This window comes from Haemaphysalis longicornis, unplaced genomic scaffold, assembly GCF_048455015.1.
Source record: "Haemaphysalis longicornis isolate Haplotype H1 unplaced genomic scaffold, Haemaphysalis longicornis Haplotype H1 scaffold_2, whole genome shotgun sequence".
Taxonomy (NCBI): domain Eukaryota; kingdom Metazoa; phylum Arthropoda; class Arachnida; order Ixodida; family Ixodidae; genus Haemaphysalis; species Haemaphysalis longicornis.
In genome coordinates, this window is record NW_027526295.1 from 212,783,775 (window position 1) to 212,855,863 (window position 72,089).

Sequence of the window (72,089 nt, forward strand, 5' to 3'; positions counted from 1 at the left end):
CAAAGAGGGTTCAACTTAAACTGAGGACGACTCAGCGCGCAATGGAACGGTAGATGATAGGTGTAACATTAAGGGACAAGAAGAGAGCGGAGTGGGTCAGGGAACAAACGCGTGTTAAGGGCATATTAGTAAAAATTAAGCAGAAAAATGGACGTGGGCAGGGCATGTAATGCGAAGGCAAGGTAACAGTTTGTCCTTAAGGGTAACGGAGTGGATCCCTAGAGAAGGCAAGCGTTGCAGGGGGCGGCAGGAAGTTAGATGGGCAGATGAGATCAAGAAATTTGCGGGGATGAATTGGTCGTAGTTAGTGCAGGACCGGGGTAATTGGAGAATAATGGGAAGGCCTTTGCCCTGCAGTGGGCGTAGATAGGCTGGTGATGATGATGATGATGATGATAAACAAGTTACCCACGCTTAATTATGCCCCCCTCCCCCCCTCATACACACGAGGAGTTCATAAACTCATTCCAAGATGGCGCTAGTCCACTACTTATTTGGAAACAACCACACGCGCACACACCCGCGCGCACGCACGCATGCACGCACCCACACATGATGCACATACACACCCGCGCGCACGCACGCAAATCGCGGGGATACAAATTGCTTGGCTAGTAGACTAAGCATGCGCCCCGACAATAGCCTCTTTACAGGCCATCAGCGCTAACGTACGGAAGTACTTCACGTAGGCGACCGGTGACGCTTTAAAAGCCTAGGCTGTCGGCATGAACACATATGCTGAAAGTATCACAGCTCAACTCTCTGTTTTATTCTTGTTCTCGCATTATAAATTACGAATAGGAAAGGACGCGCTCGCGGAAAGGACGCGCTCCGGCGAAGCCGAAGCCAATCCAACGGACAGAATTGAGCACCAAAAACTCGAGCACCAACTTCAACGTAAGTGCACAAAACTGCAGCGGGCTGTACACTTCCTTCGCCTCTAGAAAAGTGAGCACTGTACAATCTATTCCGGCTTCCCGAAATGTTGCCGTGAGGAGAAAGCTATGCGGACTGGTGCTGTCGCGCGACGGGTTTCTGAAAACATGCCTCCTTCAGTTTAGAACAGCGTACTCTGGCACATTTCACATTCCGAGACAATGCCTATAGACGAATGGCGGAATGTTCTTTTACTGATCTTCTCGGAAGCACGTGTGGTTTTATTCGGTATTCCTGGAGAACACCCCACCGATGGCTTCCGGAATAAGCCGTGAGGATCGCTTAAAATCTGTAAGAAGCTGCGCCTTTTTTGGGTACCAGCCGGAAGAGGTAGCACCACTTCGGTACTGCTGCCAATCCTCGGAAACCGGTGAATATATCCAAGGAATAATAAAACTCTATTACATCTGCAGTTTCAGAGATTTCAGTTAAACCTCGACAGGTCTGTTGTGACTTACATGGATTCGGGTTATTTAATTTCATTCGTATACAATAGTTTTTAACGTATAAACGCTGGCCTGGATTCGCGTACGTTCTCTCATGCTTTGCATTTGCATTCTGTTTGATATTCGCCTAATCACGTTTATATAGTCAAGGAAGAAATCATCCAATGTCGGCGTTGTAATGATGATTCCCTTTACTACGAAAGGACCGGCTCCTGGCTGGTCTTAAACGAGGAGGGAGAGGTTGCCGGCTGTGTCTCAGCTTCATTGGGGCCATTGACTTTGATGTCCCCTCCCATGGCAGTAGCTGCTCTCTTGAAAATATTGTGAATATAATTATTTCTGGGAAGAATTCAGGGCTGCGCCGAGCTGGCTACACTAGAAGCCGCGAAAGCTCGGCTGCGCACCAGGAAAAGGTCTAACACAATTCCATGGAGTCTTCTGGATTCCAAGCCACTTATTAGAGTGACAAAGATTGTTCTCCTGAACTCATTCAAAGTAACCGAGGAAAATGAAATCAGCGAATAAAAACTGCTTTTTGCTCACCCTATTTTTCGGCAACGGCAAGTGTCCTCCTGCAAAGAAAAATATAATGTTAAATAAATAAATAAATAAATAAATAAATAAATAAATAAATAAATAAATAAATAAATAAATAAAGAGACAAAGGACACTCAGTATAAAAGAGAAACGACTGATACCAGCGTTAATATTCCGCGAATACAAAAAAAGGCATACCGAGAAAATTCCTAGCGTTGGGAAAATCGCACAATTTTGAAGTTTGCGAGCTAACCTTAAATAACGCAGAAAATACCCCAACATAAAATGTTTAAGTGCCAGAATAAAGTTCAAGAACAGATTTGCATTCATTTTTCATAGTTTTAACCACGTCCTCCTCCGGTCCCCGCTGCGATATCATTTTTTAGTTTACCAGATGCGCGATTCTTCGTCGATATTTTTTCTTTGTCTTCGCACGTTGTGCACGACGTTGAGTGTCTTGATCTGCGACACTCTTTCTTTATTTGTGGATATATGCGGATTATGCCGTTTGCCCGTCGCGATTCCTTGATTCGATTTAAGAATTGTTGACCGAAGCATGCAACAAGAAATTCTTCTTTTGCATCCTTCTGTGCCTTCTGAATATCCCACACTGATCCTACACACAAAAAAATTATGACATCACGTATCTCGGCTCCCACAAGGACGTAGCGAAATTCAATGCACTCGGTACGTGCCAAGATAACAGAGGTAGCTCCTGTGCCACTCTGTGAACAACAAAGCCCGGAGCCCACGGCACAACGCAAATGTGTTTGAACGCGAACTCTTCTGACTTGCAAATGCAGAACGCGAGCAAAATAACTGAGAAGTCTAAAAAGGAACTTGCGCACTACATACCCATCCGGCAGTCGACAGAGCCGAGGCTTTCGTTCTCCAACAGCTAAAGCCTGCTCACGGGTGCGGGAAAAGCAATGCTCGGTAGGTGGATGGGCTGTCAAAGGAACAGAAATCGCCCTTTTCACTGCAATTTCAGATGAGCTTAGCTTCGCGCAACTCTACCTGAGAAACACTACTCTGCGCCGAATTCAAAAGGTACGCATCTGAATGTCTGTATACCCACTTAGGGAAGAGCTCAAGATAGCATACAACCAGGTATGCATGCACCCATAAAAAACTGCTAGGATTCGGGGGGCGGGGGAAGGTAACATCCGAACCGAAATGCTTCGTTTCCAGAAATTCATCGATGAAATGTTCAGCGCAGTGCATTAGATCTGCTCAAATTCTCATAGGGGAAACAACGCCCACACATCGTTTCTAGCGCTACGGGGGCCTCTTAAGGACAGCGCTAAAAAAATGTTCCGCCTAAATTTCCGGAACGTAACAATATTGTGATGTGGGAGCGCAAGCTTGAGAATCGCGCTGCGAAAAAAAAAAAATCGGGCATAGCGTAAAATCTAATCTTTGCTCAAATATGATGTCCATTTTTAAATCACGGGTCAACTGAAAAAGTACTGACATTCAGGTAAAATATACAAAACTCTTAGCAAGCCATCAAGTAAGTCTATAATTTTTGTGCAACAGTTAGGAGTGCCTAGCGCCTGTTTTTATGGTGTAATCAGTGTGTTGGGCATGTAAGACTTGGTTTTAAGTTTGCAGTAATCATTGACTACTGGCCAATGCATCTTTTTTTTTCATAGAGATAAGATATTTCGCGGTTCCTGCTACTTATAATTTGTTTAAAGAGGACTTTTGATGCATTATAACATTACAGGCTTGGTGGCTGTTGTTCGGAAGAGTTACACATTTCTTGAATGACTTCTCCCTGTGCATGACTGCATCCCTGGAAATGAGCGCGCTAATGCTCTCGCCCGTGAACTCAACACTCGGGCGCCAGCGGATGGTCATCCGAGGGCAATGCCCTTCTCAGGCAGCCGCTATATTGACACGAGAGAAGCTGTTCAGGATGCGCGCCTTTCCAGACAGCTGTTTCCGGCACCTCACAGCACACTAACACGACGGCACTCAGCTATACTTCGACAAATACAGATCCGGTCGCTTCCGACTCCTTACATGATACACAAATTCCGTAAAATGGAGAGCGCATAACAATGTACAAACTGTGGGCGATACCCGGACATGTATCACACACTTTGCACTTGCACCCAGAATCGCGGTCTCCCGCCAATACTTCACACCACCTTCGCCAGCTGGGCGAAGTGGCTGGCTGGCTCAACCGCTCAAAGCCAGTGACAGCTGGCAGAGTTGGTCCTCAGCTCCATATCCGGAGCCCCGGACTACGGGCACCTTCTCTTAATAAAGTCTCTCTCTCTCTCTCTCTCTCTCTCTCAATGCGTAAAATTTGCTGTCGCGAAGAGGGCTCTCTTAAATCTGGGGTCCTGTACACTATTAAGCGTAGAAAAACATCTGGGGAGAAAGAAAAATGCTATCGCACTTCTGACGTAGACCCGACACTACGGGGACAAACTTGCGATGGCATTCCTTTTGTTTCATTGGGAGTTGCTTTTGCTGTTAGTGTTTTTCTAAATAAAAAGCTACAAAATATAGAAAAGCCCCCTTTTCTAAGAGAAATAGGGTTAAGACACCATGCTTTCTCCCGCGCAACCTGAGTTAAATTCCGAAATCCAAATTGCTTCGACCGTGTTAGAATAACGCGAGGGACCCAGCTTCGATTGCAACCACGGGAAGTGTTTTATTTTCATTTTTTATGGTCTTGACGTGCCTTCGCTTATCGCCATCACCGTTTTGTGAAACCCACTTCGTAAAGTTGGCTATGCTGCAGTGCGATTTGGTGGTGGGACGGTCGCTACCGATGAGGCATAGAAGTGTTCGCTTTAATATGTTGCCGTACAAGAGGCTGCAGGTTCAGGAGTAAAGAATCCAAAAAAACACCACAGTCAGCTCCTTTATTGTAAGTAGTCGCAAGGTACCCAGGCAATCCAATGAACGCACCCATCTCTATCGGACGTCCATCCTCCCACACAAACACTTGGTGCTGAGTGCTTTTCCCAATAGAAAGATCAATTTATTCCGCCAAAGCGAAATGCATTATACAGAAAAAAATCATAGAAAAGAGCGGGAAAGGGCAGTACATGTCTCTGCACTTAACTTATCAACTTATTTTGAAGCAAAGTCTACTTGAAGCCTGACGAAATTATGGGTTATTTTTGGCTTCAAGATGTTTGTTTAAGTTCATAAGAACGGATTAAACCCGGAGAATTTGGGACAGTGAACGAAGACCCTATCATACTGTCTATAAGTCAAGGCTGAGAACCCACGTGCAGCTATGGTACTGCTGACCATTAAAAGTACAGCTGCAATCCCGTTGATTACGGGACTTTCACAACTTGAAAAATCAAATAAAACGCACTTGCAGGAACAATATTGCTGAGGCATGCGTATTTTTCTTGCTTCGAATCATAGTAGACGATGAAAAATGGATAGCTGACTCGCTGTTTTTGGCTGCTCTTATTTTTGAATATTGTGGCGGATGGTTTGAAAACTTTTGTCGAACGCTACCGCAAGGGCATACAAGATAGATGACTTTCCATAACGCCTCCCCCCACTGCTATAGCAAAACTCTCGTCTGTCGGTTTCGTACCGTCTAAGGGAGACCCGGAAGTTGCTTTTAAGTTGTTGCTAAAAAAATATTCCCGCCGTTCAAGACCATTTTTTTCCAAAAGTAAACATTTGCTTCCAAAATTTGGTTTTCTACCCGTTTTAGGGGCGAGGCCCCTTGTGGGATGTGGCTGTTGGCGTCTCCTGTTGTCGTCATCGTAATCGTCATCCTATGTAGTCACGGTACTAAAACACCGGGACATTCGTTTACGCTTCCCGCTAGAACGTACGCGTACTAAACAAACACCTAGACACTCGTTTACGCCTCACGCTAGAGTGGTTCGTGCTTCAAACAAAAGAGACTTTTCAGCCAAGCTGTACACCTCTACCCCCCAACGCTTTCATGTCCGTTGGCAAAAACGCCAAGGCGCCAAGAATACACTAATACACTGCATGCTTCGCTCCTCCTCAGGTTTCACGTTAGTGGAGATGGCCCGGGATGTTTTTCTGCTGACGATGATTGTACATTTCACTGGGCATAACAGCGCTTAATCTTTCATAGCTACCACTAGCAGTTCTCTGCGCACAAGTTCAACTGTATGATATCTTACCAGCAAGCCCCAGTTGAATTTTTTCGAGACGTTAAGGAGGCTTATCCATGACGCTTGTATTAGGTGTACGTGTCAGTTCATTTAGTCAGACTTGTAAGTTCAGGTAGGCCGCTTGATGCTGCATACAGCCACCTTTACTACACTATGAAAACAGGCAGCTCACGCACGCAATAATTTCATCAAAACAGTTGTTAGTGCTTATCCACTGTCCTTTTTCCAAGCTTGTAATCATGATGCAGCTTTGATTATTCCATCGGCTCACCATAAAGCCACCTTGGCCGCAGTAAAACAGGCCACAAATCACCATATTTTCAAGACTTATTGGGTTGTCCTATGTACAAGGTATGTTGGGAGTGCTAAAGCAAATGACCATACTACGCAAGACACGCATCATAATGGGTTTTTTTAGATTACTCAGATTAGCTTGCCTTTTTTAAACGCGCACCAATGCAATCACGTGGACAGGGGAGTTTTTTCGTTGTAATAACTTGCAAATCGGCATCAAGCTGGGCCCACGATCTATAGCGCAGCAGCCAAACGACTCAGCTATACAAGCAGCTGCTGTGGGGAGACGGGGGTACGTTTGCTTTATCTCCGAGGAGGATCTATGCCTGGCTACAGCCAGTCATTTTCCCATCATGACAAATCAATATCATCCTCAGCTAATCGACCGGAATGACAAGAAGGTCGTCGTCATCCCTATCCTCCAAAGGGGAAATGGCGAATCATCCTCTACCCGCATGGATTAAAGAGATTAGTCTGTCTACGTACGTCTGTTTGAGCATGAACATCACTTTACATATGCCCCGCATCCTCGCTAGTCCAGTCCACAGCAGAATTCACCGTGCATCTTTTTTATCTCTTCCATTCCCTCCCCAAGGCCGTCGTACCTCCTTTCCGATAATAAAGTTATTACTACTACTAACTGAGTATCCCTCTTCTGCGCAAGGACTGACGCCCACATTCCACGCGTCTTCTTTCTTATGTCCTTCATCAGACACAGACAGAGGCCTGTCTGAAATAACATGGGCGTGCAAGCGCAAAGTGATCAAAACTCCTCAAGAATGAGAGCTTATCATGCAACCAGTTACGAGGAGCAATGTACCGATATAGCGGAGCAGTCCACCGCGTGGGCGCATTAACAGACGGAAGAATTAGGGCGTCTTATAGCAAGCGAAAGAAATATAGTTTAAAGCTAGGCACACATTACCGACGGTGTTCATTTCAGCGGATAAACAGAGCAGCCGCTCAAAGCAGGTGGCACCGTGGGGAAGAAAGGGGGGAATAACGTTGGAATCCAGATACGCAAGCACCAGCTGATGACAGTATGGGGCGTGCGATGTTGAGAACAACCTGTACAAGTCGAAAAACAAATGCCAAACGCGTCTATCGTGCAGCGATGAAAAGGAAGAAAGTCGCTAAAACGAGACTGCTAGTTTGAACACTCGCCGTAAGGCTCATAACGGTTGATGGCATCTAATAAGATAGAGATTTACGTTAGGCGTCCTTCAAAGTTTCCGCCATATTTTTTTTCCAACTTGCAACTTTATTCTCTTAAACTCGAGCAGCAAAAAACAGTGTCGTTGCGCACAAGGAAGATCCGCAGCTGCCAGCTATTTGAAGGATATAAAATATTAAGGGGAAATATGCGCGGGATAAAGTTAAATGATAACGTGCGCGTTGTGCTATCGTGCCATATAGCGTATTTGTTTGCTGAGTACATCGAGGAGAGACAACAACGTCGCCATTACGTGTTTAAAACTTGAGCGGCTCTCAAGCGAAAATACGAGCCCAAGATTCTTCGCGTGGCTGAAATACTTTCGTTCTTTATACAGTGTACGCCTGAACGCCGTGATGGCCGCGTATGTGCCAAGTCATTTGCATAGAGTGCGAACAAAGGAAATGATTAAGGGCTTTGCACGCAGCAACGAAGGAACAAAGCCTTGCGTTTAGGCTAGCGTTGGAAGGGCAGGCTTAAAACGGTGTCAAATAACGTGTCGTGGGCCGTAACGTTCGCGTGAAAATAAAATGCCAGTAAAGGGGAGTGTGTAGTTTGGAGGACGCGGTGATTTAAATTAATCCGAGGCTTACTACAATTATTCGCCACATTGCTGTTGTACAATTACGGCGCGTGAACCTAAAATCGCAACAAAGTTGACAATTACAGTAACCACGATTCTTCTAAAATCGTAAATAGGTTTCATGCGAGCCAAAAATAAACTGGGAATTATGCGTTGTTTCTTTCCAGGTTCTTTTCAATTGCAGCGTTTTCCCTGGCCAAGTTATGGACGCTCTAGACGCTGTCATGTATTTGAAAGACAAAATTTCTTATCCCACCCATGTTTTTCGACACCTTTGAGGGATAGGAAGTTGAGAGCGAGCACGAGGAAGAGATGCCCAGAGAAGAGGGAAAAGGTACATGACCCTATAGTGTGCTTTGAGTCTAGGTAGCGAGGGAAGAGCAGGGGCTGTTTCCCCTAAGACCAGAAGTTGCAAACGAATGCCTCTCCTTGAGGCACACTGGACCTTATCAGCAGCGACGGCAATGAAGGGCGTTTTCCTGAACCGCCCATAGAGAGGGAGCTTGTGCAGAGTGCTGCATCATTTTCTTAAACGCTAGAACTTTAGAGCAGAAGCTTGAATCTTCGGAGTATATAGAATTGGAACATCATGATGGTAGCGCACTTGCACATGGACACTAAGAAAAGAGATGACAAACCCCAGCCTTGACTCACAACTTATTTTTTAATTAGAAGAGACACACATTTAAATACTACAACCTAAGCCCATGTGACTACACATCATACATGCGTCAAAATCCATCGTGTTATTTCCAAAACGTGACAGGCACGAACAAACTGTGTGAATGAAGGCGCGTGTTTTATGTTCACGGCAGAGAGTGATTTCTAAATTCAAACTCACTTTCATGTAAATGAAGCGAAGGCACACTAAAGCACCACGTCCTTTTTTTTCTTATGTTATATGCCTCGATAATCTCGCGTGTTAATTTATCCCTGTGCACAGGCAGTATCACTGTTTCCTGGTACGCAGGCTCGCATTTGCACTCTGAAACGTGCTGAGCCACGTGCGAGTAGGTGTTGCCTCCTAAAGACCGTTTATCCTTCAACAACCAAACATTAATACATCTACTTGTCTGTCCAATATACGCATGATCACATGGAAATGATATAAGGTAGACAACACACGTTTTGAAAGGTACATAAGGAGACACATGCTTCACCCCGCAACCATTTCAAGCGCCACGCCACATGCCTTTGAGCTTCCTATCGACAGATCCACAAATTTTGCAATGTTTATTGGGTGCTGAAAAAACAACCCTCACATCAAAGCGACCCGCAACAGCGGAGCTATCTGCGCATGCCGGCTTCTACGGACAACCACGCTAATTTGGCAGGCGGTATTTCCCACGAAGCTTCCGCCGGCTCCGTTGACTCGGAACAGCACCAAAAGTGGCTACACCACAACGGCAGCCCGCAGCCGGTGGACGACTCTCCGCAGAGCGACGACCTGGACCTCGACGAGTTCGCGGAAGACACACAACCGCTGGTGCACGATAGGCCTGGCTAACCATCGATCGGCAAACAAAACAAGGGGCCTGCCCGAATCATTTCTTGTGCTCGTTAGTGGCTTGCTTCTATGCCGCCCTCATCCGGATGGTAATAAAAGCAGCGTATGTAAAACCGTTCAACGCAGAAATTTGGGCTACTTGGTGATACCACTTCGACATGGTAAAAAGCGCACTAGACGGGGACAGAAGAAAAAACAGTGACTCGGGACGAGCGCTAATTTAAATTTTCATGAACCGCGGTGAAAAGCTTAGGTCCCCAGTCCAACACATTTTGCACATTTAGTGCTCGTCCCGTGTCACTGTCTTTTCTTCTGCCCCCGTCTAGTGCGCTTTTTACCATGTCGAAGTACGTAAAACCGATGCAGCCTCTTCTCCGCTGCAATCAGCATTCGTCGACGGCGCGCTCGAGTAAGCGCGTTGCCCGCGCGTCGGACTGGAGGACCCAATGCGCATTGAAATAGCAGGCAGTGATCGTGAGATGCGGTCCATGATATGCTTGGTGTAAATGCATGAGTCAATAAACATGCCCAACGCAGCGCTGCTAATTATGAGTTCTTTTCATGGTTAGTGCGAATGTTTTCATGCTATAAATAGTTTTTGGTTCCCCAGAAGGTTTTGGTGCACGCCAGCCTGCTGCAACATGGACCGATAGAAAAATCGTAACAGGTTTGAATAGTCTAAGCAAGCATATGCGCTCTAATCATAATAAGCCGGAAGTGAAGTCTAAAATAAAGTAAGTTAAAATGTGAAGGTTATGGTGAAATTCGTTTCGATGCTTTTCTTATTACAGATAAATCTAAAAGTTGCAAGTTGAATGCTACCTCTGGGATCGCAGTTTGTGAGTCTTTACAACGAAACGTACAAAATCTTCTGTGAGTTCACTAACAAGATCAAGACGTCAGCCGTGCCAATTTTCACCAATACCACATTCTTGTATGTCATGCGTCATTTGTGCGCTGACACGGGACTCTAGAAGCAATGGTACGTATAATTAACATTGATGCATCCATCTTCCATCAGAGCGAAATCTACGGCCCATGATGATTTCTCTTCTACCTAGTAGGCTTTCAAACGATGCGTTCAACTTAAGTAGGGCACCCTAAATTAAATCTTTTTCACAGTGAAAGCTCCTGCACGAGTGGTCATGATTCTCGTTTCAGACTAGAGGAGACTATATAGGTGCTATCACCGGAACTTCCGAACTGGCAAAAGACTTTGGTTTAATTAAGGTAAGTGTTTGGCGGTGCCCCACTGAGATACTGGCGACGGCACACGGCTACAGGCGTACGCCGAGCGAAGTTAATGGACTAATTACAGCTGTCGTTGTAAAATTAAACATAATTTCGTCACGTATCCACCTTGCGGCACGACATACTTCCACCTTACGGGGTGAAAAGTAAGCCGTCGCTACGTGGCTGCAGCTGAACTGCCGCTAAGAAAATATTCCGGGAACTTTATCAGGAGATTAGGTGCGAAGACAAAGCTAGTAAGCCGTGGTTCCTGGAAGGCGCTAGCAGCACAGCAGCCTCTTTAAGCAAGGGCACTCTCTTCGAGAGTTTCGCAGAAACGGTGTGGAGACGCCGAGGGCCCTCCTTGTAATCGGCTTCGTGCGCGGTTTTCGACCGGATTACAAGCCTAAAATCCCTGGAGAGGAACTCCACCTTAATCCTCAGCCTTAATGAGCATCATAGCCACTGCCGCCGCCGCCGCCACCACCGCCGTGATGGCGAAGTGTACAAGAAGAGCGCGTATTGTGTATAGGATATAGAGTGGAGGGAGCCATCTGCCCTCACCACTACCTGCTTCCTCCCCATATCTACTTCCCTTTTGCGTCCTATCCTTAGGCTCCGAACTTTGCCGAGGATCCCGGTACGAAGTCAGCGAGGATTAAACAAAAAGCGTAAAAAGCTTCCTGGCATCTCTTGGGAAGCTTTATTTTATCTTAACATTCGCTTTATAAGCATCCCTTGCCACCAGGCCCCGGCCAAGCGGTATACCAGGCCCTATTTTTCTTGGAAAAACCGTCTTAAGTGCTATTTGGTTCTTCCGACGTACTGCGCTGATACGGTGTACGCCGAAGATCAGGAAATTGCGCGATATCCGGTGCACCAGTGAGAGCATATAAGTGTCCAAATAAAAGCACGTTTTCTTTTGAGGTAAGAAAAAGTGATTAGTTCTCGAGCATATGTGAACAAAGAGCAATTGAAGTGGAAGCTGAGTTCCGTGAATCCGTTTATATATTGTAGTATAGGTGAAGGGAGCCACACCGGCGAATTATGGGCCCGTTACGAAGGCTGAATCACCTTAATGCTTGATGCGTCGCACATGAACCGTTTCACGGCCGTTGCGACGTTGGTATGACGACGACGTTAGAGGCTCAACAACATAGTTTACAGGAGACGCATTTTCGACTACGTGTGATGGATCATGGTTCAGTTAAAACCTGGTGTAATGGAGTCACATGGAACCGGGAATAATTTTGTTAAATCGAGAACTTTCTAACATCGGGACTGTCATTTTAAACGCAGTTGATTCCATACATTTGATGTCTAAAGGGAAGCGAATCCCAGCAGCTACTATGACATCGTAGTTTCGACGGCCGCGGTGCTTGGCTCCCGATAATTTAGCAATGCGCTAAAAGTGCGAGGTAAAATAATAAACCAGCCGTGGCTTGCCCTAAAGTGGTCACACCGTGGCAGATGTGGGAACCACAACGCTTTTTGCTGAACCACTTCCCCGCCGAGCGAGACGTTCTTGGCTCTCATATCCTTGAACCACGCAACGAGAGCTTTCTCCGACTTCTCGTTCGGGGTAGTCTTAAGGTTGTTTTTATTCAACCGAATTCAAGGCGAACTGTCATGAATTATGACATCCTTTCCTTCAAGGTTCAGGAAAACATCCGGGCCGGGACGCTGTGGTCTACGGAAACGGAGTTGCCGAGTCTATCTAGTAAGGCTCTGTAAAAACAAAAGCACATGTCCCGTTTTTCTTTTTTTTTTCTGACCCGTTCTTCTTTGTGGCTTCCTTAACGAAACACGTTCGAAATTGCTGCTTTTTTAAAAGTGTCTGCTTCTGGAAATACCCCGCTAAATCGGAAGTGGCGTTGAATCCGTTTCGATAGGTGGAGTTGATAAAAAGCATTCAGCCGTATAAGCACGAGCGGGAAATCCGAATTTTATAGACTTTGCCTAAACGCAGAAATTCTGATCTGCCTGAATGACCTTCTGTCTGCCCGTCTGTCTGTCTGTCTGCATCTCGATTCAGCCACCTGGCCAAAGCAAACAAGAAGCTGCGCAATAATCTTATATACCCACAGCCAAATCTAAATGTCCAAGTCCGGTGCTAGTGCTCATATTTATCAACACTGTTGAACAAGAACAAGACACTAACCAAATATAAGGCAGAAAATAAATAGATATGTTCCACGTTCTGCTTGGCACACTTGTGGAGTAGGGCAACGTGGTTCTATAAACGTTGTATTAAGGTCGCTCGATTCACGCGCGTCTACCACGTACGGCAGCGCTGGCATCGAGGCACCCGACTTGGAGCAGTGGAACGCGGTAAATTTAAATTGACTTGAGCAAACCTCTAGCGTATTATCTAGGCAGTAACGAGGCGGGAGAGGAACAGCGTGAGAGGTGAGCGAGAAAGAGATGGAAGGCATTTATTTGGCAGGGGCGCTAGTATCGCCTTTCGTCGGCATTTGCAACGAGAGGAGCATATACGCAGTGTTACGAATCGGCCAGCGCGGCAGTACTTCCCCGCATCACTCCTCGGCTGTGCGGAGAAGCCACTCGTGCTCCTTCTAAAACAGGCGCAATCATGTCGGCAACAAGTTGCGACAAGCCGCGTCAGACGCTTCGCTTTGGGCGCATTTCAAAACTTCGGCGGCTGCCTGCGAGGCTCGTCTCCACGAACTTCAAGGACACAGAGGCCCCGTCGATCGCAATGGAGTCCTCCTCTCTCCCCTCTCTCGGACTCAACGTGCCCGAGGCTATGAACGACTAACGAACTTTCTTTCCTCCATGGGAAAGAGCGTTGTGTGTGTCGGTGACGTTCGTGGCGTGTTCCAGCTTGTTGGCATTTGACCGTTATCGCTTTTGGGTATAAATAGAGCTGCCCAAGCGTTGTAAACCATTACTGTTAGAGCAGCGAATCAATGTTGTCGCTCTGCTCGAGTCCTGTATTGTAACCTCGCCCGTCGGGGCATTGTTCTTTGGCTTCGGCTCACCTCTCGCTATGAAGTAGACAGTTACGTTAGCCTACGGCTTCTGGACTTCTTCACGGCTGCAACAGCGGCTGGCCGCTCGCATCATACACGCTACCACTCGTATGTCGGAGGCCACGGAGCTCGGATCGGGTGCCCCCGCCCGGTCGCAACAACTGGTTGGCAGCGGTCGGATGGCAACTTCGTAACACCTGAAGCCAGCGGTGCGAGACCCAACACCATGGATGTCAAGGCGGCTGCGGACTTCGCAGAATTCACGGCGGTCAAGGGTAAGTGCGGGACTTTTCTTCACTGAGTTTTACCAGGCTTCTGAGGATAGCTGGTAGGGAGTGTGTTTTTGTCGCATGGGTTATTCGCGCAAAACATTTTTGGAGCAGTGGGAAAGCAGTACTCTAGACCGGCCATGAATTTGAAAGCGTTGAAAAAACCGCAGTTGTTGGTGGAGCTTGCAAAAGAGTTGCGCTTGGATGTTACGGACGCGCTGAGAAAGCCAGAGCTGATACAGGCTATACTCGCTGTCGGGGCTGACGATGAGGAGCTGTCGGAATGCATTGAGCTGGTCAATGGCAGGGAGACCGCGAAACGTCAGGCCGCCGAGGCGGAGGCTGAGCGCCAGCGTAAGGAACGCGAGGAAAGAAGTCGAGTACGGCAGCTCGAGAGGCAGAAACTACAACAGGAACGCGAGGAACGAAAGCGAGTAGAGGAGCTCGAGTGGCAGAAACAAGAGCAGGAACGCAAGCTCAAGCACGAGGAAAAGATGCGATGGTACACCCTCGATATCGAGCGAATCCGAAGGGAAAGAAAGAAGCTCGAAAGAGAGAGACTCTAACGGGAGAACAAGCACCTAGAGCATGAAATTCAACTCGGGCAGCAAGAAGTGCAGCCCGAGTTAGAATTGTTGCTCGAAAAAGACCTCGTTGTCGAGGAAAGCACCGTGCAGCGCTGCCAGTAGCGACGCTCAGGAGCGCGAGTCGGAGGCGACGGTTGAGGCCCAGCAGCGTGGCAAGGTTATTGAGAGAGATAACGACGGCACATTAGCTCAGACTGTCGGCAGACGCGGCAGAGGGCAGTGCGTGTCCACTGAGTGCGATAATGTGTCGGCGTTTGTTTCGGAGATCTCGGCGGAGTGTTCGGACGGTTCAAATTCGCGGGAGGCCTTGGGAACGGCTACCGACTTGAACGTGCACATTTCGCGATATAGCGACGTTTCGCAGGAATGCGTAAACGATGAGGTTACCGAGAGGCCGCACGAGTCCGCTGAAACGGAAGTTGTTCTTTCGGACGGTAGTGCGCAAACGAGCGACGTGGTGGGAAAGCCTGCAGCCGAGGCAGCGAACGGTTTGCACAGTTCAGTCGGGAGTCATGACGATCTCGCCACTGAGCAAGCCGATTCCGTCCTGCCACCAGCTCAGGTAGCTGACTTCGAGCAACGGCCAGCCGAGCTCGTAGGGATTCAGGTGTCTGGGGCGGCTGAGCCGTCTTTTGAGACAGACAGGCTTGGATCTAGTGTAGCCTTGACAGCCGCAACACAGAACGAAAACACCCTTCGGTGTTCGCTTGCTGAGGGTGTGGCGAAAAAGGCGATGGACGCCGAGATAGGGTCTGTTGGAAGCTACGAGGTGTGTAATGAGCACGTCGTGCCCTTGTCACTCCCAGCTGATTCTCCCGACGCTAGGCCAATATGGGCTAAGCTAGTTGAGATTTCGGTGGCGCCTGTGGGTGAGCCGAAGTCAAGAACCGATCAGCCTAGAGGAGAGAACTTAAACACGTTCTGATGTTCGCTTGCCGAACGCGTTGGTGAAAAGGCGAACAAGAAGGATAGAGGGAAAATTTCCGCACGTATTTATGGCGCATGTTTCAGTGCGGGCACGCCAAGGGGCAAAGCCGTGAGTTTGCATCGCGCCAAGGGAACGCCGCCTCCAGGAAGGAGTGCGCGCCTTACGTTCGAACGCTGGAAAATCTCGCTCGCTCCTCCGCGCGCTCGACTGTTGTCGAAAAGAACGGCCGGTGTCCTCTCACGCCGTCGCAGCAGCGTTCAGAGAACGGCTGCACCTAAAGTGCGGTACAAAAAGGGGAAACTGAATGGCAATGCTGATGGCTTAAGTCGGAGCCCTGAAGGCAAGAAATGGCCTGTAGACGCCTGACTTTCTCAATTTCATTATTTATCCTGACGCAGGTTTCGCCCTTTACGATTGCATTTTTTTTGTGTGGGACATTTCCAACCACGCGAAATGTTACCTGCCAAGTTTGTCGCTTGTCTAAAGTACTGCTGGGCAAAAGTATAACTAGAGTAGTTAGTTGTTCGCGTACTTTTCGCAACTAAAAGCCTGGTAGATCTTCAGTGTGGATTTGTCTTCGCACTTGCCGGCGATGCGGTTGCGTCTTTCTGTGTTGTTCTGTTGCTTGCCTGACCAAGCCAGAGACGTTCTTGGGGAGCCACTACTTGTCCAGTGACCCGCCCGGTGAAGCTCCAGCACGGTGTCGTACAGCCCAGGCCTGGAGTCGAGCGTCTGCCGAGCACTTCACTTCGACAGCATCCCTCCGGACAACGGTTGAAGACCCTTATCCATCGGGATCTCGGACCCCCGGCGGAGAAGCTGTTACGAATCTGCCAGCGCCGCAGTACTTCCCCGCATCACTCCTCGGCTGTGCGGAGAAGCCACTCGTGCTCCTTCTAAAACAGGCGCAATCATGTCGGCAACAAGTTGCGACAAGCCGCGTCAGACGCTTCGCTTTGGGCGCATTTCAAAACTTCGGCGGCTGCCTGCGAGGCTCGTCTCCACGAACTTCAAGGACACAGAGGCCCCGTCGATCGCAATGGAGTCCTCCTCTCTCCCCTCTCTCAGACTCAACGTGCCCGAGGCTATGAACGACTAACGAACTTTCTTTCCTCCATGGGAAAGAGCGTTGTGTGTGTCGGTGACGTTCGTGGCGTGTTCCAGCTTGTTGGCATTTGACCTTTATCGCTTTTGGGTATAAATAGAGCTGCCCAAGCGTTGTAAACCATTCCTGTTACAGCAGCGAATCGATGTTGTCGCTCTGCTGGAGTCCTGTATTGTAACCTCGCCCGTCGGAGCATTGTTCTTTGGCTTCGGCTCACCTCTCGCTATGAAGTAGACAGTTACGTTAGCCTACGGCTTCTGGACTTCTTCACGGCTGCAACAGCGGCTGGCCGCTCGCATCATACACGCTACCACTCGTATGTCGGAGGCCACGGAGCTCGGATCGGGTGCCCCCGCCCGGTCGCAACAGCAACCATTTTTTGATGATATCGGGGAATTCTTAATATTGGGTTTCGTTAGATCGCGTTCTGACTGTAGTTGGATTCCGGTATTGTAAGAGGGTGTTACGAGGATGCAACATCGTACTCGTTGAAATCTCGCTTCCTTTGTACAAGTTTCAAGAACACTCCGCGGGTGCGCCACACCAAGGAGCCACTCTCAAATAATTAGGCCGCTCACCTATGGTCTTTGTCCAAGGCTGTGGTATTAGTAAGACGTGGCGTTATTAAAAGAAAAAAAATATTTTGAGAGCGCCAGTAAGCCGGCAAGAAATATTAATTTATTGTAGATATTAGCTCCACAAAGACGAAAAGCTGGCTACTTCCGAGATATAGAAAAGTAGAGAGTTGTCTTGAGAAACCACAAAATTATTCACAAAAATTACAATTAAGGCCTAAGTAGACCGGCGAATACAATGATCGCTCAAGCCGAACCATATTTTGCCCCACCTCATTCTTGCATTTGCCGGCTTTGCTCGGTGTACCAAGGCAGGATTCGTCACGCTTATCTTATCCATGCTTCCCTCGGTTTCTCGCAGGATGATGCATGCAAATGGTTTTCAACGCCAAGCTCAGTGTTCCCCCTCATGCAATCTATACGCCGCTTTTCGTCGTGATCAATGTATCACCTTCGTTTCCCATCCTGTCGTCCACCATTTGATCCATATTGAAGCCCCTGAGCACAACGCTAAGAGCTGCACACATGAATGAAAACAGGTGTGGAGAAGCGCATGTGCGTCTCGCAACCCATTTAGAGCTTCGATTCAACCCCCTCCATTTCCACGTCTTCCTCCCTTCAGCGTTCCCAGCTTCGATCGGCGCTCTATAAACAGGAACCGCGCACGGCGCGCTCTCAGCGTCTCAACAAATTGCTCGCTATGGCTCGTGCTCACACCCCAAACTATCGCCGTAACGGAATAGCAAAAACCGAGCGCCCGAGTCGGCGCGCGATGTAGCAGCAGGTTCCCTGACGTAGGCAGCAAGGGTAGAAGAATCTGACGAAGACTAGTCGAGCAAAAAATACTGAACTGAAAGCGACCGAGGAAACCTGGGACGTCTGCCATAGCGACGATGCACAAGGGGCATCCTTCCCTCGGAATCGAGGCACGTAACATAGGCAAAGCGTTTCGCTCACTCAGCTGTGCCACGCGTGTGCCTCCCATCGATTGCGGACTCACGGCGTCGCGCTGATAACGTAATGCAGTTTCCGTACACGGATGGCGGGAAACGAACTGCGCGTTCTTTCACTCGGCTAGAGTGCCGGTCGCGCGCATGATGTGGAGGCGTCGCAATTGATCCGAACTTCGTTTATATTGGGAAAAACAGGAAAGTGGACAAGGGGTACGTGTTGCAAAGCTTGACCTGCCACCTTTCAGGGCAACGATGCGTCAAAGGAGGAGTAACAAGGTAGCAAAGAGAGGGAGGACGTTGAGAGTGAACACTGCCTTGACGAGGAACAGGAAAAAGTCGTTGTCGGGTGATGTGGAAAGTCGGGTGATGTGGAAAAGTAGGGCCATTGTGATACACCGTAGTAACAGCAGTACGAGAGAGCGACCGCGAGAGACGAATAGGAGGAGAAAAAACTGCGGTTGATTCCTCTGTCTTAGGAAACGGTAAAACACGAAAGTTAAATGGGCAGTCAAATCTGAAGTTGAGCATGATTTGCGGGTCGGCGGCTGTCTTGTTGGTGTGCTTGGCGAGTGGCGTCCTGCTGGCGGGACACTTCGGCAAACGTGTACTGGCGTCATTTCCCTGACGGATATGACGTCAGTGAAATCTTGGTGTATCCCGGCATAAAACACTTTCGTCTTAAAATATAAAAAACCGAAAACGAGCAACCCGAAGTATAACGTACTCTTTACTACTAAAGGTTGCTTCCCCGCAAGAAGATCTGTGTGGAGGGGTGTATCCTTTTCAAGCCGCTTGCTTCGTTGTACTGGCGTCGTTTCGCGACGGATATGACGTATGTGAAATCTTCGTGAATCCCAGAATAAAACATTTTCGTAGTAAAAAGGAAGATGGTGGCGTGTAGAGGCAGCAGAGGATATGCTGTGTTGTAACAGTGTTCGCCTAACCTCTTGGGCCTTCCGACGTCATTTGCAGCGAAGTCCGCAGAGAAGCCGCCAATTTCTTTTTTGCCATTTTGTTCAAATGGCTGACCGCAACCAAATTATCATATGTAACTGTCTTGTTATATGGACACTTCGCAAAATATCTACCCTAAACCAATCTGCAGTGTTCATGGTTGCTATTGCCGATGTTGCTTTCTTGCGCACGCCTTTCTTGCCCGTATTGTAAGTGAGATGGCGCCACTTACGTAAAGATATTGCACCCAAAATATTTTCAGTGTTTAAGACAGAGTGTAGACCGAAATTCAGGCTCGCGTGGTTGGAAATGAAACTTGTGCTGGACCCATCCGATCTAGTTATTCGTGAAGGATCTCGAACAATATGCTTGCGTTCTTCTTTCGTGAGACTGGGTTAAAAAAACAAAGCACACTCCTCTATGCCTCTAAAAACATGGTCCTCCAATGCAACTCCGGGCTCGTTTTCCAGGCATTTAGGCACGACTTAAAGATGTACGCAAATGGGAACAGAAAAGTATACCAAATGGGGAAAAAAAAAAGTGGTGACTCGCCATGCCCAAGTATTCGCCTTTCTTTATGACTGCAACTGAGCGTTTTGTATATCTACGTGCCCGATAAACACATCCGACAGGCAGCTGGTTAAAAAGGTCGGGTTGTTCCCGGTTCGTTTTCGATTACTTCCTGGTGTTGTGGAGGCACGAATCATTCTCTCCCTCGGAAGCAAAACAGTAAATTCCCAGCCTAAAGATGAACAAAAACAGAGGACTGGTAGAATAGGCAGCGCTGGAGGGGGCACCATGCAGGAAGGCAAAACAGACTTCTCCCGAAAGGTCGTCTGCCACCATTCATTTTCCACGCCGGGACGCGAAAACAAACAACTCTCTTCGCTCGTATCTTCGGCTTTGTACGTTCCAGTGAGCTTACCGGGTTACCAAAAATAATGAAAGAGTGGCACCGAAAACGAAGAAGTACTCTGACAACCGTGAAGAAAAAAGGGGGTAAGAGTGAAAATGCATTTTTCATTTGGACCTGAGCAGTGCACGCAGTTGCTTTTCCGCTTCACGAACTTGTTTTCTTCGACGTCTTCCACAAGGAATGTCTCATTCAGCGAGAGAGAACGGAGGAGCCGCGAATGTTGGCCAGCCGTGGAGCTATACACGTTGACTTTCTGATTTCCCCATGTTCATCTTCTGACCTGAAAGGTTTGTCTTCCCTCATTCGCGTCATAGGAGCAAATTATATTTTCGGTACAACCTACCTAGCACAACAGCAGCAAATGTTGCAGCAAATAAGTTAATAAATAAATATATTTTAATATGTAAATAAATAAATCATGTGGCACACGCCTTTACAAGCCAAAAGAGAGTTCGGCTCTAGACCAAGCTAGGAAGTAAAGAGCGCGCACACACACACACACACACACACACAACACACAGACAGACAGACAGACAGACACGCACGCACGCACGCACGCACACAGGCACACATACACACACTCACACTCCCGCGAGCACGCAGGCACGTGACTTTCAAATTTACGTATCAAATATTTTAGAATCTTTCACACCTACTGCTAGTTCTTGACGATTGTAATGAATATATTGCAGGGCCAGTTGAAAACGCAATTTTCGGTTTTATCACGTTAAATTTATAAGCGATTTTAGGAAACTATTTTTCCAACGACATTCATGCAAATGTAGCCGTTTTTTTTGCCACCTATTTCTACCTTCTCGTGCTTTTCTGTCGACAAAACTGCCGCTCTAAAATATAGCCTGACGCCTGTTTACGCCTCTTTTCTCTAAGCAGACTCACTCCGAAATTAATACCACCAGAAGTGAGAAACGTGTGTCCGGCAGCTACACATAGTGAAAACCCGGGTCGCATGCGGCACAGTCGGTCCTTCCGGTACGCAAACTCGCACTTGTGTTTCGAATGCCTCTTACTTGAGGCTATATCATCAATGGTCCCTCACCAGCCCATAAGCGCAGTCCAGATTTCGGATTCCGCGGTAACCAGACCCGGTGCAAGAAAGCAAGCAGGCTTGGTAACGGAGCTGTTAGCTGAGCCAACAAAGCCCCAGGGAAGACGCACTCGCCGGCAGCTAGCCGGCTGGCTGCAGTGAACGTTACCTTGCCGACTCAAGAGCGCTTTTACTTTCAGTGCTTTTCCGTAAACTATCTTTCTGTTTACCGGGACAGGTACTAGTTTTTTTATGTTCATGATATTGACCATCGCGTTTCTTGAGAACCAGCGATACTGTCCCTATTTCATTTACGAGATAAAGTGGTGAGCTTAGAACTGTTTGTTTCCGGCCAGCATAGTTAGCTATGTGTCATACACAATACATTTTCTGAGGTATGCTAATCGATAACCCTTTTCTGAATAATTTCTGCGAAATTTCTGCCGCTTACATGCTTTAGCACTTTCAACAACCGAGTGCAGCAAGCCCGCCCCTTTACTTGATCGTATCACTTTTTAACTATGAGACAAAATGCATCGATCTATTCCCGACTGTATTTAAGGAATCATTAGCCATTACATTCCGTGAAGACAGACGACCGGCGAATCTGAGTGGACCCAATATTGACCTAAAGTGCAAGCCAATTTATTCTCTTGATTGGTGCTCATTGTGACGAAAAGTACCCACACGCGTTTATTGTCTTCGTCGGTGGTAATTCTATATATTTTTTTTCATCGATGGGTGATTATTTTTTCGTCGTGATGGTTTAAGCGAAGGGTTTTACACGTACCACCCACTTGTACATTTTCCATGTCGCCTGCGTTTCATACACGCTTCATTAGCGTTTCGCAGTTAGAAACATGGCACCTGCTTTTTGTGATGCGTTCTCCGCCCGGCTTCGTTGGTCGTCTTGCCTGGTTTGCCACGTGCGTTTTCCGTTTTCTGCACATTTTTCATTGGTGGCTGCTGCCCGCCGGCGCCTATTGCACTCCCTCATTTGATCTCGCCGTAGCTCTTCGTAGGCGCGTTGCTCCTCGGGAGCCCGCAAATTACTTTATTACGTGAAATTCAAAAGGGGGAACGGCAACTTTTCCAGTTGCAGAAAGTGGTCAGCCAAAGAACAGCAAAAAAAAAAAAAAAACACGCGAACTAACAACCAGGCAAACGCATACACACGAACGTCTCGCGCTATGGAAAGCCTCTCATTTCAAAGACACATGCAGCCCCTCCAGTTTTTGTTCCTTAGCTGTAAAATGAATTGCAATTTCTCCATTTTTTCTTGCCCACCATCGCATGGGAAATATTAAGCATGGTGTCGACGCCCGCAGTGCACATTCGTTCTCAATTAAAAAAAAATTAACTGGGAATATAACTGCTCAAAAATAAAATTCTCCGAATGGCAATGATTTTCGACGTAAAGCTTGGCTAATCATCATGAGGGATTTCTATGGAGGTGGCGGTAAACGTCTAATTTCACAAAGGCGCCGAAAAACGAAAGATTTTTTTTTTTGACATATCAGCCCAAAACAAAAAAATGCCAACGCGAACCATGACTTTAGGGTTCCCGTGACGCTTACTTCTTTTCACTGAAAGGCGCAGGTGAACAATGCTCTGATTTTCAGCTTTAAAAAGACCAAAAATGTCAAGTACTGGCCGTTTCTAGAGCTGCAATCCTGCTGTGACAATGGAAGTGAAACTCTTCTGCGATGTATGTATTGCCTTTTTCAAAGAAGTCACGAAAGTACCGCTATTTTTTCCGTCCTCCTTTTGCAGTAAAATCCGAACTCTGCACTACCTTTAAGGAGTACAACGGCTGCCTTCAATTCATTTTCTTTTGCGCCGCCAAGGTGTCTGCGCGTAGCAAGGCTGTCCGTGCAGAAAGTAGAACATTAGAAAGCAGTGTCGCCTGGCAAGAAGAGAAAATTAGGTGTCCCTAATCACGATGACGACAATGCTGTTTGGTACATGCCGCACATTTTCAAACCATGTCTTACACTTCCCCTCATGTGTTCTTTTTACTAGTCTTGTTAGCATTGAACCCCGCATTACCGGCCCCCGAGAGGTAACCTCTGTGCAGGCGGAAGAGCTGCTTTGTTCTTGAGCCTTTTCCGATAACGAGAGCTGGCTCTGCAGCATACATTCACTCAGTTCCCGGTTCGGGCCTTTGTCCCCAATTTTCGTATCCCCGACGCTGTCGCTTTGTCCTTGCCCTGCCTATTAAGTTAAATACACCTTGACAAGAAGCTTTCGAAGGCCCGGGCCCATCGCGTTCCAACGGTGTGGGTCAAGCGTGACCTGAACAATCCCTGGCACCTGTCGCCCTTCCAGGCATCGTCCTTCACCGAGAACTTTTCGCTACGTTTTGTTGTTTCCGTGAACGTTTTCTTTCCTTCATGTATTTTGATCCACGGTGTTTTTGTCTCCTGTTATCTCATCTTCTTTATGTACTTCCATTGTTATCTTATTCTTTTCTTCATTACTGTATACGTTCCCTTAATTGTTTTGTTTATTTCGTTTCGGCTTCAGTACACCTCGAGAGACACCGCCCAAGTTCGATGAAGCAGCACCCGATGATAAGCCACTAAAAAAGCAAGCCCAAGAAAAGCGGAAATTTCGGACATCTTTGGCCGTGATCCACACAAATAATGCGTGGGCACGCTAGGCCTTTCGTGAGCGTAGCTGTGACCAAGCCATTATTTCGTTTTGTGCAGGACTTCTTGCAGTGCGTTGTTGGAACCGAAGTAAAGCTCGCCTCCCACGTCGCATCACCCTACACCAGCTGCACCAGAAGGATCGACCCTCCCTGACCTCTTCGTTATTTTTCAATATCCTATTCACATAGGGAAGAACTCACGAGAGGTTCTGATGTCATGGTTTTTGAAGCCTCTCCGCCTACTTGGGATGTGCATGAAGCCCGCTATTCTCATTACACTCTCTCCTGTGGCGTCTTGCCACCTCTGAAACTGCTTCCGTTCATACAGGAGCTGATCGTGAATACCGGCGCGCGCGAATTTGGAAGAAGTTGGAGGATGCTAAAGAACCCGTAGTAAATCAGGGGTAACAACGAAGCGCGACGCCCTCCTGGACATTCTCGGGGGCGTTGTGGGGCCAAAAAATGACGTAACGTACTACAGCCACATTTTTTGCGAAGCATGGGGTGATACTAGCGGCCTTTCTTAAGTATTCTTTCCTCCATGCATACACCATATATGGGTCTCTGGCATCATCGGAATTGTTGCCCCTCAAGCAGACGCTACAGGATGTTACCTTCAATTGGTATGGCGGTCTTAAACAAGAGTGTCTTTGACCAAGCCGTTCTCGTGCCTCGTTTAGGGCTCCTGTCTCTGAGTTGATGAAAAGGTGGTACTCACAGTGCATGCTTTCACATGAGTTTACTCCGCCTGCTATGAATTTGTGTATGTATCGCCACGTTTTCCCGCGCAAAAATGAGCGAACTATGCCTCGAAGCCTCTGGTTTTTTGAGATCGACAAAACTTGCGACACCCAGTAGACAGCGTATGTATTAGTAATTTGTAATATAGAGATAATTTAGGACTCATCTGACAACCGCAAATCTCCATTACTATAAAAACAAAAATAAACCGTTAGATTGCTCGAAAGCAAGTTAGACCTACTGAATAAAGAAAAGTAGAAATTTCAACCAATATCAAAAGGTTACCATCCAGTGTTGTGTCGCCATTGACTCGGACGGGGCTTTAATCACACTACTTCGGCACTGGCGATGAAACCACCCGTAGCCTTGGGGAAGAGTGGTTAACACGGTAGGCAGAATTATTTTAAATCGTCTGCCACCTTCTGCCGAAATACCGACAATGTCTATGACATTGTCGGTATTTCGGCAGAAATAAATTTTATAAATCCCACCTTAGCACCACCATTGACAATGTCAAAACGTTATCTTAACACTGAGAGCAGTGGTACATTGGAGAAGAAAACAACAAAAAAAGGTCACTCCTCTCTGTCTATCATCAATAGTATGCCCCATCAGGATTTTTAGCAATGGTATGCACGTGCGATTCATATTCATTGTCTCAATGATTCTTTTTAATGAACGATAATCATGTGCTGAAAACTGGACTGTAATAATCTGATTCAGCGCCCGGATGTATGTGAGACGTTTATTGGTTTTACTGCTTGTACATAGTTGATTTGTCGATTTCATTGTGATTTCTCATACTTTCCAAATTCATTTCTTTCTCTTGTTGTCCCCAGTACCCCCCCCCCCCCCCCCCCAGTGGGAAATAGCAGGCCAAAGATCATTTTGTCAAACCGACCTCCTCTTTTTTTCAATAACGTTTACTCTCTCTCATATGAAGAAAAATCCTGCTCCAGTGCAAGACATAACACGAAGGAAAGCAAATCTTGGGCTTCAACATTGTTCTTTCCAGGTCCGTTCTTTGTTCTGCAATGCTTTTAAATCTTTGAGAGTATGTACCAACTCGCCTAAACCACAACTTCAACGGTCTTAGACCTGTATTTTTTTAGACCAGCCTAGGAGAAAAGTGGTGTCTGTCTCTGCCGGAAGAATGTCAGTATTACTGCAGCGCATCAATGAAGCAACAGAGATAAAAAACTACTTCGTGGAGCTGTATGAATGAAACGTTGCGTAAATGAACAGACGGCGGACACCTTGGTCGTGTTTCTTCTTACTGCATGGTGTGATTGAGAGACTCAAACAGCGTCCTGAATTCTATTGCCAGTGGAAGCTTAAACATTACAAACAAAGGGTTTCGTTTTACTGACACCAAAATTGTGACCGGATGAATTCGCGTTTTTTTCAGCTCCATGACGCTGCTGAAGTTGTAATTTGAAAGCGAAATATTGAGTGTATTAAGATATGCCATTACTAATGTGGGAAATCTAACAGAAATCATGAGGCTGTTATCAAGCCCATCCTGCACGCTTTTCTCCAGCAAGTACAGTAAAAAAACGAACCTTTATTTACCCTACATCACGTTTTGCTGGTGCCAGGACAGCGCAAAGTGCCCTTACAAATGGCATCGTTTTTTCAGCACACAAGCGACTTATTTTCCCCAAATAAACATTTCGTCTACATCCTTGTTCGATTATAATAAACGAATATTTCTGGTCATTGGTACTTTACCTCAATAACACTGTAGGTGAGAAACATAGTTCAACGCACGTTTGTACGAACAATACTCAATATGATTATTGAGTTTCTGCATAAAACATCTGATTTTCCATATGTTGCGTCTAGTTTTGATCTTTTTATGTGGGTGCCCTGTATTGTTTCTCACGAAAGCGTCCTCGCCCTCGATTCAAGGACTCCGTTGTGTTGTCCTGCACGCAAATACGTGATAGGGCTTCTAATACGAACTTGATGAGCGACGCGCGATACGTACTACAAACGGTGGACACCGGGCGTGACTAGCATCACGAGGGGCACACCGCTGACTCGTTTGTGTTCTCCCTAGTGGCGCCGGATAGGACAACAACAGCATGGACAACGGGAAAAGGTTTTCACGTCGGTGCGACAAAGGTGTACACGCTGCTGTTGCTTCACTTCAATTGCCTCCTCTGTTGCTCTACTGGTCCTACGGACAACCGTGTAGTAAATAGATAGATAAACTGACCTCTTGAACGTTTTCGCGGCACAACATTTTTACGATATAATTTAAGTGGGGCTCACTTATTTGCTTCACAAAGAAGCATTAAAAGGGACAATGAATACAAAATATAAGTTTCCTTTATTCGAAAGATTTGGTGTCTTGCGGTGCCCCCAGTGCTTGTCCGGCAGCGAACGATGCTTTTCTCATTGCGAAATTAAATAATTGAAGCCAAAATTTCTGGTACTTCAGCTGAATCGTGTTTCGTCACGCCTGGTATGAGGTTTTCAGGGCAGGTACTTAAGCGAAGTTAGTATGACGACTAGGGCAGCAGCGAACGGCGAAACACTTTGTTTACCGTCAGTCCTCGTAGATGGCGCTAAGATACTGCTCAGGACCACTGTCCGCACTCGTTTTGTTTTAGACCGGAACTGTACGTGGCTAATTTTTGTTACGGCTGATAGGAATGGTTCCGTGAAACATTGGGTTGCTCGACAGAGTCACCGAAGACGATGTCGCTTATGCCCGTTGACAGTGTAAGCTCAACGTGCGGACGGCTGGGCAACTGTAACCGGCACAGTGAGCGCAGTACGCACTGGTGCTTCTGTGTTTACGTGTGCGTTCACAACTTCCATTGTTTACCCCACCATTTGTACTGTTATAAAAAGAATATGTATTAATGTAACTGCAAGTAGCTCGTTCTGCAAGCTTATGAGCCCTGCCTAACTTGCGTTTGCTTTTGCCGGCCTCAGCCAATCGCAGAGATGCCCATAATAAGTCCTTGGTTTTAGTGCGGAGAATAAACTAGTGGGTCGCATGTCTATTCTCCTGTTTCTTAATTATATAATTATATATTCTGATGTCGTTATGAGTGAAAATGGAATTATGCTGCTACGAAATGTTGTAGCTCTCACTCCTATCTGTGATTACCCTTTTTTACGTAGCTTGGAAGCAATAACGACCCCCCGTTCTATATTTTTAGAGGCTTTACAGAACACCACATAGTCGACACTCATTCGTAACAATCCTCTAATGCGCGTGGTATTGGGCGGGTGCTTCTTGACTCAATTAAAGATTCCGAAAACCGAAAACATCAGAACGTGAAACCGGAGAAGGAAGCTTTGAGCAGCCTCCGCTGCGTGAAGCAGCAAAAACAAAACGTGACCGGATGAAGCGGAGGAGTCGCTGCGACGTGCGACATCGGTGTGAAGCGCCGCATTTAATTACGTGGGCACAAGACCCCACAATTCTACGGGGCTCTCCTCGCGAAGGAATCACAGTTCATATTCGATTGCACGTATTTGCGTCTTACCGTGTTAGCATCCAGATTTAATCCACCGGCACCACAACGCGAGCAACATCATTCGTGTCAGATTCAGTCAGAACATGTCGTGGCACGTTCCGAAGCAGTGCAACCCTCAAGAGAGGGCAAAATTAAAAAAAAAACACTGTATGAAGAACACGAAATTGACGTCCGCTTGCAACACACGCTCTGAAAAGACAGCCTCAAACAGAAAGATTCCATGATGCTGCAGCGTACACACGGCCTGTCCTCACTATGTCACAAGCTTTTTTTCACTGTTATGGCGGGCCTTTCCTTGTCCTAAGCTCGGGTTTTTCTCATTCTGCCACCCTCGTCGGGTAACCTCCGCTGAGCTCGAACTGACCGCGCTTTCCCGAAGTCTTGCCAAGTGATAGGGCGGGCACGAAGTGTTGGCACGTGTGCTGGCACTGACCCTTCAAGAAGGGGCACCGTGGGAAAGAAGGTATAAAATGGTAAGAAAGAATGGCGCAGTAGACGAACATCGTCGCTGCACGTGCAGTTGCGATCTGACACCAGCCACTTTCTTGCCTTGGATTTAAAGGGGCTGTGACAAGCTGTTGCTTCAGTTTTGTCTTTAATGTGAATGGAAGCAGTGTCGCAAACCGCACAGGCTTAGAAAAAGCCCAGGCATTATTGAATGGTGCTTTGTTTACTTAGTCATCAGTAGCGCTCAGCGGAGGAACGCACAAAGAAGTGTCGCCTTGCGTTATTTGCATGCCCAATTCTTCAGCATGTTTTCAATCAGCAATCATGGACTTTCTGAAGCTAGGGGTCGACTATTTGCAGCACGTGGAATAAATTTGACCGAAAATATATACCCTTATATGAAATACGATTGCTTATTGCCATGCTAATACAAGGCATCGCCATATTTATATTCTTAACATTTAGTCCAACGTATGTAGAATTCAGTGCTGGTGAAATTATTTGCACGATGGACAATACCAAGGCTGCTATGTTTTTTTTTTTTTTTTGCGATTCGATAGCGCTTCTGCTTTTTAAGCTAACTATATCCCTCTAGTAGCTGCCACCGAAACAATGTTGCGAAATCGAATTCATCGGCTCCTAGGACGATCCCAACTGGTCCTGCGTCAATGCACACAATGCTCACCTTTTTCTGCAAGTGACGGGGCGTGAAACTAACCGGCACTCATCGCGGTGGCTCGTTAGCCGAGACGTTGTGCTCCTGAGCCCAAGTACGTGGTTCCAATTCTGGCTCGCGGCCCGATTTTTGGGTGGTAGGGAATGACAAACCCCCGTGTGTCGAGAGTGGGGCGCCCGTTAAGGAGCACCAGGTGGTGAATGTTAGTCCGCAGCTCTCTACTATCGAGTGCCTAGAATCCCACGTACAGCTTCGGTCCTTTAAACTCCTAAACGATTTTTAAATTTCACACTAGTGTGCTCTGCAACCAGAATTATCGTTCACCACTTTACGCACGGCTGGTAGCCAGGATTCTGCTAGTTAAAAAGGGGGTGCGTTGTATTACAGGTATTTTTATCGGTACAGCAACAATTACGCTAGAAAATAGACCGTATTACTTCAATGATCGTAACTGTGGCTGTGTGGCTGAGGAATAAGGCTCCTGAGCATCAGGACGCAGGCTGTTTCCCAGATAGTCCACAAACAAAACCTCCTGCGCAAAACATACCAGTTTTGGGCGTTTGTTAAAAAATACCATACCAGCCCGTCGAAATTCATCTGCAGCCTTCCATATCTAGTGCGCGATGGCAACTTCTTTAGAAGCTAGTATGCTCTTCATTTGATTTTGGATAATCGGGGGAAAAGTTGGTGAAGTAGCTGATGACCTCTTCTTCGCGGCATCCCTTGTTTTCCCATCTTCACCCTGGTTCTCATTGGAGCGTACAGAATGGGGCTGGTAGGAAGATGAACCCTTCGCTGTTCTTAATCTTCCTAGACCGTATACGGTAAGCAGCCGCTGAAAGAACGTCGCGCTCATCACAAATCCTCCTAATCATAATTCATTGAACAGCCTTTAGCTTTCGTAGGGTTAGCCCGTGCAGTAATAACGCCGCCGATACTAGTATTCCTATCAGGAAACAGGGAACGCTTGGGACGAGGAATTTAGGTATTGGGGGTGGGAGGGGTTCTTTCATCGTATACCTCGAACGAGGAGCAGTTTCTGGGCCTGACGTGCCTCACGTACTTCATCATACCCCATCTGCGTCCGAGCCACCGCCGTGCGATCGATGGGGCTTTCACGAAGGAATTAAATCCACGATGCCATGGATTTGCAAGAAGTGACGACGGTGAGGTCAAGAGATCAGGGCGTTTATGAACTCTTCTAAACTCCTTTCCTTTTCTATAAGCTCCATCCCGCCCGTTTTTACGGCCGTAATTCAAAAAGAGTTGACATACCGTTTTTTTAATGCGTAAAAGAGAGAGCAGATAGGCGGCCTTTTTTTTTTGTTCAGTAATTGCTTTCGGTAGCGAATTTTTTTTTTCACAAGCGGCACTTCCTGCATAGCGCAAAGCATGAAATAAAGCTGGTGATTGCCTGCACACTCCCTGACGCTATCTAAAACACACCTAACCATAGTTATTTACGAGAAAATGGGTACAAATATTGATTTCCATCTCATCTACCGTACAGAAGCGGCCCAAGCAGCCCCTGTTGCTCGGCGCAAAGCATCAAACAATTAAAGACGCTGATAGGTAGCACACTGCCTAATGCAATATACAACATACCTAGCCACTGTCATTCACGGTAAAATGGTTACTGATATTGATTGGAAACATTTTCACGTGAAATTTTCTGACTTGAAAAAAAGCCGGCCGTCCGATTCCTCTTTCCAAGTTAGGCAAGAGAACGCCCATTGCCTTAGAACGAAGTAGTAGATGACGCTAGACGCTTTCACGTCTGTGCCGTATATGAAATGGAAGGGCGCTTGAGTCGGGTTGACGCATTCAAAATGCTACGTGGCTCCGCAGCTTTCTCAACACTCCGTCTCCCCACTGAGCCTTTTTTTTTTTTGTCGAATTATTCTAACACCTCGTCACACCAAACAGGCACTACAGAAAATGGAGGCTACCCTTCATTACGTTCAACTGAGGCCATTCTTTTTCTACAGCTAAATTGTCTTAAACTAGAAGGAACACAAGGAAGCAAAGAACTATTTGTCTTTTGTTTGTTTTCGATGGCCACGTTTTATTTTTGTGTGGTATCAATTGCTCATGATAAATTTACGCTGGAAAATTGTTGTTCATGAGTGGGCACGAACACCAAAAAAGGGGATCATGTCCCAAACAAGTACACTTGGTTGGTGCTTCGCGCCCCACGTCAGCCGCATCATATTTGTGTTCCTTTAAAGGGCACAATTCTTGTGGTCCCTTTGCGTCGGAGTTTGACTGCAAAAGGACGAGAATAAAAAAAATCGTGAACCATACCACTAGGTGAACGCGAATTGCTAACGAAGCTTTTACCACATGACTTAGAGGAGACACAGAATTTAGGTAACAAGTATGAGCAACTTTTCACCCTCTCGAGCTTTTGGGGCGATCACCGAAAAGAAATACACGTACTTACGCGCCCGCACTTCAATTTTTCCTCTCGAGGTCTTGAAAGGGGTGCCCACTGATACCTAATCTACTCAAAATGCTTATTTAAGCAATAAGATGCATAAACTTGAGATCAAAGTCAGCTTTTGATCTTGAAAATGGTGCCTACTGTTCCCCGAAGTGTGAGGAAGCATAAGTTTAAGATTCAAATCAATGTTTCGAACGCTGCCCAACTTTGGTGGTAACCACGTGCAAATCTCACGCACACCACAACGGTCGTTTTCCAATGTATCGCGCTACAGAACGCCTGGCGCTTCAGGGACACGTGAATTTTTTTTTCTGAGACGGGAAAAATACAGGACACTCTAGTCATACAAGCGTCGCTTAAAATAACCAGCACGTGCTTGGTGGGTAAGCTTGACACGGGCATTTCGGTACCAGAAGCCTGCTACGCCGGTCTTTTTCCTTAGGCGCTCAGCTGCTACCGCCGTTTGCAGAAAATCTCATTACAACCCGCAAACCGAGTCCCAAATCATGGCACACGTCACTAATGAGCTGCTAGTACGAAAAGAGAGACTGCAACATCAGGGGTCATTTTCGCGCGGGTCTTCACGAGAGCCTCAATTCATAATTATACCTGGCTGCTCCGGTGAATCTTCCACTTCTACGTTATGCAGTAGGGATGGGTGGAGGGAAAGAAGCAGAACATTTCACGTCTCCTCTAGTATAGAAGTCCAAGATAATTCATTCCTTCCAGCGTTTACGATGAGGACGGCGTTCCAGTCTTTATAGCAATCAGTATATGGTGGTTTTCTAGCTAGGCCAGGTGTCAGCAAGTGCGTTACTGGTTTGATTTCCCTCATCAATAAGGCTTTTTTTAGCCTCCAAGGAATACCTAAAAGGAAGGGCTTCAGGCAAGAAAACACAATATCTCCAATGTTATTCACAGCGTGTTTACAAGAGGTATTCAGAACGTTGCATTGGGAACAGGTATGCGTAAGGGTTAATGGAGTGACCAAAGTAAAGTAAGGGTCAGTAACCTCAGATTTGCTGATGACGTTGCCTTGCTAAGTAACTCGGGGGACGGAATGCAAATCATCATTACCACACTGGACAAGCAGAGTACAATCATGAGCCTGAAAACTGTTGGGCAGAAAACTAAAGTAATGATTAATAACTTCGGGTGACCACAGCGGTTTGAGGTAGGTGGCGAGGCAGTGGAAGTGGTGAGCGCATATATCTACTTAGGCCAAGTATTGACCCCGGATCGCAACCATAAGTCCGAGATAATTAGAACGATAAGAATGGGGTGGAGTGCATTTGATAGGTATTCTCAGATAGTGAATGGCATCCTACCATTGTCCCTGAAGAAGAAAGTGTATGGCAGCTGCATCTTACAGGTACTCACATACGGGGCAGAAACTTGGAGGCTCACTAAAAGGGTTTAACTTAAATTGAGGACGACTCAGCAAGCAACGGCACGGAAGGTTATGGGTGTAACATTAAGGAACAAGAAGAGAGCCGAGTGGGTCAGGGAAGAAGCGCGTTTTAAGGACATATCAGTAAAAATTAAGAAGAAATGGACGTGGGCAGGGCATGTAATGCGAAAGAAAGATAACCGTTGGTCATTAAGAGTAACAGAGAGGATCCCTAGAGAAGGCAAGCGTGGCAGGGGGCGACAGAACGTTCCATGGGCACATGAAAGCAAGACGTTTTCGTGGATAAATTGGTCGCAGTTAGCACAGGACCGGGATAATTTCAGATACATGGAAGAGACCTTTGCCCTGCAGTGGGCGTAGATACGCTGATGATGATGACGACGACGACGACAATGACTATGATTATGATTATGATGATGATGATGATGATGATGACGACGATGATGATGATGATTATTATTATTATTATGATGATGAAGTCTAGGTCTGTAAGCGGAGGATCCCGCCAGTTTCTCGGTTGGATAACGAAAAATATATGGAAGCATATATATACATATCCGCTGTAATGAAGCTTCCGGTCACCATGCCCATGACTATCATCCCAGTCATCGTCATGTTCATTATTTCCCTCCCGGAAAAGAGAAGTGGCTAACATCGTTTGTTCTGTTATTTGCCACGTTGTGTCGCTCACAGCATTCGTGGGGTGAATGCGCACAGAGTGAGGAACAACAAGCTGTAGTGTAGCATAGTATACCGGTTCCGCACTTCCCAGTGATCGTTGCCTCTGATAGCGGAGGTAGACTTCGAGAGCAAACGATGGGAAAATCGAAATCTGCCTACAAATGAGAATTTTCTCATTGTGGGCGCAATCCGGTTATTCGAGCCGGTATTCTGTGGATCAAGTGTTCAGTCGTATACGCGCGCACCTGCACGAGTGGTTACGTCACCGAGTCGCTTAGGGTTTAATACTTCTTCCAGCTAATATGTAAAATAAAGATAACACACGGGTACCGTCAGTATTCAGCCTAAGCGGCACACACCGTCTCCTATCTCCCATCTCCTAAGCTCCAGCAGAGTGAGTAGGAAGACACCGCCAGATGAGATGTTGAACCTTAATTAAAACCTTGTTGATCCTCGTGAAAGGAAAAAAAAGCCAATGGGGTTACACGTCAGGTTTCGAATTTGCATTTCACATGGGGACAACCACCCTCCGCATTTGTACGCCTCCGCATATTCAACAGTAATTTGCGATTGATCTGTGCTTTTCTCACCGAATTCGTGTCGCAGCTCATGTTTGCTCGAAGGAACTAAAGCTTGCTCTGTCTTTTGTTCTCAGTTCGCCTTCATTTTTGTCTCGATTCTCCCGTCTTGAACACTCGCGCCGTTTCTTCGTCCTCGAAGAAACCGAGTTTCCAGAGATTTCATCGAATAAAATTCAAGTCCCAAATTTCTACCCCGTTTTTCTTTTCCAGTTTATGTTGGTTCTCCGGCTTTCATCGTTCGCCGCAAATTAGCGCTGTGAGCAAAAAAATAATAATAATAAACTCGGCCGAGCGAAGCAGTGAAATGAGAACACGAACTTCCTCCTTCAATTCTTCTTTTGCAAGTTTTTTCTTACATTTTGTCTAATTACAGAACACAACTTCCCTCTTCTTGAGCCTACGTCGTCTTTTCTAGGAAAAAAATACCGTGATAATGTTTCCTCAGCTGAGGACGATTGTTCTCCCACTTCACTTTGTTACCGGATTATCACAGTTTGCTTGCCTGTACTTGCTTCTTTTCACGACCAGCGAAAACTAACCATCGCAACAGTCTTAATCTCTTCATATAAGCAAAAACCGGAATTGGATTTTGTGTTTTCAACGGTAATGCCCTAGCTCATTTTTATGTGTTTCTCTACCGGGGTACCATAAACAAATGACTTATATTCCTCCGCTTATGACGCTTCCCTTTGCTTCCTGCCTGTGGTTTATAATTCCAATCTCACGTTCATATATCCACCCTCCAACCCCTTTCGCTGTTCCCCTCAATCGCCCTAATCCCATGAAGAATGCAAATTGAAATTTGTTCAATTACCGTCAATTTAACCGCGTTTGCACGGCTCGCGTGCAATCTGTTGGTACTTTTTATTTCCATTGTTGCTGGCACAGCCACAGGAGGCGTCTTTTTTCAATATTTACTTTATCCCGCCCTCTTAGACGCAATTCTTAACGCGTTTTTATTTGCTTCCGCAAAATCATCATCATCATCATCCCCACCACCATCATCAGCCTATCTCCACCCCTGCAGAGCAAAGGCCTCACCCATAGATCTCCAAATATGCCGGTCCAGTGCTAGCTGTGACCAATTTTCCCCGCAAACTTCGTGATCTCATCTGCTCATCTAACCCTCTGCCGCTCCTTGCCACCCTCGCCTTCTCTAGGGATCCACTCTGTTACCCTTAATGACGAATGGTTATCTTGCCTTCGCATTACATACCTTGCCCACGCCCATTTTTTCTTCTTAATTTCTACTGATATGTCCTTAATGCGCGTTTGTTCCCCGACCCACTCCGCTCTCGTCTTATCCTTTAATGTTACACCTATCATCTTCCGTTCTATTGCTCGATGAGTCATCCTCAATTTAAGTTGAAGCCTTTTAGTGATCCTCCAAGTTTCTGCCCCGTAGGGGAGTACCGGTAATATGCAGCTGCCACACACTTTTTTTCTTCGTCGACAATGTTAGGCTGCCATTCATTATTTGAGAGTGCCTACCAAATGCACTCCACCGCATTCGCATCCTTCTAATTATCTCTGCCTCCTGGTTGGGATCCGGGTCACTACTTGGCCTAAGTAAATACATTCTCTTATCCGTTCCACTGCCTCGCCACCTCTCTCAAACCGCTGTCCTCTCCCGAGGTTATTGAGCATTAGTTTAGTTTTCTGCATATTAGTGCACGGTTCTACTCGGCTTGCCTAGTGCGGTAATGATGCATTGCAATTCGTACCCCGAGTTACTTAGCAAAGCAACGTCATTCTCCATTAACTCTTGCACCCAGCTGTTCCCAATCCAATGTTCTGCATACCTCTTGTAAACATGCTGTGAATGACATTGGAGAGATTGTGTCTCCTTTTATGACGCCCTTCATTATAAGTATTTTACTGCTCTCCTTATGGAGGATCATGGTAGCTGTGCACACACTGTAGACTGATTGTGTGAATATGGTCCATTGTTGAATAGCCTTGACAATACCGTGCTTGTTATTAGGTTGCATTAAATCTAAGGGGGCAGAAATTTCGTTAGTGATTACCTTGGTAAGCACCTTGTGGACGACTGACAGTAAGCTGATCCGCCTGTAATTTCTAAGTTCTTTATGTCCCCTTTCTTAATAATTCGTATGATGATCGCCCTCTTCCAGGATTCCGGTACACTCGCGGTCATTAGGCATGGTGTTGTAGGAAGCAGGTGCGAAGCGGATGCGGCTTCCCACATTTATTTAGGTCACGTAGGCCCGGCCAGAACGAGCGGCCGCCCTGCTGCTGAGTCGCGTCCCAGTTGTGGCGCGTGCAACCGCTGACCGTGCTTCCTACAGAGTATACAGTTTTGCCAGTTTTAAATGGGAATGCATTTCTTAGTCGGGGGTTGTCGTGCGTTGGCCGGCGTGCGCCTAGCAACAGCTGTGGCGCGTGGCGCGCCTAGCAACCGGAGCAGGTGGTAGCTCGGGCGAGAGTAGCGGAGGGCAAGGGGAGAGGAGGAGCGCGCTCGGCGTGTGAGGGCGCTCGCATCGCGGAGCTCGGGCGGAGTAGCGGAGAGTGAGTGGAGAGGAGGAGCGCGCTCGGGCTTGTGAGGGCGCTCGCAACGCGGAGCTCGGCGGAAAGAGCTCGCGCGCTTAAATGCGAATGCATTTCTTAGTCGGGGGTTGTTGTGCGTTAGCCGGCGTGCGCCTAGCAACAGCTGTGGCGCGCCTAGCAACCGGAGCAGGTGATAGCTCGGGCGGGAGTAGAGGAGGTTAAGGGGAGAGGAGGAGCGCGCTTGGCGTGTGAGGGCGCTCGCATCGCGGAGCTCGGGCGGAGTAGCAGAGAGTGAGTGGAGAGGAGGAGCGCGCTCGGGCTTGTGAGGGCGCTCGCATCGCGGAGCTCGGCGGAGAGAGCTCGCGCGCGGGGCGGGCGTGTTGCGCGGGTCTCTCTCTCCTCTCCGCGTACCCTCTCTCCGCTCGCTGCGCTCGGAAAAATATATATAAATGCAGTGGAGCGCGCGCCTCTCTCCGTGACTGCTTGCCGCAGCGCACTCATCGGTGCACCCAATGCATTCGCATTTCCGCACGATCCCCTTCGGGGAGGTGGGGGGAGTTTTTTTCTAGTACAAATTGCCCGCCATACTTCAAGAGGTCTGCTGGTATCCGATCCTCACCAGGTGTTTTGCCCCCTTGCATTTCATTCAAAACCCTATTTACTTGTTCTGTTGTTACTGGTGGGATGTCTATCTCCTCTGAACTACTTTCTCGTTCGGTATTATCCTGCACCGATCTTTTACTCTACAGATGTACTCTACAGATTTCTATTGAACTCTTCGGCTACTGGAACTATTTTATCCCTGCTTGTGATGACACTGCCTTCTTTGTCTTTAGGTGCATATATCTGAGTTTTCCCGATGCCTAGACTCCTCCCCACTGCTTTCAGGCTGCCTCCGTTCTTTATAGCATGCTCGACCTTCTCCACATTATACTTCCGTATGTCAGATGTCTTACGGTACTGAAAAATACAATCCCACAACTATTTTTAATTACAATAATACCGCGCAAGGCAGCTATGTAACCAGTTTCCTCTCAAATGTGCCTAATATTTGGTTTTTGCTGAACCATCTTGGCATATAAAACTCATGCTATCAGCTTTAATAATGTGGGAACATTTTTCGTGTGTATACTTCTTGATCAAGTGCCTTTTTGCTTTTGACAAGGCGAATGTATCGACAGACAGACAGACAGACAGACAGACAGACAGACAGACAGACAGACAGACAGACAGACAGACAGACCTAATGGTCCACCCTGATTACTGACATCTGCAACACTGCTCTATTCGGTGCCGTTAAGCCTTTATTATCTATCTCCTCCTTCGTTTGTGGCTAGCATCCCCAATAATCAATATTTCAGGCGCATCCCTCCTATCCGCGTAATGCCACACATGGTGCACTTAACTAATGAACAAGCATTGCGACCTGCGCTTCAGGAAATGTGCGTTATTTCTGCAGCCAGACAGCGGCTCGACCGATGCTATTTTATACCCCATACAACTGGAAAGGCAGCTCGCCGAAAGGACAGTGCAGGGAAGTTAAGGGAAGGATTGGAAAGTGAGATATCATTTTGAAGATTTTAAAGCGACACCGAAGACCAAACGTTTCCAAGCATGGTGTTTGTGGTTGAATTGTATGGTGGTGACTAATAAAACAACGCTGATCGATTGTACGAACTCCCAAATAAGAGGCGACTCTCATTCCAACCACGCAAAAGAAAACGCTGCTTATCAAAGTATACGCTGTTACGTTTCGGCGTGCCGCTACTCTGAGCGCGGGTGTTACAAGTGTGGTGAAGTGTGGGGAAGCTTTGTGAACTGCAGGATAGCCCACTTCCCTCCAAAAAGTGGCGACAAGCGGGGGCACGTAGAGACTTGACGTCTCTAGGACACGTAGAATGACGCCTACAGAGCTTAGGTCAGCCGTGTACTGACAATATACAGGAATTCTGTAATATTTACAACTTCACTTTGAACTGTCTATTCATGACCACCAAATCAAACTCGGTGTAATAATGACAGAGTCGCCTTAGTGGCCATACGTCATATATTTTTCTTGGGAATCCAGTTACAAATGCTTTGTGCTCAGCTATTGCAATGGAGTTGACTGCGAAGAGCGTTTTGCTCGCGCCTGTGAAGAATGCACACATCCTAAACCACACAAAGCTTGACTTTAAGACCTGAATCGCTCAAACATCTATCGACAGCGCTGTTTCTCGATATTAAAGGGGCTTATGACAACGTACTACATGACGCCGTTTTAAATAGCCTGGAGGATGCGGGAGTGGGTGGCCGAACGTATAGGTGGATTCAAAGCTGTCTATCTGGACGATCATTTTTTGTTGACACCACCGATTGCACAACCTCCCAGCACTACGTTTTCCGGGGGGTCCCACGAGGCAGTGCTCTTGGCCCGACATTGTTCAATCTCACGTTGATCGGGCTTCAAAAAGCCATACCAACCACTGTACATCTCTCCATGTATGCTGATGATATTTGCATCTGGGCATCAGGAGTTTCACGTCCTCAGGTTCGGGCACGCCTTAAAAAAGCCGCGACCCACACATGCGCATTCTTGCGTTTACAAGGACTTGAAACAGCACCAGATAAGTATGCAGTGGTGGCATTTACTCGTAAAACAATGTCGCAGTATGGCATCTATTTAAATAGATGCCAAATAGATCCCCATTTCTTACGTGAAGAGTCACCGCTTTCTTGGAATCGTGATCGATCGGGACTTATCATGGACAGCACAAATCTCATCCCTTAAAAAAAGGCGTACTGGAATTATCCAACTTTTCAAATTTCTGGCTAGAAAGACGTGGGGCGTTTCTATTCGCTCAATGCTACATCTTTAAATGCACTATTTCTCGGTGTTTTACGTTACAGCCTGCCCGTTCTGTCCAATACAAGCAAAACCAACTTGCGTGCAATTCAGGCGATGCAAGCCTCGGGTCTCCGAACGTATCTTGGTCTACCGCGTTGCGCCTCTACAGTGGCAACCATATGCACCGCAAGAGACCATCCGATAACGAACTACGTGGCAGTGGATGCACTCCGGGCTCAGATTAGACATCTCGCTCGGCTGCCTCATCACCACCTCGCATCCTTGCCGTCAACTAGACCACAGGCATCCTTTTCTAAGATAGTCGCCGCTCACTGCGAGAGCCTCCCCTCAGGATACACACCTGCGGTACGACCATCATCGCCCCTTTGGTGCCTCTCGAAGCCAAAAGTGTACCTAACCATCCCGGGAATAACCAAGAAATCGGATGTTCCCCCACAAGGTCTCCAACAGCTCTCTATGCACCTTTTACATGAAGCCTACAGAGACCGGATTCATGTATACACCGATGGCTCGGTAACGAACTCCAATTCTGCGGAAGCTGTAATTGTGTCGGCCAGATCGGTAGACATTCAATTCAAGCTGTCCAATTTAACAACCTCAACTGCATCCCAACTCACAGCTATTCGCGAGGCTCTTCTGTACCTAAAGCAAGAATTACCACAAAAATGGGCTATGCTTTGCGACTCCAGGCCAGCTCTCCAGAGTCTGCACTCTGCTCTTCGCCGCGGCCCGTACGAACAGCTTGTGGCCGAGATTCGTCAAGCGTATTACTTCCTAACAAGGCATGGGCACAATATTATTTTTCAATGGCTCCCTAGCCACTGCGGCATTTATGGGAATGAATGTGCAGACAAAGCGGCTCATCATGCACATGAAAGTGCCCAATTGGCCGACATCCCGTTGTCGCGCCATGATGCAGCAAGGTCACTGCGCTCCATCGACCGCGAAATCACGCTGACCGTTTGGAATACGCCGCAGTTTTCAAACCCCCGCCTGTACTTGCTCGACCCTGACCTGCAGCGCCACTTACCCACTAACATGTCACGTTCAGATGCCACCCTACTGTGCCGACTGCGGATTGGAGTTGCTTTCACTAAAGCTTACTCATTCACTATCGGCATAACTGACAGCCCTGCATGTGACGTGTGCGCCACGGACGAGACAATAGAACACCTCTTGTCTCACTTTGTCCGGTTTGCAACGCAGAGACTGCACCTGTCAACCGCTTTCCGGAAACTCGACAACCAGCCATTAACTGCGCAAACTGTTCTGTGTCACAGACGTAGCCCATCACAGTCCGAAAAGGCCACAAAAGCACTACTTCGGTTCTTAAAAGACACAGGCCTGTCTGAACGACTGTAGAGACACTGTACACCATTGTTCATTTGTTATTTGGTTCGTTAACCTTTTCAGTTTAGGCTTCATTAGCGCCTATTGTTTCGTTTTTGTAGTTCTTTTCTTGCTCCTCAAGCTCAATTCCTGCCTTTTCAATACTCTTTCTGTCTGTTTAAGTCCCTCCTTCCCCACTTCCCATGTGTAGGGTAGCCAACCGGACTGTAAGCTGGTTAACCTCCCTGCCTTTCAACCACTATCCTTCCTTCCATCCTTCCTAAAATGTTTGGCTCCGATATAATCCGGAAGTGTCTAGAATAAGGTAGTAAGCTCCGAACCATAGTTGCTACATTTCCCAGCTCGTGCTCACGTGATCTTGCGATGTTTTTTTTAATGCCTCGGTCGCGGTTCTCGAACTTGCGTAACATGAATTACGATACAAAAGTACATTTCGCAAATGGTGACATTATAACAACTATTGGTCGCACATTTGAATGCTTGAAGTCTTAAGCTGAACCGAAAAGGAAATGCAAGAAGGAAGACGCCCCGGGTTTTTATCAGTCGTGGTAGTAGAATGGAGCACGAAAGGGAAAAAAAGAAGTGAAAACTAGTCTGGTGTACCACGCAGTGAGAAACCTCTACACAAAATAATAACAAAAAACCTCCAGCCCAACACTGAGCTTATATACTACAGTCGTAGAAAGAAGGTTGGAGTTTTCTTCTAAAGGTTTGTGGCAGGAGACAACGAAAAATTGGATCCGGAAATAAAAAATACTCAGCAAGTATTTCTTATTTCGAGATTTGCATGCACTTTGCGTAATACTCGCTAGCGTACCACCGCTGCTACTCGCTATTTCAGCCTTTGGTGTCAATGTCCTAGGCGGCCTCTCCTCCCAAACTCAGCGCCACTTTTGATTCTTTAACATTTTGAAACCACGTATGCTAGTTATCACCATGTCTGCAGTTTTGTGTCGTCCCGATTTATTTATTCGTGCCGTATTGAGCTAGAATATCCGATTTTGTTTTACACTGGACCAGGGGGGCGTAAAACCAATGAGTTATGGCTTGAGGAACATTTGGTTTCTCAGTCAATTTATGATGGTCCACGTACAAAAATGCAAAATAACAACGAACGAAACTTGCTGCCCCGTGCACTACACTGTGATCCTGGCACCTCCTCCAACACTGTTCAGCAAACTTCATTGTTTTGAAGAAATTCTCGGGCAAGATGTATCCCGAAAATATGGCTCGTTTCGCGTAGACTTGGTTGCACGATCTTCTACAGTGACATTAAACCAAGTGAAATACCGCGCAATTAGGGGAGGGCAAATCGTAAGCTCTGCCATACAAGCTCTGCGTGTGTTTTTGTCGCGTGGGTTATTCGCGCAAAACATTTATGGAGCAGTGGGAAAGCAGTACTCTAGACCGGCCATAAATTTGAAGGCGTTGAAAAAACCGCAGTTTTTGGAGTTTGCAAAAGATTTGCGCTTGGATGTTACGGATGCGCTGAGAAAGCCGGAGCTGATACAGGCTATACTCGCTGTTGAGGCTGACGATGACGAGCTGTCTGAGTGCATTGAGAGGATCAATGGCAGGGAGACCGCGAAACATCAGGCTGCAGAGGCTGAGGCTGAGCGCCAGCGTGAGGAACGCGAGGAGAAAAAGCGAGAACAGGAGCTCGAGAGGTAGAAACAGGAATGCGGGGAAAGAAAGCGCGAAGAGGAACGCGAGGAAAGAAAGCTAGAAGAGGAACGCGAGGATAGAAGGCGAGAACAGGAGCGACAGCATGAACTGGAAAAGAAACGTCTAGACATTCAGGCATCTCGATCTAGGCGTGAGAGTGACCGAGCGTGCAGTCTGCGGCGACTGAGCAACCTACGTTGCGAATGAGTGACCTAATGCGACCCTACAAGGTAGGAGAAGACATTGCTCTTTTTTGGTCAACTTTGATACGTGCGAGAGGGCCCAGTTTAGCCGAGGCTCATGGCCGCAAAAGTTACGCTTTTGCTAGGTGAGGCATCCGACGTGATGGCCCGCTTGCCAAAGGAGGAGGCGGAGGACTACGAGAAAGTCAAGTCGAGCCTCCTGGGTAAGTACAGGCTGTCAGCAGAGGCATTTGGCCAGAAGTTCCGTGAATCCGAGAAAGCAAAGGGCGAGTCGTACTCGAAGTTCGCCTACAAGCTCAGGGCAAACATGGAAGAGTGGCTCCAAGAGGCAAAGGCTTCCGGAGAGCACGACAAGGTAGTTGAGTGCTTCGGTCTTGAGCAGTTTTACCGCCGTCTACCAGAAAATATGAGACTCTGAGTGCAAGATAGGCCAGGGGTAAATACTGTGGATCAGGCAGCTCAACTAGCCGACGAGTTCGTCGCACTTCGAGGTGCGCAGGGGCCGAAAGACGGCCAAAAAACGTTCAGGCCGACGCCTGATAAGTCAGGGCCGAAAGGCAGAGCTCCCTGCGAAAAGAGCGGTGCGAAAGTGACCGAATCCGCGAATAATGAAACGGGCTCGGAAAACGAAAAGAGCGCAAACGCAGAAGCACAGTGCCGAAAAAAGGCTTTCGAAACGCGCAAGCAGTCCGCGTGCTACAATTGTGGCGAGACAGGGCATTTCGCCGCTAGTTGCAAAAAGGCCAAACTTGTCTGTCACATAGTAGACCAGGATGATGAAAGCAAACAAATTTTGGAGCCCTACGTACGCGAGCTTGCAGTTAACGGCAAACCGTGCCGAGTTCTTCGCGATTCCGCAGCAACAATGGACGTGGTCCACCCGTCCTACGTCTAACCGCGCCAATTCACGGGTGATTGCGCGTGGATAAAGCAGGTCGTAGAAGCGCAGAGCGTGTCTTCCGATCGCCAGGATAACCATCGATGGTCCTTTCGGAAAGCTCGAAACCGAGGCCGCTGTCTCTCCCAGCCTACCGGCGCAGTATCCATATCTTTTCTCGGACAGGTCCGATCAGCTACTACGCGAAAGGGGACTCGTTTTCGGGGAAGGGATAGTGTTCGCGCTGACGCGCTCGACGGCTCGCGAACTCGGAGCGAAGGCGGCGGTTGAAAGCAGGAACGATTCGCGAAGAGAGGAGGTGGGGAAGCTTGCTGACACTAGCGCCGACGTTGGTTCCGAACGCGGCCAGTCTGTCTCCTAGCAGGTTCAGATCGCAGGTGTCCAGCAGCAGCAGCAGCACGCCGAAACAAATGATTCTCTGGCAGAACTTTTTGTAGCACCTACGTCGGAGAGTTTAGGGTGGTTGCGGCACGTTGGTAGTACGGCACTGAGCGCGGAGCAAAGAAAAGATCACACGCTGGAAAAGTTACTGGACAATGTAACTAAAGGGGTTGCGAAAAAGAACGTAAGGCTCCAGACGAGGGAGGAGATACTTTATCGCAAGTATCGAGACCGGAGAGGGGAGGAGTATGACCAATTAGTTGTCCCGCAGATCTATCGTCAGGATTTGTTGCGTCTCGCACACGGCAATTCGTGGTCAGGGCACCTAGGCATACAAAAAACAAAAGACCGCCTATTGCAGCAATACTACTGCCCAGGATGCTTTCGCGACGTCGAAAACTTTGTGCGCACTTGCGATGTCTGCCACAGAGTGGGCAAGCCGGGAGACAAAACCAAAGCGCCCATGAAACTTGTGCCGGTTATCACGGAGCCCTTTCGCCGTCTCGTGATCGACACGGTTGGCCCACTGCCCGCGACGACCTGTGGCTACCGTCACATCTTGACAGTGCTCTGTCCTGCTACTATGTTCCCCGAGGCCATACCCTTGAAGGAGTTGAGCTCAGTGGAAATTGTGAACGCCCTACGGTCAGTGTTCGCGAGGGTTGGCTTCCCGGCGGAAATACAGTCAGACCAGGGTACAGCTTTTACGAGCGCACTCACGACGACGTTTCTCGAGAAGTGCGGAGTAAAACTCATTCATAGTTCCGTGTACCACCCTCAGTCGAACTCTGTCGAGAAGCTGCACTCAGTAATGAAGCGCGTTCTCAGAGTCATGTGCTACGAACGAAAGGCTGACTGGGAGCTGTGTTTGCCGGCCGCGATGTTTGCTTTGAGAATGGCTCCTCTCGAGACGACCGGGTTCACGCCAGCGGAACTTGTTTACGGACGCTCCTCACGTTCCTCCCTCCGCATCCTCCGGTAATCGTGGGAAGGTAGGGGCGAAGACCCGATGGTTGTAGAATACGTACTCTCGCTGATGCACCGCTTGCACAGGGCACAGCAGCTAGTGGGCACCTCAATGAGCACAGCCCAGAAAATGTCAAACCCCTACTACGACAAAGGAGCCGGGGCACGTCAGTTTGAGGTGGGAGACCAGGTAATGATTTTGCGGCCGTCTCAGCGCCACAAACTAGAAGTTCAGTGGGAAGGCCCGGCAAAAATGCTTCAAAAATTGTCTGAAACCAACTTCGTCGTGAGCATACCTGGGAACCGCAAGCTCCAGCAAGTATACCACAGCAACCTACTAAAGCTCTACAGGCAGCGGGAAGCGGTGCTGCAGATGCTAGTTAACATACGTGAGGAGATTCCCTCCGAGATTCCGGAATTGGGTCCGTTTACCCATGACGGCACGAGCAGACTCGTTAACGACCTAGTAACGAAGGCGGAGCTGGAGCCTCACCAATGACGTGAGTTGCACGTACTGTTAGAAGAGTTCTCGGACCGGTTTTGGGATAAGCCCGACAGAACTTCCCTCTTAACGCATGACATCGAGCTTACGTCTTCCCAGCCCGTGCGTTCAAAGGCGTATCGAGTGTCGCCGCGACAGCGCGAAATTTTGGAAACTGAAATCCAGAAAATGTTGGCTCTGGATGTGATAGAGGCTTGCGAAAGCGACTATACTTCACCCCTGATACTGGTTTAAGTTCCTGGCAAGGATCCGCGACCATGTGCAGGCTATAGGAAGTTAAACCTTATCACCAGAGACCAAACCTACCCGATACCGAACACAGAGGAACGTATCGAGAAAGTAAGCAGCGCTTGCTTCATTTCCACTTTTGACTTAGTTCGGGGATACTGGCAGGTTCCGCTGACGAAGGAAGCTAGCCGATACTCGGCGTTTTTTTTTTCACCCATGGGGACCTTCCGACCAAAGGTTTTGAGTTTTGGGCCGAAAAACGCGCCATACTGTTTTTCAAGTCTCATGGACAAAGTGTTTAGACGACGTGGCTATCGGCTATCTATTCCGCCTCGTGGCCGGAGCATCTGGAACACCCACGCTCCGTGCTTTCACATTTGCGTGAGGCTAGCTTAACGATCAAGGCACCTAAATGTCAAATGGCACGCGTGGAGGTCACTTACCTTGGTCACGTTATAGGTACGGGTCATCGCCGACCTTCTGAACTTAAGGTAGCGGCAATCCGAGACTTCCCGCAGCCCCGAACCAAGGCAGACATTAGGTCGTTCTTGGGAATTGCAGGTTACTATCAGGGGTACATTTCGAGGTACTCTGAGCTGGCTAGCCCTCTAACCGACGCGCTTCGTAAAAACGAACCGCTAACGGTCGCGTGGGACGAAACAAAAGAGCAGACGTTCGCCGACCTGAAAAATGCTCTAACTAGCCACCCTGTACTGAAGTCGCCAGACTACTCAAAGCCCTTCGTTGTCCAGTGTGATGCTAGTGACCGAGGGAAAAGCGTAGTTTTGTGTCAGAAAGCTGACGACAATGAGGAGCATCCAGTATTGTAAGCAAGTCGTAAGCTGATGATTCGTGAAGGAGCGTTCAGCGCCTCCGAAAAGGAGTGTGCGTGTCTCGTCTGGGCGGTGAAAAAACTGGCCTGTTACCTCGCCGGCTCGAAGTTTATAGTAGAGACCGACCACTGCCCTCTCACGTGGCTGCACACGATGTCCTCAAAGAACGGACGCCTCCTACGCTGGAGTCTGGCTCTGCAGCAGTATACGTTTGAAGTGCGGTACAAAAAGGGGAAACTGAATGGCAATGCTGATGGCTTAAGTCGGAGTCCTTAAGGCAAGAAATGGCCTGTAGACGCCTGACTTTCTCAATTGCATTATTTTAAATGCGAATGCATTTATTATTCGGGGGTTGTCTTGCGTCCATCGAGCGGCGTGCGCCTGCATCCTCCAGCGCGAGCGCACGTGAGCGCCCGCCTCGTAGTTCTGCCTTCGTCGTCGTCGTCGTCGTAAATGCGAATGCATTTCTTAGTCGGGGGTTGTCGTGCTCCGTCGGCGTGCGCCCGCAGGTGTTATCTCTCCGCGCTCAATGCCGAACGCATGCGCTTGAAGCGAGCTGTACTAGTTTGCTCAAAGCGGCAAGGACGGCGAGTACTGCGGTGTTAGTCTCGTGTCTAACGTGTATGGGAACTTGATATCGCACGCCGTTGCCACGTCTCCCGTTCGAGACACGTCTCCGTACAAGGACTTGTACACCCTTGCCTACACCGGAGACGGAGTCTTTGTGGTGACCGTGTACCTCACGCCCAACCTCGCTCGAGACGCCGTTGCCACGCAGCAGGACGCGGCTATGGAAAGTGTGCGCGTGCGCTCCAAACCCTCTGACCCCATAGTCTTGGTTGGCGACTTCAACGTTAACGTGCGCAAGAAGAGTGGCGAGTGGCTGGTCGAGTACATGCAGACCAGGCACTCTATGCATTGTCTCTCTGCCGGCTTCGACACGTGCCCCACTACCATTCACGGGAGTTGCATTGATCTGGTCTTTACGCGAAACTGTGACGCGTGTATGCTTCTCAAAGACCCTTTGACCGTGCACTTTAGCGATCACAAGGCAGTGATTGTGGCCGTCAGGTACAACGATAACACAAACAGGTGCTGATGAATAAATGATTACGTTCACACTCTCGTCATTAATTACGCCATTACTCGCAACACACTCATCAGTGCACCCAATGCGTTCGCATTTCTGCACGATTCCCTTCGGGGAGGTGCGGGGGAATTTTTGCCTGAAGCTGGTTTCGCCCTTTACGATTGCATTTCTTTTTGTGTGGGACATTTCCAATCACGCGAAATGTCACCTTTCAAGTTTGTGCACTTGTCTAAAGTACTGCTGGGCAAAAATATAACTAGTTTAGTTATTATTAGCGTATTTTATCGCAACTAAAAGCCTGGTAGATCTTCAGCATGCATTCGTCTTCGCACTTGCCGGCGATGCGGTTGTGTCTTCCTGTGTTCTTCTGTTGCTTGCCTGACCAAGCCAGATACGTTCTTGGGGAGCCACTACTCGTCCAGTGACCGGCCCGGTGAAGCTCCAGCACGGTGTCGTACAGCCCAGGCCTGCAGTTGAGCGCCTGCCGAGCACTTCACTTCGAAAGCATCCCTCCGGGCAGCGGTTGAAGACCCGTATCCATCGGAATCTCGGACCCCCGGCGGAGAAGCCGTTACGAATCGGCCCGCCGCCGTACTTTCCCGCATCGCTCCTCGGCTGTGCAGCGAAGCCACTACGTGCGCCTTCCAAAACAGGCACCAATGTGTCGGTGACTCATACTTTCAAGTCTCGACAAAGCCCGGGCCAGACGCTTCGCTTTCGGCGCGTTTCAAACTTCGACGGTTGCCGGCCCGGCAAGGCACGTCTCAACGCCCTTCAAGGACACAGCTGCCCCGCGATCACATCGGAGTCCTCCTCTCTCCCCTCTCTCGGAATCAGCGTGCGCCGCTGTTATTGACTGCTTACGAACTCTGGAAAGAGCGTTGTGTGTGTCTGTGACGTTCGTGGCGTGTTGCCGGTTGTTGGCGTTTTGACCGTTACCGCTTTTGGGTATAGGGACCGGGCAGCTGGACGGGTGGCGCCACCACTCGGCACTCCCCTCTTATTGAAATGATCCGGTGCATTAGACTACACAGACTACCCTTGTTTTTGCCGTGTCTGCTTCACTGCTTTGAATGTTTTGGTGATGTTGTGAGCGGATATGTGTGGTGAAACAAAGTCTAAACAGATGTGTTGGGTTCTTAAATGCCGTAACGGCTACATGAACTTGTCGGACGCTTCTAAAGTTGGATATGGGCTCTAATGACATTAGCGCTTTTTTTGCGGCGACCTACGCTTGGCTCCACCTGATTTGAGTATGAATAAAACTACTATTATTAGTATTCATTTATTCCTAAATTCACTAACGGCTACGTAAACCCATTGAACGCTTCTATGTTTGGGAATAGGCTACATGACATGAGCGTTTTTTGCGGCGCTCTGCTCCTGGCTCCATGCTATCTGAGTAGAAATAAAACTATTATTATTAGTTTTCATTTCTACCACTTTTAAATTATCTTCACTAGCTTCAATGAATATGGTTTCCACGCCAACCTTAACGGTGGGATACCTCGATATGTGTGCTTTGAAGAGAAAGGCGCTTACGAATGATATTGGTTACCGTGTGGCGGTGGAAACGTCGCGGCAGTTTACACTTTATTTCTGTAACCGTGAGCTTTGTGCCTTAGATTTTCTTGAGTGACAGCATGGGAGAACAAGAGCTAAAGCGGAACTCCGGCGTGTAGTGGTCATTTTATCAAGAGCCAAAGTTCTTCAGCAACCCCACAGCCCCAGCTACAAAGCATCGCCCTCTGCTTCCCATTTTACCACCTGCGTGGAATGAAGGCTGGCACCGATAGTTGAAAAATCTGGAAATGTTAACGTCAGTCCGTGTTTTTTATTGCTTATGTATTCTTGCCCGAGTACCAGAACATCATGTAGTGCCTTGTGAAGGAACCAAACAAAGGGGGGGGGGGTGCATTAGCCCGAATCCTCCAGCACAGACGCATTTTCGACACGCTGGAAGCAGTTAGGGCATGAAGAGGGGTCATGGAACTGCAAAATTAAAAAGCAGAATCATGCACGTTTCCGCCCAACGACGACAGTGGTTGAACGCGAAGCTTTCTTCAATAGAATGGGAAAGGGTCAAATTCAAAAACGCTACGATAAAAAGACCACACTGCATGCTGGTCAAACTCAAAGCTCGACTAGTTATAGTTTAAATCTAGAAGGCAACCAAGGAAGCGCATACGAGAAAGCTTTGCGATAAACCATCATCTTTGTTAAACGGAGGAGTTCTTGATTTTTCAAGTCTAGGTGGCAGCTTGTCAAACTCGACCGCAACATTCAGTTGTGTAACTGAGGACAGGTTTTTGACGCCCTCCTGTTTCTTTTCCTTCAGCCACGCAGGTATTGTTTTTTGAAAAATTATTAACCAAGTAGCCAGCAACCATTGCAAGTCTTATAAAGCAATTATTTTCCTCGACAAGCAAGAATGTTCGAGTATCATGCGGAATTTATTCTGTAAACGATTGCCAATGGCTGTAGTAAACGTATTTCTGTGAAATTAAACACGTTGCTGCTGTAGTGAAGGAAGTTACGGAGCGCCTTCTATAACACTTTCTGTTCTGGCGTAAATCTTACTACGCGCTCCCCAACTTTGTGTTTCGCGTGTGCACGATGCCATTTCGTCAAGTGCTAAAGGCCAGCGCTGGAGCATTCCTGGATCAGCGGCACACACCTGCCTTGTAGGAGCATTTACAGTCCCACAGAATGTGAGTCAAAGTTGCGTTCGTAACCGCGCACACACTGCACAAGGCGCTCTCATAAGCGTCCGGGCACACGTGTCGCGCCAGCGCCGGCGTCATCACCGAGTTGGTCTGGATCTGGCGGTAGAGCACTGCCTCCTTTCTTAATAGCAATCCGGTGGAGGCGGCCGCACAGGAGCGGCTGCCGGACAATATTGCAAACGCGATTGCATCACCGGACTACGCGGTGCAGTTACAAGCCGTCCAGCAGCTCGAGGCAGCCCTTGCCAGGCAGAAGCGTGGGGAGGCGAGTGCGGAGGGTCCGAGGGGACTTCTCCGGAGACCCGCCGCGCGCTGAACCGGCGGACGCCGGCAGGGCACAGCCTTGAAGACGAGAGCGGCCGCGTCGGAGAGTAGGCTGGCTCCGCGGAGCCCTTGCTTCCTCTCTCTGCAGGAGACTATCCAATAAAGTTGTTTCTCTCTCTCTCTCTAGGAGCATTTAGCTGCAATATACTCTTTCGTACGCCAAACTGCATGCAGGCATGAAAAGTTTGCCCGAGCGAACGGACTACCACTTTGAGCTTGAAACACAGCTTGGCGCATTGAGCGTCGTCTGCTATTAGTAATTACGGAGTACGGGCGCAAATCACACACATGGCATGCCTCGTAAACGTCGGCTCTACTTTCAAGAATTACCGATCTGAAAGAAGCCCTTGGGGTTATTTACGCTTTGCCAACAGCCCCGCCGCAAGACGACAGAAAGCCATGCACAACTACGCTGCGCTGACCGCCACCGGCATTCCACTGATGAGCGTTTCGCCACCGGCGGCGCTGTTGATTGAAGCGATGGTGGCGTCATACAACGGCCGCCCGGTTGGCTATAACCCATTCCTGTTAGAGCGGCGAATCCATGCGGTCACTCTGCTCGAGTCCTGTATTGTAACCTCGCCCGTCGGGGCATTGTTTTTTGGCTTCAGCTCACCTCTCGCTATGAAGTAAACAATTACGTTAGCCTACGGCTTGTGGACTTCTTCACGGCTGCAACAGCGGGTGGCTGCTCGCTTCACCACGCCACCAGACGTATGCCGGAGGCTACGGAGCTCGGATCGGGTGCCCCCCCCCCTCGGTCGCTATCACTCAGTCGCAATGATTACTATCATTGTTATCAGGCCGAAGCAGTGTTTAAATTGACACAAATTTGCATTTTGTTTTCATGGGCCCTCTAATTACAGTGTGCCCGCCTTTTGCGCATATCGAGTAACTCTCGCTCTGTCTACAAAGAAACTGGTCACTATATAGTCATTATGTTGATCAGTACTGGTCTCATTTGACGCTCTCGGGCCTCCTCTATTCAACGTGATCTTGCCTCTGCAGGCTCATCACAGTGAACTGCTATCTCCGGCAGTCCCAATCTTCGAATGTTTAAGCGCAAATCCACGTCCGTCATCGTTACATTCCAAACTACGAGTTGTAGTTTCTATTTTCCGCCTGAAAACATCCCTCGATGTTTTTTTTTTGTTTTTTTTCGTTTTCGTTATGCACACCAAGCGATATACTCATACCCTATATTTTTGTTAAAAGGTCTTCACTGATGTTTGGGGGACGACTTCTGAAGCCATTGATAAGCATATCCTAGCCACAAGAATCTGTTAAACCTAGAGCACACTAAGCAGTTCAAGTCTGTAGGTCTAGCAATGGGCGTCTCTGATTTCACGGGGGTAGATCGCTAGTGTGTAACCGAAAAAAGGGAAATAAACACTGTCCTACGTTTTCCTTTCCCTTTCCACTGCCTCCACGCTCCCAGCCACTCTGTCGGGCAGCCCAGTTTTAACGCGGTGCTACCGCTGACTATGACCCCGCCTGCGTTTCTTGTTTGTTTGTTTTGTTTTTCGTGAATAGTCACTGCTATTCCCACAACAGTAGAGGTTGATTTAATACGAATGCTAGTGCTGTATCTTACGTTCGAACTAGTTTTACTTCTTGCTCTAATAATTGTTCTTTCTTAATTAGCTAATTTTTATATTTTTTGCTTACTATTTTTGTTGTGTTAATATTTAATACTACTATTTATTCGCTCGAATTTGGCGGCTCTAATTTTTTAGGTTTCCTCTTGTAAGTGCTCGTATTGCGATACATGTCATTTCTCTTGGCAATAGTTGGCAACTATAATTGGCCTTATTTTCCCCCTTTAAGCCAACAACAGCAGGGGCTCCCTGTGTAGCCTCTATTTTTCATAGCCTACACATCAATATTGTAAACTTTGGTTGGATGCCCACGCCTATGAGGTCTTACATTTGTATTTGCTTTCGAGAACGCAGCTTCTGTTTGGCTAGAAGACAAAAAGTGCGGGAAACAATACACCTGCCCACATGTGAAATCTTCCCTTTTGCAGTAATGAAACGACTTCTATCAACAGCAGACGGGCCGATAAAACTTAACTGTTGCGAATAAAGGTATTGGCGGCGGAAATACTTATTTTAAGGAACAACTATCCCCACGTGTGAAATCTTCCTTCTTGAAGTAATAAACTAAGTGCCAGCAACAGCAGATGTGCCGCTAAAACTTAAATGTTAAGAATACAGGTTTCGGCGGCAGAAATAGTTAATTTAAGGAACAACTGTCCCAACGTGTGAAATCTTCCTTCTTGAAGAAAAAAATAAGTGCCAGCAACAGCGTACGTGCCGCAAAAACTGAACTCTTAATAATACAGGTTTGGGCGGCGGAAATAGTTAATTTAAGGAACGGCTGTACCGGTTGTTTATGGTAATGAGTTGAGTAATGAATGGCACCAGCTGCTTCCCTCTTTTTATCAACTGACTCAGCACGACGGTGTCGTACTTTTTCTGTTTCGCCCGAGTTTTAGTGACGCGGTTCCTAATTATTTTTCTTGGGTCATCAGAACGTTAACACAGTCCACAATAAAATGACGAGTGTTAATTTTTTTTTTTTTTTGGGGGGGGGGGTTAGAACGTTTGGTGGAAATAAATGCCTCAAGGAAGCCCCGATAATTGCCTTCTGACATTGTTTGGCGCAACAGTAGTTTACATTAAAAATAGGACCCATTGTTTCTAAGTATGAAAGCTTCATTCTGAATTAATGGCAAATTTTGTAACTTCAATTTACTGATTTTTATAGGAATATATTTAAAACGCATTTTGTACATCTAGTTTTACGAAAATGTTATAATGCCAAAAGTACTACAGTCATCCCACAAAACCTGACATCATTTATTTTTTTAGAAAAAGAACTATACCTCGCCTAGTATCGGATTCCAAATTCGCAGATAATTAATTATCCCGATAGCCTTAATTGGGCTGCGACTTTACGGTTTTAACCGCTACAAACAATTTTCTTCGCGTCTCTTTTTTTTTTACCGTGGAAATGTTAACAGAATTCGACTACGTCCGAGGTAGGAATTCGCGTCAGCACACAAAACACAGTTACACGTATTTCCCGAGAAAGACCGATCTGGAACGCGTACTAAGACAACCTCATTATCAGTTTTAGCTGGCGCCAGACGTCCGCCTAAAGCCAACGCAGCTTGAAAGAAAGCGCTCTCAATGCAAGAAGTCAGCTAGCGCTGATATTCTTCCTGTGTTCCTATACAGTAAAACCTCGTTAAGTCGGATCTCAAGGAAGCGAACAAAAATGTCTGAATTATCCGAATGTCGAATTAAAGAATGAATAACAAAAACGCACATTTTCAGTTCTTTTTACCTTTACTTTGGGAAAAAGTCCGTGATGCTTGTTTCCTTTTTTTGCGGACGGCTAAGCGGAAAGGACTAGTTTACGGGCATGCGACAATCCCTCTGGCACCAGCGCATTGCTTGGAACATCGTAGCAAAACTCTAGAACGACGACAGCGTCCGCGGCTTCTTTTGCGGTACGACGCACCGGGTGTAGCACATCGAAGGGGTCTTCTTTGTCGGACGCCTCAATCGCCACACCGAGGGCAGCGCTGATGATGTCGTCATCGGTCAACTGGCCAGCGACGACAACGCCGTCATTAATAGCAACGCAGTCGGCAGGCTGCACTTCGGAAGGAAACAGGGGCCAACGAACGTCATATCATCCTCCACCTCTTCTGGCGCTGTGGACTCCGGGCTGCACTCCGGGCTTTCAGAAGCCTCGGGCTGCACTTGCCTTTAGTTCGAATTAACCGTTGTGCCTGCAATTTTGCGTCGAATTAGCGAATGTTTGTTGCCGTAACGCTATGTACGTTTTTGAAAGGAGGGTGTGGCAATGACTAATTATCCGAATTTCCCAGTTAACGGAGGCCGAATTAACGAGATTCGACTGTATCACGTTTTTTCCATGCCTGGGTCGACGATGAATTCGGACAATAAAAAAGAACCGGTGCATTGGAAAAGAAAGCTGGATTTTGGCGATCGATTTAAATCGCGCCTTCGTGGACTTCGCTTTGTCCTTTGCTGCAGGTGGGATCGTACCAGCGTTTGTGCACTTCTTCCGACAGCAAGAACTCAGGCTAACGCATTTAGGGGCGGTCTGTTTTAAACCAGGGATCCATGCTGGCCAACAACGTCGACGGCGTAGATTAGAAGCACTGAACACGGGTGGGCCTTGTCTTACTTTTTTTTTGCTATATAAATTGTTCAAAACAGAAGATATAATCCAGGTAAGAAGATACGCTCTTATTTCAGTTTGTGAAGCTTATTTGAAAACTTGAAGGAGCAAGAAAGCCACGAAAATAAGGAGGATACGTCGGGCATTCGAAAAGCTTTATCAGTGCGTCCGAAAACTCTGAGCCTGCAAGATCGGCGTTTATTCTCGGCGCGTTTTGTCTTTTCCAGAAGATAACCCTTGCTTGAGACAGATCCTAAATTGATCCCTTTCATAAGAATAAATTAACATTTAATAAATACAAATTAATAAAAATAAAGTTTCTTAATTATTGCAAGTTACCGCTTCGTGACATAATTGTCATCAAAATTGTCAAACTTTCTAAAAAGAGAAAACGCAGGTCGAACATGTCAGCGACGAGTGACATTCGCACTTCACTTAAAAACGCTGATTACAGGACTTTCACAACATGAAAAAACAAATAAAACGCACTTGCAGGAACCAAATTGCAGAGGCGTGCGTATTGTTCTTGCTTCGAATCATAGTAGACGATGAAAAATGGATAGCTGACTCGCTGTATTTGGCTGTTCTTATTTTTGAATATTGTGGCGGGTGGTTTGAAAACTTTTGTCGAACGCTACCGCAAGGGCATACAAGATAGATGACTTTCCATAACGCCTCCCCGCACCGTTATAGAAAAACTCTCCTCTGACGGCTTTGTACCGTCTAAGGGAGACCCGGAAGTTGCTTTTACATTTTTAATAAAAAATATTCCCGTCATTCAAGGCTATTTTTTTTCCAAAAGTATACATTTGCTTCCAAAATTTGGTTTTCTATCTGTTTTAGGGGCGAAGCCCCTTAGGGGCTGGGGCTGTTGGCGTCTCCTGTTGCCGTCGTCGTAATCGTCATCTCATGTAGTCACGGTACTAAAACACCGGGAAACTCGTTTACGCTTCGCGCTAGAACGTAACGCCTGCTAAAAAAAACACCGGGACACTCATTTACGCCTCGCGCTGGATCATATCATAACGCGTATATTAAGACTCAGGACAAAAATAAATTCTTCTAATACCGAAAAAAAACACCGGGACACTCGCTTACGTTTTGCGCTAGAGAGCTTCGTGCTTCAAAGACAAGAGATTTTTAGAGCAAAGCTGTATACCTCTACTCCCCAACGGTTTCCTCCCCATTGGAAAAAAAACGCCAAGGCGCCAAGAATACACGAATGCTTCGCCCCTCTCCAGGTTTCACTTTAGTGGAAATGGCCCCGGATTTTTTGTTTTACTTGATTGTAGCAAATAACTGTTATTGTACTGAATGTGGTAATTAGGGTTCACCTTTCGTTTTGATAAATCTTTTCAACAGACTTCACCAAAGAAACTTCTTTCGCAACCCTAATATTATTACTCGTCATAGTGTTTTATACGCTGTTTTACTATCCGAGGGAAAACTCCCTACAAAACCGACACACAGACCGCGCAAGCAACTTCAGCGCTTTAAAAGTGCAGAACACAGACCGATGCAAGTCACTTATGTCCCAACGCAGAGTCTAGACTAGAATTCTCCGGCGCCCCTAGGGCGTCGCCACTTTTCCGTGATCGGTGCGTTGCCATACGGCCATACGGGCGCTTCGTGGGGGCTGTGGCAGCAGCAGCCGCCGCACCAGCCGCATGCCGCCGCTCGCGTTAGACTGCGTACCGTACGGCATATTCCGGCCCCCAATCTGAAGAGAAAAAAAATGGGTGTCTTTCTCTTAGACATGGTCTGAACGTCTCAGTAGTTTGCCCGTTCACAAGAGGGCACAATCAAAGCAAGCGAGAGCTAATTGTTTGCCAGGTTTGCCCGTGCTGCGCACAGATCGTGAATGCAGCGTGTGGCACGTTGTTCTCGCCGGAAGCACGACCTGTGATGCTCTGTTTTGTAGTTCCAGGCTTTTTACGGTCCATTGTTGTACGGCTGTATCTACAGCCACTCGCTTTTATTTTTAAATCCCGCCTGCAGGTCGCCGTGCCCTGCGTGAAATTACTTCGTCTACAGAGAAAAGACTGGAGGAACTTGCGGTAAACTAGTGGTCTAGCGTGCAGAGTTCGCTGCCCGAAGACCACGTGTAGGATTTTTATTTATTCGAAAAAGCATTTTAAGGTGAAACGCGTGTGTTTTGTAGAGCTACTAGCTGTAGTACCTAGCGATTCCCGTGTGGGCCACTCTACTAATGACCCTAATGGGTATAGTACTCGTTGATTCTTCTCACTTTCATATTTCACCATGGCGTTGTGCACAATTCTGAACTCCCCCCAGATATAATAGACGGGTTTCTATGGCAGGCGTGGGGGTCATGGAAAACAGCTGGAACTTATTTTTAATGCATCTGTCCTGAAATAAATTGCATTACGATAGTGTGCTCAAACGACTACTTGCCCATGGGAAATGTTAGGGTAGGTGTGATGGTGGGTACAGCGTCACTAGCAGTTTTATAATAAATAACATGGTTTGCTACGGGAGCTGCGTCGTTACGGAAAAGCCCAAAAGACGGAGGCGCTATTGAAACGCGTGAATATTGAGCTGGCTTCCACTCCCTACGGGGTGCAATTTAAAAATAGCGTCTTTTTATGTTTATGGGCACTAAATCCTTTAATTGATTTTTGGGCTATTTTATGGAGAACATTTGTAACAAAAAAATGGATATATGCACGGTCTGTACAGTTATTGAGAAATCTGTGAAAACACGTAATTTTCCCAAAACACGGATTCTTCCTATCAGGTGGCCGTCAAAAATATTTCGTAAAACACTTTTAGACACTTGTATGCGATGCCTACATCAACAAAAGCATGTTCGTCATTTCAACTGGTCTGCACTGAAAAGAAAAAGTTTGGACAAAGTTTTTGCCTCTGTTACCTCTCTCAGATCTCACAGGTTTATTTTTTCAAAAGCTCTGTAGTTTTTTTCAGAAATTTTATCATGTTGAGCTCCAGCATAATAATATGAATTGCTTCTCAAATATAAAGCCTCTAGAACGACCGATTTGGCTTACCGTTCCCATCACCCATTGGGCATTTTCGTCACAACAGGGGTGTAACTAAAACAAAATGCTTTTCGACATTTTACCGACGTTGCAGGGCGACATCCTTCAAATTGGTTCCACCAGCATAAACCATTTGGAAGTAGCATTTACCAGCATAAACCATTTGGAAGCACAAAGCAGTGAAACATAGTCTGGGAGATCTGTAAAAACGCCCAATGTGCTCGGAAATCCAGACTCACGCTATTACTGTTGGTTAGGGAAAACCCGTAAAACTACTTGTTAGAGATTATTACGGACTAGATATATCAGCAAAAAGCACTTTGATTTCTTAACGGTTAAGCTAGATAATCAAAAATTTGAGAAAAAACAATGTCACCCCTTTCCTCCATTAGGGGCACATTTTCTGGAAATCCCGCCGTAGTCAGCCCCTACACCACGATCGAAATGTACTCCGGAAGCTTCAACACTGTATGCCAAATATTTCTGGCTCGGCTTTCACGAATCAATCAGTGAGTCAGTCAATCAGTCGGGCATTTTATTTTATATAGATATTTATATTTTATATTTTATATAGATGAAATACAAACAGGCACTCGCCTTGTCAAAAACAAATTAACAAATAAAGACGTCTTGGGGCCCCTACGGGTCCCTTGTTCGCAATTAAGAGGGGTGTGAAAGGTGCGCGACTATTTATAAGTGCGGTAGCGCGGAGTGCGCGTGTATATCTCAGGGAGATTACCCTCGGACCGGTTAATCGTGTTTTTAGTTTTTTGAATATGTACTGATTCTAAAAGTAGTCGTGTCAACAGGCGCTTCTCTGATGCCATTATGCTTGCGGAATCCCAATCGATGACGTCGTTAGTAGCCAGGGGATGATCCGTCAAGGCATTCGAGCTTGCATTGCCTTTTTTGACATCGTCCTGGTGCTGTTGAATTCTTCTTTTAAAATTTCCAGTTTCACCTATGTAGAATGGGTCGCAATCCTGGCACGGAATTTTGTACACAACTCCGGAGACATTACGTGGGGTTTGTGGCCTTGATAATAGTGATAATAAGAGTGCGTTGAATTTCGCGTGAACTATTATGGCCGGAGACTGTGGAGTTGAGAGCGTTTAAACATTCACCGGATTACGAAACAGGATGTGTAGTTAAACAGGATGTACAGTTATATGCAGTGTTTTCTATGTCTCGTATGAATCTAACTATGTAAGGGTGTAAAATCTGCTACAAAGATTAGCACTGTTGCATCCCTGAAGTTACTGTTCGCGTTTTTTGACAACCTACCTTTACACCCTCCCGATTTTTACTCCCTGCACGGCATAAGTATTTGCTACTTATTGTATGTAGGCTACAGACAGCCATTTCTTTCGATACTTTGGTTCTCTGACACATAGTTCCATCGAGACATGTTGCGTATCTGCTTCGAGCGACAAATAAACCAAATAAACCAAATAAATCGTGGTCGAACGGAAGGACGAACGGACGAACGAACGAACGCACCAAAATTTTCTCATTTAGGTAGCCCAAGACGGACTACCGTTTTTGAAACACAGATCATGACCATTTACAGCTCCGCTTTTAAAAACGACTCAAGCAAACGTTCGAGACAGTTTAAATAGCCGATATTTTTCTGCGTGGTTAGCCATTATTTAAGGAAGGCGAGAGCTGGTGAACTCTGAAGGGAGAAGCACCGACAACGGAGAAAAAACAGGTGTAAATTACGAAGTGTGTCATACAACCCAGCTGAAAACTAGAAGCACGCTGTCGTATGAGCTTGAAGATGGCAGTAGAAAGTACCTTAGAGTGACAGCCCTTATAGCTTACCTGGAGAAATCCTGTCGCATTAATAAAAAAACATACATGGACAGCACTACCTGCCTTCGATACAGAACGCTTCATCTCACAAAGAAGAGCAAAATTTGTGTCATCGAAATGGAGACCTCATACCAATTGTGGCAAGCGGCTGCTATACCGGGTAGACTGCCTAACAAGGACCAATGGTCAGGTGACGCTGAGTTCATACCTAGCTTTCTAAGAGGCTCAGTCGGTCAAAACGTCTTCATTTAAACTAAAAATTCCTCGCACACCACTAGCGCCTCTTTGGAAAAGGTGCCCCATAGCGGAAAGTGGAGTCATAAGGTCAAGCAGAATTTATGCCGGCAGCCATTACCGGGTTTCAAAAACTCCTAACTGTGTAGTCAGATGACATAGACATGCGACAAGCACCCGCTATAAAAAGTGTCTCACAAGGCAACATAATGCTGAAAAAAATTGAAGCCGTTCCATTCAATGCGAAAGCTGTCGTAAGGGCAGAGCAGTGAATAGCCATAATGGGCTGTAGCGCCGTTATCCGGTCACTGATACTACCAAACGCATTTCAAATTTCCTGCCTTCGCAGTGCTCACGCGCCCCCCGCCTGAGACTGCGCCAGCGGGAGTTCTGTTCTCTTTGTGCTTTTCCTCCCGCACGTGCCGGCGTTGCACTGCCACTTTTAAATGCAGAGCATTTCTTAGCTTCGCCTCTTCCTGCGTCTGACGGTGTCCACCGCTCCGCGTCCGCAGCAGGTGCACCTCTCCTCCTTCCCTCCTCTCTCTCAACAGCAGCTGGCGCGCGCATGCGTCGTAGTCAGCCCGTTCGCTCCGTCGCGGTCTCGGCGTAACAGGTGCGTGATAGCAGCGCGGTGGGGCGTGGAAGGGCGCGCGCTGCTTGCGCATGCGCGCTCTCTCCCCCGTACTGCTCTCCCTCTACTGCGCGCGCTGCAAATATAAAGCGGCTAGCGGTCGCTCGTGCTTCAGTCACTGCGTTGCTCTTTCCTTCCTTGGTTGACGCTCGATCCACCCTAACGCGACTTTACTCTCCTCTCTCTACCCCAAACCAACACCAACGCAACTACGACCCAACTACCCACCCTAACGCGTCTTTACGCGTCGTTAACGACCCTCAATGCTCTGCATTTACTCGTGTTCCCCTCGCGGGAAGGCACGGGAATTTTGTTTTTAGCTTACTATCGTGAAAACCAACCCAACGGGCGTTCTTAACTAAAGGAACGTGGGCGCTGCCGATTAATTACGTATATGTTGCCTCAAATGTACCGGTAGTTTTCGTTGCGCTAAACAACGGGGGGATGTAGGACAAGCGCCAGCGATTCACAAGTTTCGAACGCTTATGCCTTATAAACCGCTCGGCTTTCGAAGCCTCTGCGGTATGCCGCCAACGACAGCGTTACCACGGGACGCCCTGTTGCTCAACTTGTGTCCAGCGAGCAAGCTACGACGACAAGGCTGGCGGCTAAAGTGCTCTGCACTTAAAAGCACGAAATTTGGTCACTCGGTGAAATTTCGTGTGAAGTAGACGCAACTCGCATGATCGGGATAGGCGCCCCCTGTAAAGGGTGCACCACCTTTCTAACACTGCAACTGAGGCGAAGCTAACTTGCTAGCTCTGAAAGCCCCATTTGCGAAATTTTGAACTATGTCAATATACAACTCACGCGCCGTGTGACTCCCGTCCAGGAAAGGACACTCCATCACATAACTAGAACTAAGTTGAAGTAACCTTGATCTCCACAGCTCTAGGTTGCGCAGCCACAGTCTAGAAACTCACATAACCCGTCACAGAGGTCACATAACCCACATAACCCGGCACTCACATAACCCATCACAGTGTCTTCTCATAACTGTGTATCACCTCACAAGTGCTAGTGGTAAATGAAGCTACATAAGCTTAGGCGGCTCAGCCCTGTATTGTGCCGACAGAAACTTTCTGGGGCATGTGAAATCATCAAAGCTGGCTTGACAGCAGCACGCATTCCGCGTTAATTTGGCATGGTAAGTGTTACGTTCCGCAGAAGCGCTGGCTTCATGTCTCGTGTTCACAAAACTGGCGTTATGTTTTCGCTTCAAAGTTTAGCTGACTCCGAAGTTTTTCTGGTACTTTCCAGAACACCACCAGAACACCACGCGAAGCATTCCTATGATTCCTTTATTATCGGCAGCTGCACCGCGTTGCGTTTCATTCCACCGAGCAAGCGTTCAAGGACGTGTTTCTGGACACGACGTACAGCCATTCTGGCTACATGTGGAACAGCAATTTCTTCTTCATCCCAGGTTTTAATATTTAGGTTACTGTTCTTTAATTGTTTCGCTGGAAACCTGTGGCCAGCATTATATTTCAATTCATATCTTCATGCCCGATCACTTTTGCCTTTATTATATCAAATGCATCCGATAATTTTTAGCATCCTAATTCTATTGAGTCAGGTATTCTGAACAAAAAACAACAGCGTAAATGAAGTGCAATACCTATACAAACGCACTGAATATTCAAGGTAGTGGACTTTAAAAAACAGCACAAGATAGATCAAGCATCATGTCAGCTATGCTTATCCCAGATTGCTGCGTTCAAATAGATACAAGAAGCTTCAAAGGAACAAGATGTGAGTGAAACATTCTAACTGAGCACAGTGGAAGCAAAATATAAAATATACAACAGGAGCGAAAGATGGGTTAAAAAACTGGCTGGAGATTACTACACTCCCTAATGCGATATTTGCGCGCAGCAGCAGTGCGCTGAGGCAGCACTCACTTGTAAGTTCTCTCGAGGGCGCGCTTCGTGGGGACCGCGACCCACGCCTTAGGCAGCGAACGCACACCATCGTCACGCGCACGCCCCCTCACGTTTTCGCCCGCGTCGCGCAGACGGGCGTCTCATACGGGCACAGCATACTTCGCCCCCTCCCCCACCGCACTCTTTCGGGGTGCGCCCACGGTGAACCGCCCTCCCCTCACAATTTCGCGACACCCTCCTTTGCTTTCTTTCACTATTCGGTCTTGCCATCGTTCACTCGGTTACGACGGCGACGCGGCTCAGCCCTTAGACGGCTGCCAAAGGGCTAGCTGCGCCCTAAAAACTTACGCTTCTTTTCCTGATTAGTGTAGCCGCAGAGTAGGGAGGAGAAGCTAAGCATAACAGAATTCACCGATTAATGGTGCGTTCCAATTTCCCCTTTAGACGGTTTCGTTGCCGTCTTTGCGGACAGTACGCCATGGTAAGCCCCGTTCCAATTCGAACGAAGCAGTCAACGAAACCTGCTTCGAGGAGGCGGCATCTAAGTCAGCAGCGATGCAGCGTGCCTTCTTGTTTAAACTAATAAGTGATGCCAGCGCCACCTTTTGGCGTATTAATATTGTAACAGAAGAACTTGTTCTTTTATTGATGTATCTAGTATAATTTACTAGTGGTGATGTTTTTTTGTTTATCATGTAATGATTGTAATATTAACGGTAGTATTATTTACGAAACCTGCGGCTTGCGTGGCTCAACATGTCTGCTACGAGGTTGTCGTCTGCGTTGATGTTGCGTTCGGGACTGCTGCACCGTTCCAATTGTTATTCCTTTAGACGTCTAGTTATACTGCTTCGTAAGCTGTCTACCAGGCTTCCCGGGAATTGGAACGCACCCTAAAACGCATAAACAACAAACTGGTGGCGACCATGAAAGTTGCAGTGTAAACAAATGTCATGTAATGCGAACTGACCAATGATCATGGCGGCGGCACGGAACAATAGGAGAAAAGAGCACCGTCACCGTCTCAACAGTTTCCTCGACGCTGTAAACGCATTTAGCGCTGCAAAGCTTTTTTGCCTTGTGCCAGGTTGACCGCCGAAAGAGATCAGACGCGCTGGGGATGGGCTGAAAACCATGTCAAAAACAATCGGGATACCTCGCTCACGCCACTTATACCAACACGGGAGGCTATGGCACCCCGAAGCTTTGCACTACCCGGAAGTATTACCTGGAAGTCAATATAGCCTCCTGTCGTGCAGCGCGGCCTGCGCAGCGCCTGAGGCCTATGCTTGGACTTGATTCTGTATAACCGAGCTTGGTTTGATTTATCTACGTTTTCTCCGTAGCCATCTTCAAGCAGACATCCTGACCCGCGTGAGAGAAAAATGTCGTTGTCAAGGAAGTTTAACTATAGAGTAATAACGTTGTCAGTTACAGCCGGTTGGAGCTTATTACTTGCGATGATAAACGCTTCAACAGCACAACACAAGGACCGGCGCGATAACAAAAGCGCAGTCTAGCCTTGCTTCAGCCTTCCAAGATCCTGTCTGTGTGGTTATTTGGTGTTGTTAATTGCCTGCTCACGTTTTATTACTTTGCATAAAACAGTAAAATATTTCCGCAGCAGCTGCGTAAATCACGCACATGTGTTTCCAAAGAACAATTTGATTGAAGTGTTTCGCGCTACACGTTTTCTACGTTGAACTCGCACTTTCGTAGCGGCCGCCTTGACATAGGCTCCGTGAAGTGTAATAGGAGTGCTCTCGACGTTATTGACGTACTTTTTGAAAGTGAATCTTGGGCGTTTCTGCAGGCTAGGACCGTAATTAGCTGTGATTCTAGTGTATCCGGCTCACAGAAGCTGTTTCAGAAGTTTACGACATCGACGCGTTACTTCCTTCGCGACACAAACAGAAGAGAGGCGACACAAACTACCCGAGAGCAACCGTGTTAGGCAAATAATAACGAGCAGTTACGCCCACCTGTCTGTTCACTCTTCATGCAAGAGATGTCGTGAGTGTTCGAACAAACGGTCGTAGGGACGTCGAAAAAGAACAAGAAGAAATAAAACTTAAAAACCGAAGAAAATAGACAAATTCATAACCGTATAAAATACATCTAAAAATTCATTTCAAAAATTAAAAATTTATCAGTTTAGAAGCTTCGACGATCTTTTTATTCCAGCACTCAGCGGTACGAAGAAGATGCAAATGTGAATGCTACAAGTTACTCAAGAATTGCCCTACACGGTGTTCCAACCTTTTCAAAGCCAAGCTTTGGTGCTCTCACTGATGGCGTCTGTAACGCGCAAATTCCCAGCACGAACGCAAACTTTCTCTGACGATGATGATGAATGATTGCAGGTGAAGTGAAAGAATAAACCACTTCAGTGGCTGAAATCGAACCGGGGTTTCTCGCGTTGTGAAGCCGGCGTCTATCCGATTGCTCCATTTCGACATGGGCCAAACTCATTCGAAACTCAGACGGCAACCAAAGAATCCGTCCCGATAAAGATTCGCTTGCAACCTCGTCGTCGTTAGACGGGGAGGTGCATGTTTTTTTTTTGTTTTTTCTGTGCGTAGGAGGGTTTTTAACTTGAGAAATTCTCCTAGCCCTCAGCAACGGTGCTAATCGTACGTTTCTGGAAGGGTCCCTCAAGCGGCTAGTCCACACCGCGTGAATGATGGTATTTGTGACAAACTTCTGATGCTTACGCGCCTACGAAAAGATTTTTTTATTTTATTTTGATCATTTTTTTATTTTGCCGTGGCTGCTCTTCAGCCGTGCTCATCAAGAGTCTGCGGATGTACTTCATCGGTGCTAACAGGAAACTACAACTGAGGCAGCCAGGTACCAGGCCTCACCTGGATTCAGGAATGCCTTGCAGCGGTAATTAGATTGTGAAGAGTAGGACAATGATACTGTGGTCGAAGCGAAAGCAAAATACGCGATTTGAGAAGGCGCCGCGCCTGCGCCCTGAAGTTCGTTTAACACGCCGTATGTAGGCGCATGGTGAGCAGACATGGTTGCCAGCCGTACCCGCAACTTGCGCAACCACCAAAACGTCTCTCCGATTAATTAAAATAACGCCGTCACGAAGACTGTGTTACCTAGCTTAAAAAAGGCGGGAAAACATGAACGCCAGGCTCTCAAAAGCCAAAGAAAGCCTACGTTGTAACCAGAAACGAACTGAAATTTACCCCAATAAGAAACAAAACCGAGTATATGGCGTCTGATTACGCGAATCTTAATACAGTAAAAGTTCGTCAATTTGAACTCGGTTAATTCGGTATTACGATTAATTTGAACAGACACCCCGGTCCCGGCCCAGCCCCGTACATTTCAATGGGGGAAAACTCCCGATAATTTGAGTGCGTCGGTATCCAGAACGGTTAATTCGAACTGGAATCCCCTGTTTCTATCGCTCCTCGCCCAAGAATTCGGACCAGAGTGATTACAATGTGTTGCAAACCCAAACCAAATCAAATTTACTTGAGATGCAAAAGAACGAAACAGAAAAACAACAGCGTGGCGCACGCCCTCTGCTTATTTCGCTTCCGCAGCGGGCGCCGCGCCGCCGGCCTCACTGCTCTGCCGAATTCCGTTGCAGGTTTTCGTTTTGCCGAGGTCACCGGTCTGGGTTTGCGATCACGGCGTGTGCGCAACAAGTGTGTAGTAGCCCATATTTCGCGACAACCAGCCCAGAGGTTGCTTCTTTGTGTTCTGCCCACGTAGAGTGCCGTGATGTCCATTCATTCTAGCGCCCTCCCGATAATGTAAGCTCCGCTTATTTCAACCATTTTATGGTCCCATTCGAGTTTGAATTAACGAGTTTTTACTCTATACCTTAAAATTTTTCGCAATGACAGAAAAAATGAGAAAACTTGTGCAGGCATTGATCATGAGCCGGATATCGTACACACTGCAGAACCAGAAACTACTTACCCCCACTGAAGAAGGCCAAGTAAACATACATATAATCGGGGCAGCATACAGGAATTTTCACAATCAAGGCAAGGGCCTATAAATTGTCTCTTATAATACCTTTGAAGAAATTACAGAGGCCACCACTCCCCTAGCACAAAAAAAAGCGTCTGGGAAAAGCAAAATGGGGACCGGTCATCCGATAAAATATTGGAGCCCGTCCAGAAAAGAAAAAAAAAACGCTGGATACCATATGCCGGCGATCCAGCGACTTTCCATAAGTTCTCTCCCCTTACTGAAAAACATAGATCCAAACCTACGCGAGTGCAGGCGGCAAGCCAGGATCTAATTCCTTTGACGGAATTTCCGAAACCATTAAAACAAGAGTATATGCCGGAGGTGAGACGATCAAAACTACAAAGGCAAAAATTGTCGTACTGGAGTACCATGGCAATCGCTGGAACTCCATTACCTTCATACAGACGCGAATTAAATCCTCTTTGTGATCCCCTAGCGGAACAATGAAATAGATGCTGTATCGGCCGTTAGTCTCTTGACTACGGGCAGAGTAACTAAACGCTTGAGAAAGATTCGTCGATCCACAATGATAAAAGTTCACACTACAATAACCCATGGACACTGGTCTGGAATGGAGCGACGCAGCCGATCAAGGTATTCTCGAACTCGCATACCGTGCTCCCTGTTGACCAGGAGTACCACACTCCCCTCCCCGAAAATTGTGGAAAACATCTCCTCATCCTAAGCCTAGGAACACCATCCTTTCTCGGGCCACATGGGGATCGTATCGCTTCAAGGGCCATGGAGACAAAATAAACGTTTGCTTTATTCGAAAGAGTTGGGTTTTATAGTGCCCCCAGACCTTTTCCGGCAGCAAGTGGTCCTTTAGTCACTAAGGAATTAATTTAAGTTAATATTTTGATTCTCCCACCAAATCGTGTGTTTCGTGACGTCTGCCATGACGTCACATGTAGGGGTCTTCAAGCGAACACTCTTAATAAAAAAGGTCGTAAAAAGGTAGTAACGGCCGTATTTACTAACTCCTTACGAACCTTACTACCCCGCGGTTCTGTACGTAGGCTCTGGCACTAACAACTGCATGGTTAGTAAATTAACTGAGTGTAGGAAGTGGTAGCACTAGATTAAGGTCGTGCTTATGACTAGGTTGTGCATGGCCAGCTAGTAAACGCATGTAGCTCAGAACAGTGCTATCGCTGGGACTTTACCAGTGGGGGTAGTGGTGCTTACTGCCTGCTTCGGTTAGTAATTTTGACAAGTGCTACATTTACTACCTCCAGTTACTAAGTACCTAGTGTATACTGGGACAAGTAACTTGTTAGTATTCCATTAGTGAATGCTCCGACCTTTTTTTTAAGAGTGAACTTCTAGTGAACTGTTCAGCCGGCAGCGGGCTGCGGGGCCTTGTTTACCGTCATTCCTCCTAGACAGCGCACCATACTGCTCTGCGCTGCTATTCGCCTTTCCTTTGTTTTTGACCGTATTTGAAACTGCCTTGTTTTTGTTACGGTATGTAGTAATCGTTTCGTGAAACAGCGGTATGTTCGATAAATAGGGTCACGTCAGACAATGTCGCTCACGCCAATCTGCCAGTGTCGTCTGAGACACCCCCGAAGCGCCGCACTGCTGTGCACCTATAACAAGCATAGTGTGCGCAGTACCAACAGCAGTACGCACTGGTACTTCTGTGTTTACGTGTACTTTCGTAATTTTTATTGTTCCACCCTACCATTCTTACTGCAGTAAAATAAATACGCAGAACACTTCCGCGAAAATACCTGATTGTGCAAGCTTATCAGCCCTACCTAACTTGCGGTTGCTTTTCCCGGCCTCAGTCAATCGCACGGCTGTGGATATGAGGTCATATATTATAGTGCGGAAAATGAGCTAGTGAGTCACATGGCCAATTCTTTTTTTCCTAATTATGTAGCTTATTTGAGCGACGTTTACGTTAAAGTGGTGTCGGTATGATTCTAACGAGGCTATCTTTCGAAGAAACCAAACTTGTGTTTTGTCTGCATGGCCCCTTTAAAAATCGCGAACTCTGCTCAGGATACAAACCAAAGCATACCTATATACACAAATCTAGATGGGCAAGATATTTGGTAGGAAATGCCCGACATTACATTAAATACGGGCAAACATCCACTCTCATCTGTGAAAGCTGGTCATATCCAAGGACATGCTTATGGGTGAACACCTCAAACATTATATATCCAACTTATATCGACACATTACAGGCTACCCTGACCAGCTTGCCAACTGAATATCAGCGTGAGATGATTTTGGGGCCCTGTAATTCTGGTTCAATCCATCGGATCTACCGTCTTTTTATCCTCTTTTCCCAAACGGTTAATAAATCTTACTCAACAAATATATTTCCCTCCCTCCCTCCCTACCTCCATCTTTTTCTCCCCCTCTGTCTTATAAAAATTCAAAACGTTCAGTGCGGCCACCACGATGAAAACTTAAACTTTCGCACTGTTGCTTTCTCTCTCGAACTGACCTACACCCCGTAGCCGCAACTTTACACGCCCATTTCTTAAAGGGGCACTGAAGGGATATGTAAACATTGCGGGATTACTAGCGCAAATTGTAGTCAGGAGTCCCCAGGCCACGTTTCGACCACTCTGGGCGCGTTTACGCGATTTTACTTAGTAGAACAATTAATTCGAAAATTCTGTCCTCCTCTCTTACGCTCGCCCATTTTCTGTGGCGTTTTCGTGTGACGTCGGGAGGAGCCGAGCTGGCAATTGGCTGCGCTACTGCACGGTTCCCCGGCCTTCAGACAGAGTCAGTCGGCCCAGCGTTTCGTCCGCCGGCCGCCGACGGGTCGTCGCAATTCGTTCGCTCAGTTGAAACGAAGCCAGGACACGTTTGTGAATGGAAGAATGTGCCTTTCTTTACTTAGTTTGCACACTGTATCTAGCTCCAAGTCAAGGTCGCTTCACACAAGCGCTGCACAAGCGCACATCCGACGCTTCGCTGACTGGTACGCCAGTAGGAAAATATAAGGCCTCTTGAAGGCGGGAGAAGAGTAAGCGAAGTCAATAAAGGTACTAAGGAAGTAAAATCAACTGATATTTTTAGCGCACAGCCTAAAACTAGGGTGCGGGAAGCACTTTTTTGCGCTGGGCGAACAAGCACAGCGGTAAGCAGCACGACTACGCATCTGCGAACGCTTTTCCGTCTAAGAAATGCAATTGCTAGACGTGATATATTGTGGAAACTTGGGGGATGCTTACTGCACGAGCGCAAAACAACAAATAGTCACCTAAGATGCTTAAAATGCCAAAACTAAATAGAAGTGTAAACTGTTATACAATATATACCTTATATTACCAAGGTCAGCCGAGCCCGCCCCGTGGTTGAGTGGTCTAGAGCGCTAGGTCTGTCATCGCAAGCGTTTTGCAAGTCGCGAGTTCGAATCCCCGCGGGTACGTGCTTTTTCTTTTTATAAGTCAATTTTTTCGTTTTCCGCCGATGTTTTCTATACTGAGTTTACCTTTTTTGGGCCGCAACGTTCATTGCTCCACGAACTAGTTCACAGAATGCGCGCAGGCTGGCACTGGCGCTCTAGCGTGTTCTCGTTGGCGTGCTATTGCCATAAGCACCGACTGCTTGCGGGCAGTGGGCACAGACCAGAATCAACAGACCCTTGGCCTGGTGCGAACACGCTTTTTTACGATACAGGCATTAGTGCAGCAAGCTCCAAATATGGGGGAAAAGCGCATGGCATTTGAGCGTCTGCGGGGACGCGGAGGGCGTTCATGCACTGCGTAGGCCTCGGCTAGTGAATGCTACGATTCCAAGCCGTCCTGGGAGGCTTATCTTATTTTACAGCCGACAACATGGCAGAAGCGCGGTACGATGATTACTGAGATACTGAGAATGCCTATCCAACAACGCCATCGGTTGTGTTTTACAGAACCGAAACCGAACCCGAAACTTGTTTGATTGCTAACCTTGGGCATCGTCCATTCACGGTGCTCCCTCCTCCCAACGTCACAGCTTTAGTTGGTGCGGCCGCCGCAAACCGCGCATAGTAGTTTTTCTTCTTTCGCGCTGTGTAAAATAATTACCGATTTGTCAACCGGATAAACGATGAAAAGTGTGCTAATTTGAGCCAGTCTGCGCAGTGCAAGCAAAAACGGGAGCTTGACAAATTCACTTCAGTGTCCCTTTAAACCACAAAAGCATAGATGTCCTTTGAGTTTCCTGTGTCGCGAACATTAAAACCATTAAAGCTAGCCTACCTCTCGTCACTGAACTGCAGAACTTGGAAAGCATAACTGATAAATGCAGCAACTCTGTTCTAAACTGCTCCCTCGACGCCGAGGTAACGCTAGCACATCATACATTTTAAGGCCTAAACGTAGACGTCATCTGCAACTTTTTTTGTTTCGCAGGATTTATGTCGAATCTCTGATGATTCGCAGCTAAATATGTCTGTGAAGAACCGGCTTAAGATTCTTCAATGTACTGTTTTTATGTTTTTTTTTAATTCCATGGCATCAGTAGGCAAGTTCTGTTATGTTCCTCTATATTTATAAAATTATATTCCCGTTACTTGTTTAGTTCTTTTAGTTTGCTACTCTTTAACGGCAGGGTCATCATACTGCGCTTCTCTTTTCCGAGAGGATTGTTTTCAAAGACCACCTTAAGAGCATCAAGGGTTTTCGCTTCAATTTCCGACTGACGCGTCTTGGTATGAAATTCCGTTGGTGAACGCCCAACCTTTCATGTACGTCTTCGCTTTTCAGTGCCACAGGAAAGCGCTGGAACTTTTTGTAGTCTTGACATTTTGCACCGAGTGTGCTACCCGCGCGTCATCTTCTATTTCTTCCAACTAGGATTCTTCGTTTATTTTAGTGTTATGCCATTTTCCGAGTTTGTCGTTTTCCTGATTATTTGCAGTCTACTCCCAAAATCATCCGCCTTCTATTTTCTTTTAGAATGCAGTCTTGTCAATTGCACCATCCTCTTACTCCCTTGGTCGCTGCTAGCAAAACAATAAGATTCATTACGATCCCTTCAAATTTGTTCGTATCGCCGTCCACATCCTCTTTCGCTGTGCCACAACCCTTCGGGCTTAAGAAAAATGGAAGACACCGGCCACAAGAAAAAAGCAATGTAAGAAAGTTTCGGCCCCCGAACGGTATCCTTGTTCACTAGAAGGCTTTATTGTGATAAAATTGGGAAACATGATTGATGTAAATGCCGCACCAACTACGGGACAAAAATGACGCAGTACTTATTGCCTATGTTGTTAAATACCATTTTCATTAAAAGAAAAGTCACCATTTCAACGCATTCATTCAGAGAGTTGCGTGATATGATTTGTAAACCCAATGCAGCGCAATGAGATTTGTTTTCAGCCTGTACCGGACATTTACAATTGCTCTGATTTGTATTGAGAACTGCACTACACTTGCTTTGTACCAGTCTACTAGTTTTACACTCGTT

At 47.2% G+C, this 72,089-nt stretch overlaps 1 pseudogene; it reads left to right on the forward strand.

The window, feature by feature from the left end:
- The first annotated feature begins 9,442 nt into the window (after window positions 1-9,442).
- Window positions 9,443-44,170, forward strand: LOC144168489 (uncharacterized; annotated as a pseudogene).
- The last annotated feature ends 27,919 nt before the right edge of the window (window positions 44,171-72,089 follow it).